The sequence below is a fragment of the Vanellus vanellus genome, assembly GCF_965231255.1.
Source record: "Vanellus vanellus genome assembly, chromosome: 3".
Lineage (NCBI taxonomy): Eukaryota > Metazoa > Chordata > Aves > Charadriiformes > Charadriidae > Vanellus > Vanellus vanellus.
In genome coordinates, this window is record NC_138907.1 from 69,262,303 (window position 1) to 69,331,797 (window position 69,495).

Consider the following 69,495-nt stretch of genomic DNA (forward strand, 5'->3'; position numbering starts at 1 on the left):
ACAAACATGCAGGGACCAGTGTCACCATCCTGCTGGAAGTTACAATCTGTAAGGGGTCTTTAGTGTCTGTTTTCAAAGAGGACCCCATTTGTCTGTGCGTTTTCCTACAGTCTTCATTCTGCTCCTTGTAGATCCTAATCATTTTGTCGCATATGATACAACGCAATAAAATCAAAAGTGAGGCACACTGTTTATGGAACTGAAGGTCAGGTTTGTGCTACTTTCGCTAAGTGCTGCTAGGTGGCAATATGTTACCTAGAAAACCACGAGCTTCCCACCACCATCACTCTCTGCCTCAGACCTAGCCGGGACGGGTCTGGGCATTGCTCCCCTCCAAAGGGGACAGGGCCTTGGAGCAGGACCTGGTGAGAGCTGCTTCACGCACGCAGATTTCTGACTCGGTACTGAGGTTTTCCAGAAACAAATGCAGGACTAAATCCTACTGGAAAAATCTCTCCTCTGTGAACCCAAGAGTAAAAATAAGAGGCAAGCCCGCCTGTTGTAATATTTCTGTTTACACTGGGAGCATCATAATAAAGGAATGAATCCTTCTGCTGTATGAAGGTATTGCCACCTGGGATGAGAATACTTCATATTCTCACAGATTCTCTCAAGAATACAAAATTTGAAATGTCTGTTCAGAGTGCAAAGATTTTGTTTTTCCAAATGTATGATTAATTGAAATCTTCTACACATTCAATCATAATATTTAATCAACTATATCAACTTTAGGACATTTGTATTGACAGTTGGGTTGAAAAACAGCTTTAATAAAGGTGGAGAAGATGAATTTCCAGATACATCTTTCAGCCATGCTACAAATACTTAAAACTGAGTCATCTTACGTATGCGTATTAACAAGGACATAGTAATAAAGACTGGCTCATATTTACATATTGCTTTGAATACACTGAGTGATGTGCATTGAAACAAGTGTTTATTTCCCGTGATCTGGCTCCTGGCGTGGCAGCACACGTTCTTCCGAGGGGGAAAACCAACAGCCGGGGGAAAGGCAGAGAGGGCAGGGCTGCATGTGACGGTGCCATTTATGCCAGCTGTAAGCTTACACAAAATTACACCTTAAAGATTAGTTCCTTTTGATGCCAGGGGTCGTTTGCAGCTGGCTCAGCACTTCGGCCCGACTGCCAGAGTGCGGGTGCTGGTGAGCGGCACCTGAAGCTGAGGAGGCAGTGGCCAGGAGAGTGCCTGTTGGAAAGGGCTCACGCTTGGGCTGACAGATAAAATGGATATATATGAAAATGGGGACCCCAAGTTCCTCCTTGTGGCAGCAGATAGGGCATTAATATCTCTTCTCCCAGCAGTGCAACACCGGGGAGAGCAAGTGGGGCAGGGGGTCAGTAAGACCCTGCTTCGCTCCAGGCCAAATCCTCCCGGCAGAGGCACGTATTGACCTGAGGTGAGAGGTTGTTCTGGGATGGTGGAGAAATTAGCCTCTTTGATTACACTTGGCTCGGATAGGAATCCTGGGCTTGTTTTTTAGCGATGCAGGCTACCGGTGCAGGAAACAAAACCAATAATGACCTGTTTGCGTGGTCCTTAGCGACCTTGGAGCTAGCAAGCATATTCTGCAGCAAAACTGCTGAAACTTAGACTGAGTTTTCGGTGCCTGGGGCCACCAGGGAGCACAGGACACCGCTTCTCTGCTGCGGCTCAGGCCGCCCTGCTGCTGGCCCCCAGTCAGCCCCGGGCTCGTAGAGCCTCAATATTCTCTTTAATCACCATTGCTTCGCCCCGGGGGCTGCCCCGGCACCCGCTGCTGCCCACGGCGGGACAGCTTGCAGGCCCAGCCCAGAGGCCTCGGCCCGGCCTCACGCCGGCTGGGAGCCGGGCCCCGCCATCCCGGCCCTCCCCGGCGCGGCGGCGGTTCCCGGCGGGGCAGCTTTCCCCGCAGCACCGCCCGCCCGCCCGCCCGCCCGCCGCTGCCCGACCGGCGACGGGGCCAGGTCAGTGCCCGGCCGCGGGCCTCCGCTTCCCCCCCGGCCGGCCCGGGGCCTGCGGCGCTCGGGGGCTGCCGAGGCGGCTCGCCGGGACCGCGGGGTTGGGGGGGTACGGACGGGGCTGGTGAGGCGACGCGGGACCTCCGCGGGGCCCTGGGGCTTGCGGTGGCGAAGGGGAAGGGCAGGGTCCGGCCGGGGCTGCGGGCCCGGCCCCGGGCCCGGCGGGGGTGGGCAGGAGGCAGGGTGCGGCCCGGTCCCCGCGGAGCGGCTGGTGCCTGGGGCAAAGGCGAGGCAGCCCCGCCGGTGCTGTTTCTGCCTGAAAATGTTCTGCTTTTGCTCGGCTTCAGCCCAGAGACCAGGGGTCTTATTTTGGGAACAGCTGGCTGCAGCCCTCTTTGGCCCTGCTGGGCACGGAGCCCTTACCTTGGCTGTGGGTTTAAAATACATAAGTAAATAAAATGTGGTCTGTATCAGAAACGCTTGCCTAGGTCAGACCAAGTGCTACAGCCCACTTGTCAGGATTTTGGCACTGCGCAAGGTCAGCAGCAATAAATCTCTGCTGAGGACGGAGTTGCTCCCTCTGCCCCTCAAGTCTTCACTTTCTTCGCAGGGTGACACCATGCAGGATGCCTTTGGTTCCCAAAATATAGTGCACGGAGCCAAGGAGCCAGGTGACATGCTGTCCTGGTGTGCTTCTGCTAGGTCCCAGTGCTGTTACAGGGGAGCAGGAGATGCACCCCGGAGAATCATGCTGCGTGGCCCATTCTGACATCAAGATGCGGTTTTGATGCTGCTGTCAGCAGAACAGCATTTATCTACTGGTGTGGGGGGTGGTGGTGGTAAGGAGACTGGTAGTAAAGAACGGTGTACTGAGTGGAATTCAGAGCACTGCTTTACAACAAAACTTTTTACAGTTTTCAAGGCAAATTAATTCTTCGGAAAGCATCAGTGTTTGCGGTTGCAGCTAGAATGAGTTCATCCTCATGCTTTTTATGGTTTAGGATTTGGTGACTAGAAAGCGAATGGTGAGTTAGTTGTGGTCATTTCCGTTCCTGTGAAGTAGCTCATCTGTTCGTTTTAAAGGTGTCCAAAATACCCCTAGCAGGCAGTGACCTTTGTGTGAACTTGAAAGTGTTTTCTGTCACTGTTAACAGAGGGTCCTTTGCTGACAGAGGCAAAGAGAACCTCTTTAGATCAAAGCATTAAAAAACAAAGGGCCTGTGTGTTTTTTGCAGAAGATACCACATTCTTGCTCTCACCCTCTGCTGTGAAACTCAAGATCTTGTACTCACCTTGTAGCCAAAACAAAATGGTTTTAGGTATTGTCATGTGTATTTATGGAAAGACTTCTTTTGTCAGCTGTTTTGCATCCTTGAATGCCATTATTTTTCACTGGACTTAGGTATGTTTCTTTGTGATTTGTTTACTAGGTCTTCAGAGTAAATAAAATGTAATTAAAAGAGTATGTTAATGGTAAAAAACAGAGACAATTCAAATCTAAACCTTATCCTGCAGGGACCATTAAAAATACAAAACTAAACAAAGAACAAATAATTTGTAAAACACATAGCTTGCTATCCCTGGAATTCAGCTGCTCAGAAACAATGAAAAAACAGGGAAAAAAGAGAAGTAGAAGCAGAAAAGAGGTGTAAAGGGTAGGCCAGCTTAAAACTGAAACCACAGACAAAGGGGGGGTTTATTTACAATGTCAAAAGTTTTTTTTTTCTACAATTTATTTTTATTTCACATGTGTATGATTTGAAGCCATTTCAGTTAGTTAAGTTTGACATCTTCTTACTTGTTCTGTCAGTTTCTGGACAGGTAAACTTTGTTTCTTATGCTGACATCTAGAAAACAGGGGGTCCTAACTTTTTGTTCTCTTCTCAACACTAATATAGAGGCTAAAAAAACCCTGTCCTTTATAATACCAGCTACTTCTAAAGCTGGTTTTTAGAGAAGTCGCAACGCTATTTAAGTATTTTCACACTGAACTGGAGGGACTATTGACACCACCTAATTTGTCTACAATGTGGATACCAGAGACAATGCACTACACATTTGTACCGGGTTCAGCAAATTTAAGAGCCACGGCATCTTGAGAAAGGCGTGAGCTTGAAGTGGCTCCTATTGAACTTGGTAGGAATTCTGCTTTGTGTAGAGATGCCATAGAGGGGGTGCATTTTCCTTCTTGGGAGGCAGAATTTCCCAAGCCTTGTTTAGTTTCTGTATTTATAAGTTACGTTTTGTCAGTAGGTTTTCTGCTGCCAATCCCTCAGCTTGCCTCAGCTGGTAACTATCAGAGTGGGAAGAACCTGTCAGGTAAGGTGTTTAAGTAAACCTAACCCACACATTACTGAAGGAAAGAAGAGAGATACATAAGTGGATGAGGTAAATGGAGGGCTCTGTAACCTTCAGGTGAGGGGTGGTGACAAGCAGCTGGCAACAGTGGCCTGTGGAGCCAGTGCTGGGGAGGAACCCTGCAGGTGAGACATCCCTCCTATACCTTTCTTGTGTCTGAAGGCAGAGTCCAGTGACTCCTTTGCACTGTGAGACCCATGCGCTTGTCTTGATTTGCTTCCAGGCTGCCCCCCTTTGATCTTGCCATTTCTGAATTCCTTCTCTCTGTCCAACACTGGAATTTTTTAATTTTATTTTTTTACCCCACAGTCACCCACCAGCCCACCATCCCATGTTCCAGTCATCTTGTATTAATGATTTTCACTCTTTTCCAACCTATTGGGTTTTTTTTTGTACAGATGGACTATTTTTATGTTTTGGTTATATCTCTCTTTCACTCTGCTCTTTCATCTGCTTTCACATTGAGGGTCAGTTGTGCCAGTCCTCAGCACTGGGTCACCACTTGCTTTCCATTCATTAGTCAGTCACTGCAGGAACCTCATGAAGCATCGGATAGTCACGCACACTGCTCTCTAGTATAGATGAATGCCTTCTACAGTAACTGCTAAGACACACGCACAGGGTTGAACTGTGACTCATCTCATGATCATCTTCAGTTCACATCATCTTTCCCTTTCTCCATGCCCTGCTTTTGCACTTCTGTGCTTGTCACTGAAACTGCAGCTGCTGAAGGTCTTCATCAAGTCAAGTTCTCCTGTGCTTCTTGACCCATCAGCTGCCTTTGATGCCTTTAGCAGTGTCAAAAAAACTGCCTTTCTAATTGTTTTTTTATGTCATTTGAATATTTTCTTCTCCCTGAGATTTCTTTTATGGATTTTGTATGTTGCATTCCTTTATTTCTGCTATACTTCAGCTCAGGATACCTTCATCCAAAACCAGAAATTCAGCTGATTTTTTTTTGCAGGTGACTCACGAGTCTGTATCTGCACATCGCACCTGTCATTTCCTGCCCCACGTGAAAGGGCATGCGTATTTCCCCGATTGATTGAAAACACATCCCTGCATCTTTTCTCCCCATTTTCTTTTTCCTGACTTGTGTCAATAATTCAGGCACTATCTTTGAGTTGGAATTTTCCCTACTCGTGTATTTTAACTTGCTGGTTATTTCTCTGTAGCTGCTCTGTAGTGCAGTGTTTCTGGTTTGTGCATCCAGCTCAAATGCTCGTTTGGGCTCCCAGCGTCCAGTTCTTTGGTTTGTCTTAGTTCTTCTACCCATCCAGAAAGTTGCTACCTACATCCCTTAACCAGTGCTCTGTCTGGCTACTGTTATGCTCGCTGGCAAATGCAACTGGCCTCTGATACATACACATACACAAAAATACATTTATTGTCTGTGAGTGTCTGCATGTCAATACATATGTTGCTCTTGTGTAATGTGTAGTATTCCTTTGGTACTGAAGTGTTGACATTCGATAGGTGTTCAGATTAACCCACAGCCTGCTAGCCCACAAGGCAAGGGTGTTCTAAAATCACTTGAGTGCCAAATTGGATTTAAACTGTTGTTTTATGTAAGAGGTACAATAACTGTGGAATTAACAACTATTGATATCCATACTATCAGCTTATCTCTTAGTTGTCACCAGTGATATATACATCTGTAGCACTCCTTAAAACGTTTGAAAGATGGTAATTGCCCACAGTGTTTGTTATTCCTTTACTGTGAGGATTTTTTTCACTATAAAAACTGTGGATAAACTGTGTGTGCTACAGATGTTAATGGATATAGCATGTCTGACTTTTAAAAATTAGACTAAGACTTCATTTCTTTAAGTGTATCTAAATAGAAGTAATTATGTTAAACTGAAAACTGGAGAATTTTAGTGAATAAATATCTCTTGGCTTGTCCTACAACATTGTGCAGGTTACTGTGACATCTCTCTCTTGTGCTGCTTTCACTTACAGTACAGAAAATCAATCTCAGTCATGCTGTGGATTGCGAGTGCTCCATACTGATTGAAATTTTGGATGTTGTTTGTCAGAAATCGGCAGAAATCCCTTTAGATTGAGGAAGCTGTATCTTAAATATCATGCTTTTCCTGAGTGGTTAGCTTTCTCAGGCTGAGCTGTTAAAATAATCTTGTTTTTATTAAAAAAGTACTAGGTACTGACCGGTACTGTAAGAGATGGTTTTAAAGAAAATAATTCAATGATAATACCTTGCATGAGTCATTAATCGTGAGTCATGATCAGCAGGCAGCAATGTCCAATTTGTTTTTTAATCCCGCACTTGCTGATGCTCTTTATTACCATAGTGATAATATTAAAGAGCTGTTAATGCATATAACCATGCAGCTGAAAATGACAGACTTTTTCTGGTGGAATAAAATTTCCATATCTTAAGTCTGCTTTGCTCTGTACGTTTTTTGACGTGTGAAATCTAGGTAGTATAAAAGTGATCAAACAAGTATAATTTGGCAGAGAGTTAGGTTAACAGAACAAACTTTACTTTCAAGCCAATCATCGTGGCTTCATAGAGAACTAAATCTAGTCTGTCTTCTTATGAGGATTGGGGAGGCTTTGTATTCATTAAAAATTGGGAGCTAATTGTTCAAGCTACACTTTGCAACGAGAGCCTGCGCTATCCATGGTTTTAATGTTTGTTCTCTCCTGAGCAAATACTAGTAGCCAGATGGAAAGTTTTATTGCATAAATGTATGTTGGGAAATGACTACTGAAGTTTTAGAGAAAATGGAAGGCTGTTTCGCTTCTGAGAGTCTGAATATAAAAAGAATCATTTAGCTGAGAACTGAGTTTTGGAAACCTGTTATCACTCTTAAACACAATTTTATCAAGAGGAGCCTTTTTAAAAGCTCTGAAAGGTGATGACTGAAATATTGCAGACAATATTAGAATGTGCATAGATGGAGAGTGTTGGGGTGCAACAGCAGTTGCCTGATATTTATGAAGTAATGAATTTTGTATTCAATCAGATTTTAAGTTGATTAAATTTTCATTAGCTTTACTAGTTTATTCTTGAGCATAGAAAAGTTGATCGTGACAGATTAAAACCTTGAATTTAGTAAGGAACTCTGAAGACCCTTCGAAGCGTCTCACCAGATGTTAAAAAATGATCCCTTTACGTATTCCAGTGCACATGACCTTATAATGCATAGATTCCTATAGGCCTTACTAATTTCTTGTGTTGAACTTGTGAGATAGTACTGTATTGGTGGATGCAATGTGGCAGGACACGTATGAATCTACTGGCCTAGGTGGCTGTCTTTGAAATTGCCTGGTACGGTGCATACTCTTCCACCTGCCGTAATGCAGTTGCTGTGCAAACTCCTCTGTTTCCGTGAGGATTATACCTGACCCAACAGAAGTGTTTTCCACTTTAGTGTGGTATGGTGCAGCCAGAGACAAGATAAGTGTCCTCCTGACAGTTTTGTTACTTCTTTCATTAGAAACTAACTGTGTGATTTTTAATGCGTGTTTGTGTGTTCTTGTGTTTATAATAAATGTTTTTAAAATTTTGAGTCTGCAAACTGTAAGATGCCCTGAAGACAGCATAAAATATAGCTGTCACCAAATTCTGTCTCAGTGAATATATTTGTGTTCCGGGTTCACCTTAGAGAAACTTTCCAGGAGCTTCCTACCAGTTTTGAAAGCATCTTGTTTCTGCCAAATATGATTAAGGAACAAAGATAGTCTTTTCCTAGTTCTCCAAAAAATTAGCATCTACAATGTCTTCTGAACAGCTGTATCCATTAAAAAGGGGGTTGGGGCAAAGCTAGGACTAGTCTAGCAAGTTGCAAGATTTAAATATAGCAAACCTTTTTCTGTGTCCTGCGGTGGTTCTTTTGATTCCCACTCTGCATGGCTTCTAAGGTGACTTGTTTTTTTCAGATGACCTGTCTCCAGTTCAGGCTTTACCCAGTTTCTTTCAAATCACTTGTCAGCCACTTTCTTCAGTAGAACCTTTTCCAAAGTAAATAAAATAAGGCAGAGCCACAGATCAAGAACAATATTTGATAATTACTTTCTTGTTATTTTCTGGTATACATGCATACATTGTAGAGTGGAAACAGTGGAGGAAAACAACAGGGATGTACTTGTACATAGAAATAAACTACCAATGTTATGTAGCTGTATAAAAGGCAAGTGTAATGCTCTGTGTATAATATTGTTGTACACTTTTCCTTCTTCAGGGTACTGCACAGGTTCTGGCGTTCCATGTCCAAGTGAGATCAACTCAAAGTGGAACAAGAGCTACTGGAAGGACTGGGAAAAACACACAGCTACCAGAGGCTAGGAAGTCTAACTAGCATTAAGGTGGGGTGTGATAAATATGTTAATGGGATTAGGTGACAAGGAACAGACCTTGATAAAGGAATGGTCTTCGGTTCTTAATTTTTGTGTTCCTTAGGCATTTGTCTCAGAAAGGTCTTGCAATGTAATAGCTACTTACAGGAAAGCCGGACATCCAGATCCTGAAAACTAGGGGCTTTGATAGGATTTCTCCTCCAACACAGGTGATGGTGGTGGGGATTGTGGATATCTTTTGGTGGAAGGGGGAGAATTTGGAAGATTAGTACAGAGTAAGTTGGTCTAATGGAATGTGTAAGCATCATATAACAGGTCTTGACCCTCTTTGATGTTCCGCACCCAAATACTTTTGGGTAATTTTTAGAAGAAAATACTTCAAAGGATGTTAATTTCTGTCTTAATTTCTACAAGCACTTCATAAAACTTCTATTAAATTTGCGGGAGTAGGTTGAAACTAAGAGTTTTGCAAATAGTCTGCAGTGATTTCTGTAGACTTTTGTGATTGCATCACCTTTATATTAGTTTCCGCTGTCCTGCTTCTCTCTCTTTCAGAAGGCTGAGGTGGATCGCAAAGGGAATTTCCTGATCCCTTCCCCCCCCCCCCCCGTTTTTTTTCCAGAAATGGCCATTTCCCTGTGGAAGAACTTACTTCAGACTACAAAGGGAAGGATACTACAACAGAGAAGGGTGTCACTATACAATGGTGCTCATGGTTATGAGGAAGAATTGATAAAGAAGAAACTTCAGCAGTTTGCTGGTGGATCCATCGACCTCTCCAAGGAAGACAATGGCATTGCAATACTTACTTTGAACAACCCGAAGCTAATGAATGCCTTTACAGGTATTAATTAGTTGATGGGGTTGTGGGTTTGTTGTTTTTTTTTTTCTCCTTCAGTTACCCATTTTAGCATTCTGCATAAACAAAATGAAGATCTATGCCTTATTGTTCCCTAGCTAAAAGAAGAAATGTTTAAGTTTTATTCAGATGTGCAGTAATTGCCCACTGTTCTGCATAGTAGGTTTGCGATAAATGTCATAAGAATATAAGGAATCCTCCGTGAGACAGGGACTGTAAGGCAGAACATGCCTCTCCCCTTTTTTTTTTTCAGTCAGCACGATTCTGCTACTGTGCTCTTTCTTGTATCTCATTTTGTCTCTACTGCTCTGGAAACATGTAGGGTATTTTTGTGGGGGTGGGATGATGCAATCTTTGTTTTGTAGGTGGTGTAGAAAGGGTGAGTTTATTTCTTTACCTAAAGCCTTCCCTGTAACTTAAGCTTCTGCAATTTGGTCTTTACCAGTCACTCAAACTGGCTTCCATTTCTTCTTTATTTTCCTTATGTCTTAAATGCCAATGACTGGTTAATTAAAGATCAGATGAGCTGGGTATTCTCAGCTGTTGGAGATCAAGGATCTATTTAGTATGTTTTTATACCGGACAATGCTTAGCTATCAAAACCAAGTACCCTGTTTTATTAATCTTGTATTATGAGAGGCTTTTCATCTCCAAGATGGGTATTTTTGCTGTCTCTCCTTTAACTGTCTAGAATATTCCAATTTATGCCGTTCTTTTCAGACCTAAGTGGCACAGGTTCAGGGTCTGCATTTGCCTGAGCTTGAGCTTGTGCCTTTACGCTAAGGATGCTGTTATCTCTTAATATTTTGAAATGGGTACCTTTGTATCATCTTGTTAATTTCTTTTTTGCTGTTCTGTTTTCCTGCCCAGTTCTCACTGTTCCTTTGCTGTCAGCAAATGTTTGCAACCCACTAGCAAAGCATAGAGCTCTTTACATGGAGAGTGTCAATCTACTCATTCCGCTAATGATTGTTAGCTGAAAGGAAGAGAACCTGACAGAATCAGAGTTAGTGGTAATGCACCTAGATGTCTCTGCAGTTTCTCTTTTGTTTCCCCTTAAAAGCTCGTGTAGAAAAAATCGTTACCTTACTTGAGAAGTTGTAGCTAAAATATGTTAGCATGGAGATTGTCCTTCTGAATGCCTCCCTTTCAGCATACGTGTGATTATTCAATCATAATTATGTTGTTGTTTTCTCTTTTTCTACACATTGATTTTTATTTTTGACTCATAACAGAGCTGGGCAATGTACAGCTTGTAGACTGTGTGTTCTTAGCTTATTTGTTGTGGAAGTTGAAAGGGGCGTGAGAAAAGAGATGTAATAGTAAAAGGAGAAAGGCCAGATAAAGCCCAGTCTGCTAAGGAGATCAGGTGTAATACAAGTCAAATTGCTTGAACTAGACTTTTATAGAAACTTACAACTCTGTTGTCTGTTTTCTGGGTGCTTGGCAGAAGGGGCTCAGAACTGATTTGATGAAGTGCTGAGCAGTTGCAGCTGCTCTTTAGGCTGCTGAGAGCTGTGCTTTGACTATATGAAGTGCTATATAACATTAATGTACTGAAATCATATCACACATCTCAAGTTGAGCACCAAAAATTAGCAGATTATTTTCTCTCGGGGTCAGTTAGTGCTCTGTAAAATAGTATCTTCTCTCCTTATAGCACTGCTGTGAAAATAAATTATTAGTGTATGTGAATTAGATGCTCTAGTAGCAAAGAGGGACTAGAAAAGCCCGTGAGGAAATTAATAGTTCTGTCTTTGTTGCAGACCCTGATTAGCATATAGCGAATGAGCCATAGGATCAGGCAGTTCTGCTTTACCGTAGTGTGTAGAGTCCTGTAGAGAGCAGTACTCCATTTTGTTAGGTAATAGCCACAAAAATTTGCTCTGGAAAATCTTACTATCACAGTTTGAGAAATTACTGCTTCTTTCTATTGTGCACTTCTGCCTGCCAGAGACTTTTGTTGTTACAGGAGGGAAGAGTAGAAGCAAAATCATACTGGCCCCTTGGCTGCTGCAGTGGATGGTATGGCATATTAATTTATACTGCTCTTCATTTCATTTTAACATTACTGTCTGTAAACTGTAGTTGCTGAGGAACTAGCAAGCACTTGATCCTTTTCTTTTTGTTGTGTATCAAGTAATACCCTTCAGTAGAAGTATGAAGAGGGATGGGATGCACAACCCCTAAATTGCCCTGGTAAGACCTGGTTGACTTCAGCCAGAGCCTGTAGATACTCCCCCTCAAATAAATTACGCCTCAGAACTTCTGGATAGTGGCAGATGTGAATTTAGAAATACATGTACACTTGCTTTAGAAAGCTGCAAAACATCATTAAACTGTTGAGAGAAATCCTATTTGCCAGGCATTTACTTTACACAGCAGCTTTTTATCTCAAAGGAATTATGTTTATTCTAAGCTTGAGCAACTCATGGAACAAAAAGCAGTACAAAATTGTTAGCAAATTGCTAATGGGCAATGTGGAGGTTGTTATGCCTTTTTTCTCTTCTTAATTGGAATCTGATAACCACCTGTTTGAAATGGTCTCTTTGGAAACAAATGCTAATAATGTCAGTTTAAGCCTGGTGGAACCAATTTCAGCAGCCCAACCTCTTGCTGAACTAAGGTTGATCTTGATTTAAAAGAGAAGGAAGCCAGCCTGCAGGAATTAGATAATAATAGTGATAATTTTATTTTCTAGAATTGACCTTGAAGCATTTATTCTCAGATTATAATTAAGATGCAAACAGCTTGTTATTGCAAGTGGATTTAGTTCTGTGAAGAGAACAGACCTATTGGTAACAAATACTGAAGGACCAAGACTAGCAGAATGAGGATTTGCTTTAGTATTGTGGCCTCATCATTATATCAAACATCATGGACTATGAATGTTGGTAAAATGATCAGCATTGTCAGTAATGGAAGGGTTCCTCTACCAGGAGCGAGGGACAGGCTTTGGCCGGTGTGTCTTTTCCCCTGCTGTTGCATATAACTGGCTCATATGGTTCCTTTTTTGTAAACTCCATTTTTCAGTTAACTAGGTATTTGGCTTGTAATACTCTGTGGAAAGACTCTTCAATACCTTGCTGCTTTGATTATTAAAAGCATCACAAGTGGTTGTGCTGTATCTTGACTCTGGCAAAGCTTGGATGCCAGTCCAAGCACCCTTTTTGTAAGAAAACTTGGGAAATGTGCAAAAAGTGAAATCCATGGGTTGGATGCACAGCTATTTAAACAATGTCGTTTGCAGAAAAGTTATTGTTGAGTGTATTGTCAGGCTGGGAAAGCATTTCAGGAAAGAACCACAAAAATCTCATCTATGCCTAGTTCTGCTTGGTATTTTCATTCATGGCTTGGATGATGGAATTGAAGGTGAACTGCTGAAATTGTCAGATGACCACAAATTGGGAGACCATGGAAGAAAATTATTATTTGGAGCAGAGGAGTGGAATTCAAAGTGATCTTGGTTAACTGCTACAAAAAGCTCAAGATCAGCAAGGTTAAACTCAATGAAAGCAAATGTAATGTGCAACACACAAAAAGCATGACCAAATTATAAAAACAGAAAGGAAAGGAACCGGTAAAAGTGCTGGGATTTGTTAGAGGGTCATACTTTGGACCTGACAGTGGAAAAAACACAACCCAATATGTAATGTCCACTTAATTATTGCCCTCCTTGGGAGCATTGTCAAAATGTGCTATTTCAGTGGCTGAGACCAAGGTTAAGGTGGAAGTGCTTGACTTTGAATTCAGTCTTGACGTGGTGCCGGGAAGCTTACTTTGTAAGGAACTGCAAGGAAGACAAGCAGGAAGGAAAAAAAATATCTCCCACGTGAGGATGGCTGCTAACAGGCAGTTTCAGAACAGAATGAGTTCTGTGCATGCAGGTGTAGGGTCAAGAAACCAACACTCTTGGCAGAAAAGGAAAGAGCCCTTGACGGTATTGATCTAAAGCACATTTCTATCTGAAGAAGGTAGGCCTGTCCATCTAAATTCTCGTCAAAGGAGTGTAAAGCCGGGAGTGTCATCAACCTGTATGTAGCCTGCTTTCTGAAATTAGTTTCTGTAAATGTTTTTTCTTAAGAATATAACTGAATGAGAGTCATAGGCATTCACAGAGGAAAAGCTTTAAGTTAATGCTGGGTAAGCTCAGTTGGTGTGGAAGGTGCTGCAGTCTAGGACGAACTCTAGAAACAGGAGTTTGTAGAGTTCCACGTCAGAAAGAGTATTTAAACAAACATATGAGAATATTATGTTTAAGCTGGAAATAAAAAGCTAGTACTGTACAATCCATATATTTGGAGCCTAGGATATATTTTGTAAAGACAGCCTTTCTGGAAAGGTACCAGGGAGGGAATCAAGGATGTTTTAGAAAGATTGTTTTTTTTTCTTCTCGGGGTTTTAAAAGATAAAAGACACCTTGCTCCTTTTTTCAAATATATCTTTATTTTCTTTTGCATGGATACTTCTAAATGTCTTTTCCTTCCAACATAGCTTGCTCTTTAGCTTTTTTATAGGAATCTTTATTAACATTGACCGGTTATACATTGAGCCCACCTTGCACATTATTCTTTTCTGTACTCTGCCAGTTCTTTGAGCAGGGTGAAGTGGTGTTAACGTCAAAATGACTAGATGGACAGATTTGGATGGCTACATTTAAGTCCATGCATCGTGAATGTGTGCAATTGCAAACAAGAATAAATCACTAGAGTTTATGCTTGCCTCCTTGCACTTTTTTTTTTTTTTTGAGTGTAACACATATCCTTCATGCAGAATATCCTTCAGAATTTCAGGAAGTACATCTTTGAGGAAAAAATGTGTGTCAGTGCTTGTATGCAGGATTCAAGGTGATGCTTTCCCTTGTCACTTACTAATGATAACTTGGTTTTGGTGGTGAAAAATGTAAATGAAAAATGTTAAAAATTTTACTTCTCCCGTCTTGTGACAGGTACTATGATGCTAGAACTCCAGGAGAGGGTAACTGAACTGGAAAACTGGAAAGATGGCAAAGGCCTTATCATCTATGGTGCAGGAAACACCTTTTGCTCAGGATCTGATTTGAATGCTGTCAAAGCAATATCCAACTCCCAGGCAAGTAGTGATACAAATAAAGTTTTTGGAGAAAAAAGAGCTTTCTGATATTCTGAGGTCCTTTTCGAACAGATGTTACACTATGCTTCTGCTGCAATTTTACATGCAAGTCCCAGAGTGGAGCTTTTAATGGTTGTAAAAATGCTGGCAGCCCCTTTAAGCCATGGCTTAAGTGTTATTATAATTGATTCATAACTCTGAATCCCTACATTACATATTCTTTTTAGCCTTTTCTTTTAAAAGTGTAATTTCAGTTTCTCGGAGCAATATATGGTGAATTTACATGTCAAATAAGCTGTGCTTCAGTAGTTTGACCTTTAGAAACAGATACAAGTAATAATTTCTCATGTATTCTAAAGTAAAAAACAAATTTAAATAGCGTGGCTGCTATTACAGAAAGGTTTCAATTTTGTCAAAACTGTGTTTGAACCTTCATAAAATGGAAGGACAGATGCAACTCTTGTGCTGTAGAGCTTTGGCATTGAGCTTGTAGTCCAGTCAGGGGAGTCTTGTGTGTAACTATGAGGTTGAAGAGGTCAGGGTTTGATAGCAGTTTTTCCCTCATGCCACTCATCTTGGCAACCTACACATGTGCTGCAATTCTTTTTATGGGTTAATGTGTGGTTTTTGGCAATGTGTGAAATAGGACTTTGTCAGCTGCAGGGGAGGAGGGTCTTCCTGTGCCACTCTTACGTCCCAGTTTGCAACTGTGGTAACTGGCATCCTGGTGCTTTTTTGTAGACACTTCAAGTTTCAGGATTTAATCACACAAATTAAACATTTAATTGAACATTCCTGTAAGAACCAACTCAAAAACTGATTAATCTGGTATTTGTAGTGATGATTTGTTTGTCAATGAAACTAAATATCATAAAAAACACATCTTAAATGTTTCTGGCCTGATAAAATAAATAGGATGGTCCAGTTTTCAAAAGGTATAGGAGGCTTTGTTTTCTTTGTGAAACACAGTGAGAGGTATGCTTTTCTTAATATGGAGATACAATGTTTTATAGATATAAATGTTTTTGGGGGAGTTTTCATTTGAATTTTAAAAATATAGATGTAACTGATTTTTGGTTTTGTGTTTTTTTTTTTAATTGATTTTTTTTTTAATCTGAAATTTTCATCTTATTTTAGCATTATAGCTACAGAAGAGGAGCTAAAACCAAGCATGGGCAAATTCTTTTCTCATCTGCAGTCTAGGCTTTCTTTCAGAATTCTGCATTCAGTAATTCTCAGTGATTCTGCTTCCATACTCTCTTTCACATTTAGTATTCTGTCTATATGTTTAGACAAATTACTTGGAGCCACTGCAGTGGTGGAAAGGGCTCTTGTAAGGATTAGGGTCCATAACAGATATACTGGGCAGAATGAAATGCGTTAGTATTAATTATAACTTTGTTGAAGATTCCATGCAAAGAATCTAGATCTCATGCTAGTGCTGAAGTATAAATCTAAGAGTCACCAGAAATGCTCCAAGAATAGTTGAACATGGTTGCTTTCTATTTCCTTGGGAGAGTTCGAACTATTCATCCTGAACTGAAAGTTTCTTTATAATAGCCAACTCCTAAACCATCTGTTTGGTGGGATTTAATAGCCTTTATTTAATAAAAACTTTAATAGAATAAGGAATGGCATTTGCTGTTCTTTGGTCTTGCAGAACTCTGCCCTCTAACTCGCTGCAGATGAGAGAGTTTTGTCTGGTTTCAGGTTAAAAGAGCATTAGGTTAAGTTTTCTGTCCACAGGCTTCCCTGAGGCAAAAAAAAAAAAAAGAAAAGTGAATAGCTTCATGCCTGAACTGGTATGTTTTTCCTTTATTTTTTTGCAAGGCTACTTTAGCCCATAGCTTTTAATAATTACAGAAAACACTTTTCTTTTATTCAGCCAATTGGTTGAGGGAAGATTTTATTTTTTTATAGTCTACGATACAGTTTGCCTTTCCGTGTGGTGCAGGAAAGGCAGAATAATGGCCAAGAAAGCTGAAGGATTTTCATGCCCTCTAGTGGCTCCTCCTCCTCTTCTTCCTCTTCCTCCTCTTCTTCCTCCTTCTCCCATTTTCATTGTTCCTAACCCTGAAACAAACCCAGGTCCCCTGCCTGTTCTTCTTTGGCGAGTGCTAACATTATGTGACCAAATCACAGAAGGCAAATTAATAGTGGGATCTCTGTGCTTGTAAGCCTGGCTCCCAGGAGCAATAACCTCATTCTGGAGGGAGTCTTGAAGAGCTGGCTAGCTGAAAAGCAGGAGAGGCTCTTGAAAGGACAGCTGAGAGGAAGGAGGCACAAAGAAGAATTTCACTTTCCTTGGTCCCTGTCTAGAAGCCCTAGGACAGAGGTTCCCAAGCAGTAAGCTGCAGAGGGAGGACTCTCAAAAGTTGGCGATGGTCTGGAAATGCTGTTCGATCTGTAGTGAAAGTGGACCCTCAGCTCTTGCAGTAAAAAGAGTCAGTGGTACAGTTTTCTACTTTACGAGGTTGACTTTCTTCTTCCCTGCCTCCTCTATCCCCACCGCAAACTATTAATCCTTTTCTACCGTATGTAGTGCATACTATATTTTGCCTCGCTTTCTACTTGCTAGATTTCTTATTCCAGGGACAGTATTAGAGTTGAAAATGTGATTATTCCACTAGACTCCAGTGAACACCTCTCTTATTCAGATAAAATACCCTGACTAGTAGCCTTATTTTTCTTATCAGGAAGGTTTGAAGGGTATGTTGGCCAGGACTCAAGTAATTGTAAATTTTTTTAGGGTGTTTCCTGTGCAGGCATTTTTTCCATGTGATACACAGTAATCACTCTACCACCTGAGAATATGAAGACCTTTCTTTTTTTCTGCTCAGCCATAACTGCATTTATCAAGCTGGTCTGTTCTGACATTAATCTTTAATTACCATTTTGGGTTTTGGTATGGATTGAGACGGCCAATTTGAATGCAAGGACTCTGCTGTGATGAAGTGAAAAATTACTTTCTCTCAAGAGCTTTTTTGCAGCTTTATCCTGATGGTTGTAGTATGGGAATTGTGCAAGTCCATGTCTGGGAACTGGTACCTTTTATGTTTGTGTGGGTTTTGAACTTAGCTGGCAAGACAGCTGTCATGGAGGAATGGATTGTTCCTTATTTTGGAATGGAAATATTGCTACCAGTCTTAATGGCTGTAGGAGGTGGCTATAGTGAAAACTAAAAGGCTCGTTGTAAATCAACACGTGCTGAAATTTTCAAGGAGGCCTTTAATGTAATCAAACTGAATTCACTGGTTCCTGTGTAGTGATTGTAATGGCAGTTTATATCGGCCAGAGATCTGTCCCTAAACACCATAATGCTGGCTGGTGTTCGGCAGAGTAGGTCTTGGGAATGCATGAATAAAAGGACAATAAATCATCTGAAGTTGATTTCAAGGTCCTATTCCAAGATGTAATGAAGACTTACTGCGTATCTTTTCTTTCCCTGAGGTATGAGTCAGACGCTTTTAATTGAGGCAGATTCTTTAACATGCCAACCCCTGTAAAACTGTGTTTTAGAAATTAGTAAATGCCAATAAAGAGATGTTTGTTCTTTTTCTTCCTACCGTTTGTTTGGGTTTTTTGGGGGGCGGTATTTTTTTTTTAAATCTGGATTTAATGGCACATGTGTAGTTCAGTGTATGCAGTTCAGTATGTGGACAAACATGGTCATACTGGGTCATTTAGCCCAACCATTTGTGGAGTTCCTGGTTAATACTAGAGGTCTGAGAAATAATATGAGAACAGGGAAGGCAGATAGATTATGATTTTGCTTCAAAATATTCTCTTAGTCCCAAGCAATTTGTGACTAAGACTTCTAGAGCTAGAGGTGTTACCTTGTATTTAATAACTTTTTGTTGATTTTTCTGTTGTGAGTTTATCTAGTTGTTCTTGAATTCATGGAGAGGTTGCAATGCCCTGCTGCAAAGTGTTCCACACTTTAACTACGTGTTGTAGGAAGAAATACTTGTTTTGAACATAGTAGCAACTGAATTTATTTGCGGCCCCTTAGTTCTTGTACTTGAAGAGAAGGGAACAGTTGTTCTCTATTCACTATTGTTTGTAAGCCGATGTAAAACACAAAGGAGGAGAGAAATAAGAAGAATCTTTCTCCTTTTTGTTTTTGGGGGGGGGGGCAGGAGGTGGGGTGGGGATTTTTTTTGGCTGAAATGCTTTTGGCCCAAACAATAAAAAGTAAAGTTGGTAAATTGTGTCTGTCTAAAACTTTATGGATTTGGAACAGTAAAAGGTATGCAGCGCTCTATGGTCCTATACAGCCTTTTAAAAAGTCAGCTTTATGGGTGTTTAACTGGGAGTGAGAAGGGGAAATTAAGAGGAAAGGATGTAAATTTTCACATCATAGAAATTCAGTATTGCAGTTACTTTAACAGTGGCTTAATTATAACTGAAATTCATATAAATTGATTGAGTTCTGATAATTTTTTTAACCTGATTTATACTAGGTTTTCTATTTGTTCATAGTAGGTTTGGGCTGGAATTTGGGCAAGATTAACCAAAGCGAAAAAACCCAGCTAGAGTAAATGAATGTATAATGTATAATGAATACTCCTGTCTACTCCATCTGTGTGTTGCTTCACATTAGGGTTACTTAACATTTTTTAATTTCCTATTCTTTGTAGGATGGAATGAATATGTGCATGTTTATGCAAAACACCTTAACCAGACTTATGAGGTAATATATTTTATTTACCCTTCTTTATGAAGTAATTATAAGGATTGGAATATGTTATGGCTAACTCTTTAACAAGATGTATAAAGTTAAATTTGTAGTTTTAAGTATATAATTTTGAATCCCAGACCTTGTACTCACACATGTTAATCGGGTAGGTATTTATGGATTTAAATTAGGTCTTGACATTTTGCAACTATTAGACTTCCCAGAGATTGGAACAGAAGAAAACCTTATAGGCTTATATGTGGAGGGCCAGGTGATACCTAGGAAATCTAGGCATTCAAAGTTTCTGAAGCTGGCTTCTGTAACTCAGTAGAAATCAGTAGCTCTTAAAAAACAAGCAGGGCCAGCTTATGCAGCCTACGCAGGTAACATTTATTTAATATATTTATTTAATCTTCCCACTTCATAAGAGGAATGTATTCAGTTCTACCATCTGGTACTTCTAAAAAACATTTTTTCCTTTCTTTTAGATTTAGCTTCCCTTAAGAAATCACATTTCTATTAAATCCATGTGTGGTAGTGTTTGTCTTTTTTCTGCTCAGAGCTCTTTGAAGATAAATATTCTTTGTTTTCAGATAATCTATATGAGAAAGTGTTATGAGTTAACATTATTCTTTAAAACTGCCAAGGAGATTGAAGACGTAGTAGTCTGTAAGGAATCCTCAGGATCAGAATCCATTTGTGTAAGTGGGTCTCTATAATCAAAAAGCAAAGAGAAGGAAGATGTATGAAGATTAAGCCCTCACCTCAGGTGTCGTGACTTAGAGTATGTTGAATCTGTGGTTCAGGAGGAGCACTGAACTTCTGTCTGGAAACATCTATTGTAGATGGGATCGATCTCCCTCAGAGGGAGCTGAGGCTGACTGTGATCCTGAAGGAGACGCTTCAGATGGATCAATGTGGATGTAGGGGACTTGGACCCATATCTTGTGGGTCCCTATAAACCACAGGAAAAATTAGGTTAACCGTCTTGTAGTGGGTTCACTTAGGCCGTGTATTGTATGAAGTGTGCTGCAGCCGTAAGTGAACTTGGGCCGTAAGAAATCATTGGTGCTTCTGTTGAAGTAAAACCAAACGTGGTCACGATTGGGAAGCTGACTTCTGAATGTGGCTTCAAAACTGCTCAATGAGGTAAACGTCTCTTTGTAGTAAAAGACAAAACAGCTGTATCAGCATGCAAAGTCTCAGACTAACCAGTTGGCTTCATTTCTTTGGGAACTTGGCTTATCCTAAGTCAGTCACTGTTCGCTGGTATCCATTTCACAATGGTGGCAGTGGGGAAAGAGGTTCTCCTTACATACTCTTCCTTCCCTCTGTCCTTTGAATTACCTTGAACAAGATTAATTACCTTGAACATCATTAACTACAACACCATCAAAGGTAACAGATTGTTGCTAACCTTGAAGAATGGTTTTGTCCTGCAAAAAAAGGTTCTGTTGATGACTGAGGTGATATTACTGAAGGTGCTGAAGGTATCATGCTGAATCTCATTGCTTTTAGATAACCCAGCCATGTAGTTTTTCATGTCCCTTTCTGCTGCTTTCTATAGTGTACTGCCTTAGTGTAGGGTCTTGTGTCGCTGTCCTGTCACTCCTTCTTGCAGATAATCTTTCTAGGTATAATCTGTAGCATGTACATAGTACATGATCTTCTTTACTTTGATTCCATTTGATATCTATCTTGCTGTTTCATTTTAGCATAAGTGGAATTGGTATTGTGCTACTTACCTGCAAAGATGTGCTTATTTGAATGAGCTGGAACAGTATATTTTTCTGATCTTTTACTATAGAGATAGTTTGCTTGAATCCTTTTGTATTTTCTAGAAGACTAAAAGAATTAATTTTGGTTACAAAACTCTCTTGTGTAGATTGCCTTTGATCAGTGTTGCACTAATCCAAGGAAAAGCTGTTGGAGGAGGAGCAGAATTTACCACAGCATGTGATTTCAGGTAAGATCAACAATTTGAGTAGCTGTCATGTTGGGTCAGTGATTTAATCACTGCATCTATGAAATGTGAGAAGCCTGAGGTACCACTTTACCAGGAGTCAGGTCCCTGAATTCCAAGGCACTTGGAACTGAGCTTTGTCATCAGCCTTTACGGGGAAAAATATTTGGGTACAAAGGAAAGATTATTTACTGTCAGATTATACAGTTTGAATCACTGTGTAAAACAAGAGGAGTGAGGAGCTTTAGCAACTGTCTGTATCATAGACGAAGTGGGTCCAACTTCTTAGCCCTGAGTGAGAGGTAGCAGGACTGCTAAATTGTGTATCTTCTTAGGCCTCTTTGTGTGGCTGTCATAAGTAAAAATAAATAAATAGAACTCTCCATTAGTCTGGTACTTTGTGTTCTGGATTTATTATTTGTAACATAACTTTGTGCTGTGCAGTTTTTGAAACAAGAATTTGAGATGCAGAGGAAAGCAAATGAGATTCTGTCCCTGTTTTTTTTCCATGCAGGTGCAGGGATTTGCCAGCATGAAACAACTAGGAAAAAACAGACGGCTTTAATTAAAGAGTCTGAATGCAGAACAGGAACTGGGAGAAACTAAAATAATAAAATGTCACTTTATTTAAACAGTTGCTAATGTGCAAGCAGCCTACAGATGTAACAGAATAAGCACTGTGCACAGCCTCTCTGAAAATGAGGAGCTTTTAGTGAAATTTTTATCTAAGAGAAGGAAACGTGCTCCTTAAGAGGGCCTCAGCTCCTGAAGTGGGAAAGGAATTGTCCGGAACAAGCTGAAAGTACTTATATTCAAAAGTAATACTAAGCAAAGTAAGCTAGAGTATTACACTACTGTTCCAGGTATCAGGAACAAGCTTTGGATAGAGGACATGGTATCAGCATTGTCTGAGCCACTTAGAAGCAATCTTCCCTTGCTTTGAAACTAGATGCAGATGGATCTTTCTTCATATCTGCACAGCAGCCGGTGAACTGGAACCTCAGATTTGACTGTGGCCTCTGAGTACAGGCTGTGTTAGAAATGCCTAGTAAACACGCAGAGAGGTAGCATGTTTGACAGCAGCAGCGCTGACAGGAAAATGCACCTGGGGAGACTTAGTAGACCTTTCTGTATGTCTGAGTCCAGTGACAGAAAGTGAGTCCTGTTATACCTAAATAGGAGTTTAGGGAATAAGAACATAATGAAATGGAAATCTTTTGGCTTTCTAAAATATGTACTCTCTACTTTTACTCCAGCTATGTTGTTTGACATACTGTGTAATTACAGTCATTGTCAAGTAGCTCTTATTTGCATGAATTGAGCAGCTGCAATTCCTCTGATGTGCTGCCATAATTTTCATAATAACTACATCTGTTGATCCATCTTCCATTACTTTCTAACAAACCCATCCAGTGCAACTAAATCATAGCAATTCAGGAGCGGGAAATGGGACTTAATTAATAACAACAACAAGATAGAGAAACATACTCTGTGCTGCTATTGCTCCTAAATTTGAGAATTTTAATACTGGGGGACAAAATCCGTTGGTTGGTTTTTTTTTTTTTTTCCAAAGACTATGAGTAGATGTTAGTGGAACAGGTATTCTGTCCAGAGCCACTAGATGCCAAAAAAGGAACCCGGGAACAGAAATCGGAGAGGCTTCTTTTCTTCCTTGAATAAACTCTTTGGACATTCTATTTTATTTTATTTTTTAAGAACAAAATGGGTGAGTTGTGGCTGCTTTTAATTCTAAATTTTCAAATCCACTTCTGTTTTTCACAGTTACCGTGTAGACTACCAAACTGCTTGGTATTAGCCTGAAATGTTTTCTTATTTTTAGCTCTGCCGGGTTGTACTACACTAACCAACTAACTGAATGTTCACTAACTGAAATATGCTTTGGCAGTATGATGTACATCTCTGCTAAAGTAGACGTGTGAACAAATCCATTTTTAAAATAGCTGAGGTGATTTAAGATGTTACTGATGTATTCTTCTAGTGGCAGTTCTTGTGGCTAATTGTCTCTAGGTCTGTTTTAAGCCAGCTCATTTAAAATTGGATTAGGGAGGGCTTGCATGAACTCTGGCACATTTACTGCTGACATAAAGGCAGTGACAAAAAGTGAAAGCATCTTAGGTCACTCCACCTTTGATCTGCAGGAAGAGGTCTTCTCAGAACATCTTCTTCAATCTTAGCTCCTTTATGGATTGTTGCAGTTTGGCTCTCCATAACATCAACATCCTTATAAAGATGATAAACAAGTGATTGAGGGGAAAAAGAAATCATTGTCCAGACAAGTGCAAGGAAATTAAAATCCTTTCAGACTTTTTCTGATATGAAAATTGGTAAGATGAGGCTTCTGACACTGTAAATATTTATCTCAATTATTTCTGTAAAACTGAGTAATATAAAACCATGCAGGTATGAAACTTGTTTGGCCAGCTGAGCTTTTAGTACAGTTTCAAGAAATGTAGACTTTTTTCAGTGTGCCACAGTTGAGTATGCTCTTTGAGCCTTTGAAGATGGCTCGTGGGTTCTGCTGCCAAATATCAGTGTATATTGCAGTTTTGCATGACACTGCAGCCGTTTCAGTCAAGTGCACAAATGACTGATGTTGGATTCAGTGATGCAATTTTACAAATAACTGAAACAAAGTACCTGTTCAGAGTTCCCTCTGTGCAGAACCTTGAAGTACATCTTGTACTTGTACAGTGCATGAAGTTAAGGAGAACTGATTTGGCTGTGTTCGTCAAGGAATTTGGACAAGAATTGTAGTGGGTCATTGGGCAGTAAACTAACAGATATGGGGCAGAGACAGTTTGGTAACGAATCTATTTGTGCAATTCACAATAATCTCTGAGCACAGTAACTGCAGTGTGCTACCAGCCAATAGCCAGAATAACTAACTTTGACTTCTGAGCTGTCTTGTCTTCTATTTCACGTCGGTGCCTTTGAGTGGCTCGCTGGGGTGATGTCTGTTTAGGTCTTTTAGGCACGTCAACAACTTTGAAAGTTTGGTCCTACATCACTTGGAGATTGGACTTCCATTGTACCCGAGTCCTTCTGAAAAATAGTCTTTTCCCCCTTACCTCCTTTTTCCTCTCCAATGCTACAGCAGTCAAAATAGAGGTGTGTCGCTGCCTTGTGAATCCAGTGTAAAAGGTGGTGTCTCCAGGCAGAGGATGAGAGTGCAAAGATGGCAAGCAACCCATTTCCCTTACCATTGACCTCAAAATGGGTTCAAAGGTAGAGGCAGCAATATTCTCCTTTTCTTTTTTTAGAAAATAAGTTAATCAACTGTATTTTTTTTTTCAGCTGGAGTTGATGTTGCACGGTTAAATCACAAAGGGCCAGTTTCATTACTCTTGCTAGTGCTGCGCAGTATCCTACTTCATAAAAAGCACCATTGATTTAGAGAGGTATTTGCTTTCTGAGCAGAATTCTGCCCTGTATCTGTAGGAATGGCAGAATCAAGCTTTTAACAAGGGGAGAAGCTTATGCTAACAATACTGCATTAATCAAATTGGCCTTGCTGCATTTTAATCGGATTTTTTCTATATTTTTGTGAAATATGTAGGCATGCTTAGTATTACACTTTAAGGTGTTAGGCATGTTCCATAAAACGCGTAATAAGACATACAATGAAATGCACTGCTTTTGAATAGCTTTTGTTGTGCGTGTTCTTGTGCTGACTTGTGCTTATTTACTTTAACAACCATGTGTTTAGTGCATTAAATATAATTTATACAAAATGAAAGGAGCAGAAGATAATATAACCACTACATAGATGTAGGCTCATTATGACCAACTTTTCAGTTGTTGCTCCTTTAAATAAGAGGGGGGGAGAAGCTGTAAAGACATTAGTATTCTCCAGTAAGCTTTCCCAAAAATAGGTTTCAGAATGTCAGAGCACAACACACTAGCTTCTTTGGAAATATTTTGCTGTATGCAAGGATTTTGGCTTTTTATCAGGAGGACCTTTTAGGTACACAAGATGCTGCTGTTTGAAATAAGGGTTTCTCAGTACATAGTGGCTCTTTTCACTGGGCAGAGCATGATATGAATATAGCGGGATGGGTTTCACATATTCATGAGTTCTTGCAAAGTCCAGGCTGACAAAGCACTTTTCATTAGATGTGGCTCTGTAACGTTGCTGCACGTCATCAGGAGAAGAAACAGTAGCCAAATCTGAGAGCGAGTTCTCACAGCTTCGGGTGCTTGCTATATGCCGTAGATCACTTTTTTTTAACTATAGAAAATTTTCCTTTCTAATACATATATATGTTTGTATGTGTGTGTATATATATGTGTGTAAAACCTCCTTCAAATCAGTTGGCAATTTTAGAATTCCATTGCAGTCATGCATCACTTCACATTTTTAGAGCCCTGGGAGGTTTTTTAGTACAATTTTCTGACAATTTTTCCGAGAGATGGATTATGGTTTTAAAAGTTTCACGTTGCCTGCCTTTAAGAAGGCTGTTCTTATTTTGACCTGGCACACTTGACGACTGGTTAAGTAATTGCAGCACTGCTAGAAATGGACTTGAGAGCTTGTATTTTTGGGCTTGTATTTATGGACTCATGTTGTTTTTTTCTTTATTACCAGATTTCATTTGGGTTTGAATTTCATGTGTTTACAATATTCCAGGAAGAGGATTTTTTGTATAGTTCTACAGTTCAAATTTACCACTGTTTGATTTAACTGGAAACGTAAATAATGGCAACAAAGCATGAATTTGAGTTGACGTTTTCATTCTGAGGTTGTCTTTTTGTCAGGATTTACTTCATTCCAAGTTGTTTTTTTTTCTTTGGGAGGCAAAACCGTCTTATCCTGGGTGAATGAGATTTTTGTTAACAGCATTTGTCTGCATTTTAGACCACTTCTACCATGCAATCTTGCATTCTTTCTGTTGAACAATCCTGTCTGCAGCTGATTGTGTGCTGCACAGTAATAAACAGATAGCCCAGATAATGGAAAATATAGATAAGACAGATATTAGAAAATGCAGAGCTGGACCCATACTCATTCTTGCTGAGACACTGGGCTGTCAGTACACTGTAGGGAAGCATTCAGGGTTCAAGGAGAATTAGTTTAGGAAGAGTAGAAATGCACTGAAATTGTCCATTACGCTCATATCTGTGAAGTGACTAATCCCCAGTTTAGATAAACTGCCTGCGGGTATTTGAGTTTGGTGCTCCATTGCCGATCTTCACCACCAAAATAATCTTGTTAAAATACATATATGTAATCAGATAGATCCACAAGTTGGTTAATATGAAGTCTGAGAAGCACTTACATCCAGTCTGCTGATTCTGAGGTGGTATTATGTTGAGCTGTGACTTCGTGAGAAAGACAGCCAGCCTGAACAGCTCACTGTGATGTGGGAGGAGGTTGTTCCTGCCTCCCATTCCCAGCTTACTGCTTACCTCTGGTTTGCCGAGCACCAGTAAAGATGCCTGTATGAGTCAATTATCTCACTAAAAAGCAACAGAAAGGCTAGATAGTTCCTGTTCTTACGGTGAGTTAGTGTTTTGTAAAGGGATATAGTATTGGCTGGCTAGAGCCAATATAAAGGAGAAACTCAGCCTCTAGGAGAAAATGACAAAGAACAGGAGGGGATGGGAATACAGTCTTCTCCTTTTGGCTCTAGGGAGCTGTTAGATAGCCTCAGTTTCCCCTGAAGCCACAGCTTTCAACTGCCTAATTTTGCATTGGATCAGCTTCCAGAGAATGTCTTCCAGAGTTTCTGTTACCTCTCATTTTGCAGTTCTGTCATGTGCTGTTGAAGGACTATGAAAAGAACTCCTCTTCCTCTCTTTATCGCTCCAGGTAGCAAAACATTGTACATGTATGAAGAGTAATCATCCACATCAGAGTTACTATTCATTGAAATAACCAAATGTTCCCCAAATGACTGAATTTCCCTGGGTTTTTGCAAGTGTAAGCAGGTGTTGCTGGGTGGATCTCAACATTTCATCATAAACATTGTCTTCATAATTGCAACTTCAAGTCTTCCCCTTCACCCCCTGTTTCTTTTTTCCCCTCTAATCCAAAGCAACCCAATGTCTTAGTGAACATTTGGAGCCCTGCAGGCTGGACCTCTGTGTTCCTATTCCTTCCAAACATAACCAAAATTGTGTGAAACAAGACTGCAGACTGTTTGAACCTTGCTTGAACCTTGGTAGCTTCATCTTCCTACTTCTTCCTGGATTCTGGAGTTAGTAAGAAATGAATTGCTACTGCTGTAACTCGGCAGTCACAGTAAGAGTAAATCAAGTTATAAATTCTTATGTTAAATAAATTCCTATTGTGCTTAAACAGTTGTATGTGTAAGAACTCCTACTGTATCCATGGTCTATTACTAGATATTATCCTTCAGTTCTGTGGGCTGATGTGTTCATATTTATAAACAAAAAGCAAATATACAGGCTGAAGAAAAAACAATAATTTCAATTAGTGTGGATTTGTGTGTGTATGTGAAAGACAGAAAGATTGTAAGTAAAAAGATACCGGGTGAAATTATACTTTTGGTGATAAGAGAATAGGTCACACTCTTAGGTATATTTGCGGAGCATCTGTTATAGTTTACTGAAAATGTGCCTGTTTCTTGTCCAGCTCATCTGAATGTACCATGAGTAAGTGATCTGAAGGTGGCTTCAGTTCTCTGTCAATATAACAAATGTGCTGCATTAAAAAGTAGAGGTGAAGAAGCTAATTTACTGTTTTAATGTAGAATTTTAATGTTAAATTCTCTATCCCATTTATGCCTTTTTTGAGATATGTCATTGTACTACACCCCTCCCCCCTCCCCCCCCCCCAAAAAAAAAGGGGGGGGGGGCAATGAAATCATATATTGTATCTGGAAAACTTAAAACTTAGGTCACAGCTGCTGTGATCATTAAAGAAAAAAACAAACAGTCGCAACCCTCATAATTTTTTGTTTGAGATTATTAACCTGGTATCCTGACAAAATGGCAACATTTCATTATAATTTACTCACCAGTGATTCAAATAAGTGTATGATCTCTCTTTGCTTTAGTCAGAAATTGTTGTGTAGGATGTGCAAACGCAGCATCAGTGGCACTGCATGGAGAAAGAGCTGAATTTCAAAGTGTGTCTTGTTACCCTAGGTCTTGCAAAGGCTTGTTAGTTAGTGTGACATTACGACGTATTTTAAATCCTTTAATGCTGTGGGTCGCAGGAATATGATACATCGAATCCATCATAAAGTATTAGAGCAACTCGAACCTTGCATCTCTTAGGGCTGATATCAAGAAATGCTGTTCCTTTCCAGTCAGCTGAGTTCAGGCGGGTGAGGTGATCTTTGCCTTTTTGACATTTTAGATGCTAAGCTCTGAGCCAGAGTGGTGGTATGCTCCCCCTCCCCTTTCTGTATCAGTAGCAGAGATGAGCAAGGAATCTGACTGAAATGTTCTTGCTTTAACAGACTCTTGAATTTGGCCCAGGAGACTTTTATTTTTTCTTTGGTCTTGGTAAACATATATGATGGAAATAAAGAATTGGGAAACTGAGGTTATAAACAGGGGGTTATATGCTTCACGAAAGTGTGCACATAATTTAAAAAATACAATATTTTCAAATTGAAAACGAGCTCCAGTGTACTTTTTTGATTTCCAGATGAATACTGGCATTCAGATTTGACTAAAAATTTCAATTATCAAACACCTTTACCTCCAAGTGGTCTTTTTACATCAAAGAATCTGGTAAAATATCACTGGATCTTTTCTAATGGAAATTTTTGCTTTAGTCTAAAAGGCATATCTGTTGTTGAAAATGTTTGCTTGAATTGAATCCAAATAGCTGTAGTTCCTTTTTTGGAAGGAAAGGCTCATATAACATTTTAGACTTCCAGCATGAGTAATTTTTATGTGAGCATTATTTTGGCGTTCACTTACTTGTGTAAGCCAATAAAGAATAGCTAAAACCTGCTTCATGGGTAAGACCCGAGTGCTATGTCAAGATGAAAACTACTCTGAAAATAACTGTAGGGTAACAGAGGTTGCAATGTGCCTGTGCCTGGGACCCACTGACACCAGGGTAATAGATATAAAATAATAGCTGGGAATTAGAAGAGGAAGAGAGTGTTACTAAGACATCGGTCATTAGCAGGGGAGGAGAAATGGCATGGTACCCCATGGATTGCTGTCACACGACTATGGAGAGAAAGGAGGATCCAGGCACTACATTTTGTACGATGGGGCTTCAGTCCCACTTTATGGCTCTGGTGATTCATGCCATTTTCAGAGTTTATAGTATGCATTTCAGGGGAATTATAGCTCCCCAGTGTAATTTTTATTCTCTTGGTTCTGTGAGCTCTTAAATTGTGGTATGAGCCTTGCGTGCGTTCATAAGCCTTTGTAAAGCTATGCTGCTCCTTCCCCCTGTGCACACAGGGGTGTTGTCAAACAGATCTGAGGCAGCACCCATTGACTGGGGAGTCTATTGCTGACTGTATGATTGTAAAAAGTCTACGTCTCTCCCACTTGGGAAAGGCCTTTTAATTGATATTTTCTGCTGTTTTCTGGGTGTCTTCAGCTCATTTGAATGCTCAGGCACTCATGAGGGTGGGGACGAAGGAACGGTGTGTGGCTCACACAGCTTTTATGTCTCATGGCAGCTTGTGAAGGGGCCGCACGATGTGTGCATGAAGCACACACCGCCTTGTGTGACAGTTGTGGGAGGGCTGCACGAGCCCCCTGGCCAGCCCTCTCCCCATTTCCACAGCCCCCCTGCGCAGTGCTGCCCACCTCCCAGCACCCCCAGCCCGCCACAGGGGGGATGGTACCCCAGGCTGTGGGAACCCTCTCTAAGCATCGCATGTGGACCTCAAGAAGTATCAGCCTAGGAAATGGTGCATGTTCACTTTGTGGTTTGGCCAAATAATTTTCTTCCCTGACAGTTTATTGAAAAATGAACGGAAAAAAAAAACCAAAAAACAAAGGCTCGTCTTCCTTTAATACTGGTGAAGTTTTAATCAGTCATGCTTTTTTGGGTCCCTATTTCTTGCCCTGTGATCTGTCATCTAATTCAATTTTTCATCCCTGCTACAGAAAAAGTCTTTTTGTAACTTCCAATATTCAGCTTCCTTTATCCCTTTTAGAAGAAATGTAGCTTTGTCTGCTGGGTGAACCTCCATCTGTAGCTGACTTCTGGGAGATTCTGGTCCAGAATGAGACTGGAAGAGCCGCCTGTGTGGATTGCAGCCAGTATGACAGCGAGCGTCACTTGCGGGACACGTTTGTAGGGCCCTACCTACCTTGTCTTGTTTGAGGCTGCCCTGATCCCCTTGCAGAGTATTAGCAACAGCTTCTCTCCCTGTGTTTCTTTCCTTCCGTAATCCCTCTCTCAAATTAACCGTCTTTCTTGGCCTTCTTTTAGCCACTGTCCTTTGATCAGGAGTGTACTTAAGAAAATAAACCTTTTTTCACTTCTCCGGTTGTTCTTACACAATCACGTCTGGACCAGTTTTAGTCTGGGTTTTGCTGGATCACCGAGTGCCCTGCCACTTTACTATACTCCTTTTTTGCTGCTCATAGGCCTTTTAAAAATTTTTCTAAGTACAGGCTTTGCTGTAGATGAGATGCTGGTTTGGGGGGCATGTGGATTTCTGTATCTGCCTATTGTAATTTTTAAAAGTGCTGTTATCCACAGGATCTTTTTCTAGTAACAATATTATTTTTGTGCTTCTTCCCTGGAGTGGCTTCCTTTGAAATTGGTAATTTTGCAGCCTCTTTCAGTTGACTCTCTTCCTTTTGGAGGCTCATCTTCCATCGAATGTCCAAATGTTTGGGCAATAAATGGTGGAGTTATCCACACTTTAAGGTCCTGTTTATTCTCAGAGACCACATTCCTCCTAAATGGCTCATGTCTATTAAGCAGTTTCTGCTCTGATGTCCCTGTGTTCCATCTCTGCCTGAATTTTTTGTTACCTCAAACTCTTCTCTTGTTACTACGTCTTCCCTTTTTTTGATCCAGGACTTTTCAGAATTGCAGTATCAACCAAACGTTTTGTGTCTTTAGATGAAAATATGACTTTGTCGTTCTTTTTTTCTGCATTTCATTTGACTCTGGGTAATGTGAAAATGCATAATAGAGTCAGGTTATAAATGGTTATTTTAAGGTTTCCTTTGAAGAGTGCATCTCTCATTGTTTAGGTCTATCTGCTCCCCTCTGGGAAGTGGCCTGGGATTTCCCAGCCAACCCAGAAGAACATTAATTGTTGCTCAAGAAAATATATCTGTAATTAGGGTCTATTTTTGGATTGAATTTTGACCCTAATTCTTAGGGCTCCATAAAATGCATTGGAAAATCTGACTGTAGGGCAGAAAATAAGGTGGTAAAGGCAACGTGCTAGGGAGACTTGAGATATTTTCCCCTAGGCTACTTTATGTAAACTTGATTCTTAGCTTTTGTTGTGAGTGGGGGGAAAATGGATGCACTAAGAGTGTTACAAAATAATTCAGTAACTATAAATAAAATTCCATGTAATCTGTAAGGCATTTGAAAAGAGCTGTGAGAAAAAAGAGCTCTCGTGTTGGTGAGATTTCTTAGGCTGGCATCAAGCCTACTCTTTTGACACAGAGTTTTAGAGCGTGCCTAGAACATTCTGTACTTGGGAGGCTCGATAGGATTTTTTTTTATTTTGGTTCTTGGGTATCATTTTAATTTATTTAAACCTCAAGTAAAGAAGGTGTTTTGTTTAGTTTTGATCACTCAAAAGATTTGAGAGGGCTGACTTTCTGATGGGCTCATTAAAATAGTAGCTGGACCTACTTCTTTCCATTGCATTCCCGTAGTAAAGGTTACAGATTAAAGCTCATAAATAGGAGAGAACATTATTGTGCAGAGTCTTCTCTTACCCTACTGAAATTTGGGATTGCAGAGCTGCTTTGTACAGTTGTATCTAAGATGTGCACAAGGGACATAGTTTCCCCAAACTCTCTTAAACCATTTTGTCTTTGTTTTTATATTCTTTAGTGGTAACCATTTAGGCATCTGTCTAGTGAGTATTTGTGACTAAAGGATTTTCAGAAAGAGCAAAGATTTAGGGGCTTGTTTTTATGATGCCAGTCTGCATAGGCAATCACCAAAAGCATGTAGGACAAATCCTTAGTTTTATCAGTTTTAGAGTATTTTCACTTAGGAAGTCTCACTTCGTGTTGCCGGAGCTCTGAAGCAGCAATTTCTGTAATGTCTAATGGTCTTATTCTTTCTCTGCATGGGGCAGAAACATGAGAAGCTCTCCATGAGAGAGAAGACCTGGGAGAGGAGCAGAGGGAATTAATACTAGCAAGCTGTGCTGGGAAAGCACAGAGTAGTCATGGCTGGCCGATATTCACTGCATTGGCATAGTTTGAAAATCTGCTGAATGTAATTAGCAAGGAGTTATTTATTAAATTTATAATCAAGGCTTTTTAATCCTTTAAAGCCTATCCAATTAAACAAGTGTGACTGAAAGATAAGTGAAATTATGACTAACTATTCTCAGGATGAATCCACTTGTAGCAAGATAGTTGAATTTCAGAAAAATCTTTAGCTGTTTTGTCGAGATAATCCCTTTGCAGAGTACCTAGGTAATTATTTGATGGTGTAGTGATAGAGAGACTGACAAGACACTGCACTGGATAGGCAGAGACAGATTAATTAGTCCCAACTTGCTTTTTAGAGGAGACTGTCTTGTTCTTGAGGGTCTAAATCTAACAGCATCTGTCATGAAAATTGAAGTAAGGACCAGAAACTACTCATCAGCAGCATTGCTGACTAGCTAAATTATTTTAGTGTAGTACTGCATATTTCTTCTGCAGAATATTCTTCCCACAGTACCTTGCTGCTTCAAAATTCATTTTTTATTGAAAAAAAAACTGGTTAATGCAGTTGTTGTTTTAAGGTGAGTTTCTGTAAAAACTGTGGAAGGCTTGTGTGTTGGAATATTGAACAAGGCTAGAACTAGTTTTTTTAATTAAAAATAAGACCCATACACTATGCAGTTAAATACTGATGAAAGTATTTCTAGTCTTTCTAGTAAGATTTATGGTCCTAAGAATATTTTGAGAGACTAAATACTTATACAAGACAAGTAGTCACTATTAGAACACAATGTTGTGTAGTTAGCTATCAGTATTTAGATTTCCAGGTGAGGTCTCCACAGGCACGAACTGTAGCCTTAACTTTAGTCAGTACTTTTAATTTCAGGCTTTCTGTGGCTTTGTGAAGATGTCAAGGCAGTGGTTTTTATTCAGGTCTTGTTTTCAAGGCTATACTCAGAAATTACTTCTGTTGTTAGAAGATTCTGGAGAAGGTAGGGATGAGTTTTGCAGCAACTTGCCAAGGAGCATTCATATAGGAGGGCTCAGGAATTTGTATCTTAATGCTGAGGAAGTTCTGTAGTTTCTTACATGTGCATTAACAACCGTCTGTGCATGGTGGGGAGGATAGGTTTTAGATACATTGAATGGGAAAAGTACATGCGTATCTTTCTGACTCTAAGATTCGGAACGTAGATACCAGAGGTGGATTGAGCACTAGGTATATGTTAAAACTTGCAGGGCCACCTGCCATGCTAAAGCAAATGGTGAGAAAGCAACTATTCTGGAGGTTTCAAAACCGCAGTATGTGCTACATGAACCATTCAAGATCGTGTGCAATTGCAGCAATGATTGACTACCTGTGCGATGGTCCTTGCCCAAGCTTCAGGCTAACAGCACCTGGAGTCCCAATTAATTGCTTTTTACAGTCCAGCTTGCCAGGCTGCCACCTGGCAGGCCAAGCCCCCTTGGTGCCCCTGTCTAAGCTGAGGAACTGAAGCTCCAGAATTGGCTGGCTGCATTTGCAGCAAAGGCACTTGGAGGTATGAGAGGAGACCACCAGGATGTGGGTTTTGGGGCAAGGCTGGTGCTCCCAGAATGTGCTGCAGCCACTGGTCATAGGTTTGCTCAACCATTTTGTGGCGGTAGGAAGAGCTTTATCCTGCTGTTGGCTGAAGACCCTTTCACACGCTTGCATCTCATCAGGCCCAGATGGACCTTGATTTTCATGTGCCATGATGGACAGTACAGGAGATCTCAGATTCAAATCCTGTAGTTGTACTGAACTCTAGAAGCCTATGGCAATGATTTTTCCTCCAATGTAAGATTCAAGGTGACATTTTTTTTCGGCAAAGCCGGAGGTGTAGTATGCTGTCTAGGAGATATTACTTGACTTATGTGGTGTAGTGGACCAACCTGAAATAAAGGACTTCTGTTTAATCACAAATTAGGGCTTTTGTTGTACAGATAAAGGAACAGGTGGTTTAGTTCTTACTCTGATGCTGTAAAATCAACAATCGCAACTCTCCCTTGCTTTATATTAATTTACTGTAACACCCTAGTTAACTAAAAACTTCCTATCTACTGCATGTGTTCAGCAGCACTTTGTGTGTAAGAGCAGCACTTTTATTTTTCTGGTGAGTTTTGCATGCGTTGTCAGGAGGAGAACAGAGATCAGATTACAGATATTACCCGTGTAACACTCTCTCTGCTGCCTGAGTCGCAGTCACTTGCTGCAAGAAACCACCACCGATGCTGTGATCTCCTGTGCCCCTTGGGATGCTGAAGTGTAAGGAAGATGAAGTGGGACTATGAGGTTCAACGTGCAGGTGAAGTGATGGGACAGGGACTGTATTTTGAGTGTTGGGAAGGTGCAGTAGGAGAATAAGGAAGCAGCAGACAACAGACTGGCTTTCTTGCTCGCTTAAGGTCCAGCATGATTTGAGAGCTGCTGCTGCGGTGGATTGTCCTGGTAGCACTTGCCAAGCAAAGTTACAAAATCCTAAACTAGTCACACCTGAGCTTTTGTCATTTGCAGGCAAGGTCATCAAATTTTCATGCCCACCTGGCAAAACAAGTTCCATTTGCATGATAAACACCATCCACAGATAATGTCCTCCTGAGCTCCTCTTGAGCTTGCATTCTCAGGCAGTGTGTATTTTAGAAAACCTGTTTTAGCCACATGTCAGCATAGCATGGCTGTTACTTAATTTAACAAGAGTTAATTAAGCTGATACCATATTGATGACTGTATGAGAAAAACATACACGTTTGGGAAAGTGTATGACTGGATTATACATCAGCTTTGTTCTTCTGTTGTTTGCTGGTTAAAACAAATGTTTGGCCCTTGATAGCCTTCTTTCTGTTACCATTTTCCTGGTGGTTTTCTTTTTTCTTTAATGTCGGTCTTCTCCTGTGCTTAAAATAGTTGTGTGTGTGTTTTGGATGATTGGTTGAAAGCCTTCAATATCAACACTGTATTTTCGCTGTCTTTACTGAGTAATGACAGTCATCCAAAATGCATATGTGGCTGACTGTGGCCGTTGCTTTTCATGTGTCTCGATGTCGTGCATCTATGTTTTGCAAAAATGTCTACTTGTATTTGAAAATTTCTTATTATTTTTACTTCTGTAACTCTTGCTCTACAGCATGTTAAAATTATGGATGTCTTTTAATTGTATCCCAAGGCCTTTGACTCTGTCTTTGGAGAATTTTCCCACTTTGTGTTCATTCAGTCACCTTGTAGATAGGTGTTACCAAAATTTATAGAAGAAGGTAGCAGATTTGGTGGGGGAAGTTACCATGACCCAAAGGCGTAAGCTTTGATTATTATTTGTGTTAATTGGTGGTTTGAAAGCAGGAGGCCAAAGTATTTGTGGGGGAGATAAAAGTCATCTCTTGCAGTTCTGGCTGCCCTCTCAGTATAACCATAGCTGAGAACCAGGTGCTGCAGCGCTGTGTGATGCCGGCTGCCTCTCTCCATGCAGTGCCAGCCTCACGCCAGCCAAAAGGAGAAGATTGGAAGCCAGGAGCTGTGTCCTTATGTGACACTGGGAGTCAAACAGGGGTGGGAACTAAGTCCAGGTTGCTGACAACAGGTTTAATGTTTTAGGCGTCCTTTTTTACATCCTGGGTTTCAGAAGCATAGTGGTAGGAGCTTTTAAAATGCATAAAATAGAGGATGGTATTTGTCCCTCCCTAGTAACTTCATTAGTGCCTTTGCCTTGTCAGAATGTGCTGAATATAATTCATACCCCAAAGTCCAGGAAATGATGATGTAAGGGCCAGCACAAACCGTAATATAACCTTAATTCTGCCCAAGGAAGTGATTATACCTGTTGGAACAATTCAGTGACGGGAGTACTATAAAAAGCAGGTATGAAAAACTGAGAAATCCATTTTTGTTTGCGTTTTCAGCTTTCATTGTATACGCTCCAGCGTCAAGTAGCTGGGAAATACTTTAGCAAAGGAAGGCATAGCTGTTAGCTCACAGCAAGTGCCGCCTTTGAGGAAGCAAGTGTACCTGTTTACTGATGGGATTTGTTAGGTTGCAGTTAATGGCCAACAAGGTTTTCTTCTCATGCATTGCTGGTGATGTGATGTGATGTGACAGTCAGTAGTTTGTGAGCGCAGTGAGATGTCACAGAGTGAAGGTATCCTCCAGTCAAAGGTGGAGGGTTTGTAACATTTAGTGCGTCTGAGGACTTTTTAAAATCTACAGCAGGAACATTTGCTGTAGCTCTTGTTTGCTTTAGATGTCTATCCCAAAATTGGATGTGGCCCATGGTGATTGTGCTTTCTTCCTAGGGGTGTTGTATTGCGTGTAACATGGAAATGTAACATTCTTAAAGAAGGTTTCAGCTGCACTTTGGTGCTTATATTACCTTAACCTCTTATTTCCCATTTAAGTTGTGAGGATTTTGCTACCCTTCACATTTCTGAAGGATGTTTTTCTGCTTGTAAGGTCTTCAGTTACTTTGTACATTAATTACTTTTAATAAATATTTTTTCAGTAGTGTCATGCAACAGATTTTCTTGTTTTTTTTAGGGTCGGAAAGGCACGTTTCCAGGAGCCTAGCAGTATGACCTTCCCCTGGGATACAGGAGACCCAGATTTTAATTCCCTTGACCTGGAAGACAAGAACAGGCATACAGAGTCAAGTTAGGGTTCTTTTTGTATTTATCTACTTCTGTGTCACAGGCAGGGCCAGTACTAGGTGAATAAAGTATGAACAGCTCAGGAATAGAGTAGTACTTCTGTCTTTTCAGCTTTTTGATGACTGCCTCTTTGTGTTTAGTAATGCTTGATGTATTTTTCTTACATAAATTCATCTAATGGGAGATCAGATCTGTCATGTCTCAGAAGGTAGGCTACATTCCTTTCATAAAATAAAAAGGGAAATATTTATGCAAGGCTGCAGTTGGTGATGTTCAGAGGCTGATCCAGGCTGGTTTGGCAGTGGCAAACGCCTCTTCAGATCTGAGCTCACGTCTCCATTGCTTCCTTGGGCATGGGGACTAGAAGTGAGTGGGATACCTAACAGTGTGATGGGTGATTTCTGTAAGAAATGGCATGACTTCAGGAGAGGATTCATAGTTGAAAAGTCTGTAAAAACCATAGAGATTTTTTTTAAGCCTGAAGACAGTTCAAGACCACCTTTACACCTACTGACCACCAGGTGTCTTAGTATTTTCTGAGGAGCTTGTTCAAAGGAGCGTGGTGGGGAGACATGAATCTTGGTGAGATCTGAGAAGATGCAGCCTCACAGTCTCTCTATGGATTTAGCTGTCAGTTGTTTATTTTCCTTTCATCATGTTTGGTTCCATTTTCTCAGAGGAAGGTGAAAACTGCAGAGGGTAACAGAGCCTTTCCCCCATACCAAGTGCTTTCAAATTTTTTCTTGTTGGCACTCATGGATCAAGTGTGTTTCCAATGTAAAATTTGACTTCCCGTGCAAGCTTCAGAGTGCATTGACCCAACTTCTCAGATGATTCCATATGCTGCCCACAGGACGTTCACTGAATTCAACAAACACAATGTTGTCTTACTGACCTGCGGTCACCATCTTAAGAGACTGCCTACAGATAGTCTAGCATCACATGTCTAGCTGCCTATGACCACTTCTTTTTTGACGCTTCAAGTCGCTCAGCACAGCTGGAATTAAACGCTTGATAATGTTTTCATTATTGCTTTCCCAGTGGGACACTGGGTGTCAGCAAATTGCAAAGTAAGCTGAGCCAGTAAAGGAGTTTTGGAACACTTGCAGAGTCTTCCTTGTGGGGAGGAGACACCTGAGCTCCCTGGGATTTGCTGGGTTTGGGAAGCACTTGCTAATGTTAGCTAAAAGCCTTTCCTCCCCTGCAATACTCTGCTCTCTTCCTTTTGTCACACAACCTTCCTCTGCTATCTCTACAAAAAGGCTTTCATGCAATCTGGCATGTCAGCTGTTGCCTTTGTGCATTGTGTTGGGTCTGGGATAAAGCATAAGCTCTTCAGCCCCGGTGCTTTGTAGTATGGCATGAATGCTGATGGTGCTCTGGTTAAGAAAAAAGGCAACCAAGCAAACTTACAATTAACAATAAGCAGATTTGGAAACTGTGAGTTCCTAGAAGTAGTTGCATTTTTAAAGGTTTTCTTTTTTCTTTCCCCTTTTAAAGCTGTTCACCGTGGTATTTTCATTATGGAAAACTGCATCGTTAGGAAACGGACTTGAGTGTAGATCTTAGTATTACATGATTTATCTCCAGAAAGCCCATTAGTGCTTGGAGTAGAAGCTAATCTACTTCACAAGTATAATTTACATCCCTTGTCTCATAAACAGCAGAAAGTAACCACACTGCAGAAGATCATCATAAGAAAGAGCAAGTACTGGTCTGTTTCTGTACATCTTTTCTGTATGTTTCTATTTCTAGAGGCTTTTCACACCAACCTAAGGTGTGTCAGTGTGAACACTATGCAGAGAGAGTACAATCCGCCGCGGCAGAGCTCCTCCAGGGAGACAGCTTAATCAGCCCTAGGGTGAGCTTTTAAATCAGGGAGGTGACAGAGTGTAGAAAAGAAGCAAAGATGTGAAATCTTTGAATGTGACTCTACCTTCTGGAGGGGAGCAATTGCATTGTGCACAGTAAGGCAAAAATAGAAAGCAATTCTATGATATGTTGTGAGCCTTAAGTCGAGCATGCATCCTGAATTCCCTTGCTGTAGTGAGCAGTTAGAAATCAAACTCACAGAATCACAGAATAGTCAGGGTTGGAAGGGACCTCTGGAGATCATTTAGGCCAACCCCCCTGCCAGAGCAGGGTCACCTACAACAGGTTGCACAGGACAGCGTCCAGGCGGGTTTTGAATGTCTCCAGAGTGGGAGACTCCACAACCTCTCTGGGCAGCCTGTTCCAGTGCTCCACTACCTTCAAAGTGAAGAAGTTCCTCCTCGTGTTAAGATGGAACTTCCTATGTTCAAGCTTGTGCCCATTACCCCTCCTCCTATCAATGGGCACCACTGAAAAAAGACTCCTCCCATCCCTCTGGCATCCTCCCTTTAAGTATTTGAAAGCATTAATAAGATCCCCCCTCATTCTTCTTTTCTCTAGACTAAAGACACCCAAGTTCCTCAGCCTTTCCTCATATGAAAGATGTTTTAATCCCCTAATCATCTTCGTAGCCCTTTGCTGGACCCTCTCCAGCAGATCCCTGTCTTTCTTGAACTGGGGAGCCCAAAACTGGACGCAGTACTCCAGATGCGGCCTCAGCAGGGCAGAGTAGAGGGGGAGGATGACCTCCCTCGACCTGCTGGCCACACTCTTTTTGATGCACCCCAGGACCCTCATGGACTCTCATGGACCTTCTAAAGCACGGAACAAAAAAAAACCCCAAAACCACAACTATGCTATAATCAAGCACTGGGGTGATGACAGAACCTCCCCGGCACAGATCAGTACTAAGACCATGATTCATCCTCTTGAGAAATTCGTTTTGTGCGCTAGTTTGCTTGGGTTTTACCCCAAACCCTGTTGTTTTGGGCATGAATTAGCAAGGCAGTTTTGGCACTGTAAGTGTAATGTGCCCTCCGTCTTTGCAATTCTGTTTTCAAACACTTTTTAGAACTGATTTCTGGCTACAGGTGTCAGTGTGGGCACTAAGCATCTTTTCTTGTGGCAGCCTACGTATCTTCTTTTGAGAAGGGCCAAAAGCTGCAGCTAAGGCACGAGGCGATGCAAAAATTAAGATGCTCCAGCTCTGGCTGTAATCAGCATGCTGTCAAGTTGTATCAGCCTTTGGAAGCGGAGGGGAGGAGAAAATAGAAAACTGAGTGCGGGCGAGCTGAATACGGACGTCGATGCACAGATTGACCCTCTGTGTGCTTGTTCTTCATCGACAGGTTGATGACGCCTGGGAGTGAAATTCGATTTGTCCATAAGCACATGGGTCTGGTGCCCGGCTGGGGAGGAGCTGCCCGGCTGGTGCGCGTCGTTGGCAGCGGGGCTGCCCTGCGGCTGCTCAGTGGGGCTGTCAAGGTGGACCCTGAGACAGCTTTGCGCCTTGGGCTCTCGGAGGAGACGTTGTCTTCAGATGGAACCGGAGCATTGGAAGAAGCCCGCGCCTGGTTGAGTCAGTACACAGAGGGTCCAGCCAGCGTGATTCGGGCTGTCAAAAAGGTGGTGACAGCGGGAAGAGAGCTACCACTGGAAGCTGCCCTAAGGACAGAGAAGGACGTTTTTGGAACTGTATGGGGTGGGCCTGCCAATTTGCAGGCACTGGTTAAAAAAACAAAACATAAATGACAGTCAATGCATAAGAAATGTTCTTGACCTTTTTTGCAAACAAAGCTTTCACTAAAGCAGGCATTAAACCAAATCATTTAAGGACTTGTTCGTTTAAACTGGCATTAACATTCCTGTCATTCACGTCAGGCAGACATATTTGGTGTGCAACCACAGAGAAATCCCTGGCAGATTCTTTACTGTCCTAATCACCCATTGAATGGAGATTAGTGAAATTAGTATGTAAAGGTAAATACTGTGCTGAGAATAGAACTATAATTCTTTTGGAATGAGGCTGAAGATTATTTTCTTTGGAGGTAATTTTGTTTTTCTAACTGGTATGGAAATGAATTGCTTGAAAGATAATGAAGTTTATTTATTTGCAGAACAGGTGCATCTGAAGCTGCAAAATACGAGTTCCCCAACATTTAGCTGCCTTTAAGCAGCTTTGAAGGGATGATAACTGGTGAGATTATAGTTTTTATTTTTTCATCTTCAGTCAGTTCTTTGTATAATTGCTGAGAAAGTATCCAAGGATACTTCAATTTTAATGGTGATTTTTACAGGAGAAGCTCTAACTCCCTGAGAAGCTTATAGCCCTCATTCACTGACTCAGGTCTTTAAATGCATTTAGGTGTCTTCTCACTGCTTGAGGAACGAACTACCTACGTACACATCTGCACATTCCCACAGTCTGGATCTGTGCTGCTGAGCATGTGCAGAGCTGCTGACCTGATTCTTTACATAGAATCTGGTTGAAACCTCAGAAAGGCCATGATGTGTCATGCCCCAACATGGGATGTCCTTGACTGACTGGGTGGTCTGAGTACTTCAGCATTCTGGAAGGACTTGTGTGTGGACCTGTCTATGTCTTACTTCAGAGTATTCTTACTGGTAGGGCATATTTGGCCTGACCAGATTTGGAACTCGGTCTCCACTTCGTGCCGGTGACTGTGCAAGTAATTAGATAACTCAGTGAGGAGGGTTTTCCCTTTAGGAATTAGAAACTGTCACCGAGTCCCTGCTTGGACAGATGATTCTTAAAATGAAATGTGAGAGCAAAAACATGCAGACATATCCATGAGTGAGAGTTTCCTGTACTGTTGGCCAGGATGCACTTGTCTCTTAAATCCAGCAGGGGCTGAGATCTGAACCCAGGACCCAAGTACTCCAGGGGAGCATGTTAAGGTGGACACTAGGCTATGTGGCATTGACGTGCATTCTTGCTCTGACCAGGCATAACTAAGTCTAGATACATGAAACAAGCTCTCTTAGGCAGAGGAGGCGATTCCTTGGGTGGAAATCCATGTTACAATTTCTACAGTGTGGCAGGATTCCGGATTTTTAGACAGCGAGGTAACTGTACATATGTTTGAGGATCTTGGGACAGATCAATGATGGGAATTAGGTCTGGATTGCCTGTTAAGATTCTGCAGCTTTTGAGCAGATGCTGTGCTCTGCTGAGGATGTTTTACTATATGGTTTTCACAGTGGGGGAGTGTGTGTAGCCTGAAGCAGCCAAAAGAAATGCTGACGAAAGGGATGTGTTTTGAGCTGGCACCTCAGGGAGGATAAGGAACTTAACTCTGCCTTGTTGGTCCTGCCTGTTTGCCTTCACACCTGAAGCTGCTGCTGGAGGAAGATTTCAAATCTATCTTACCCAAAAATAAAGTTCAATTTTTACTTCCAGGTTAGAGAAAAAACAGGAATGAGAACATGGGGAGAAAGTAATGTTCTGGTTTGTGCCTCTTTCCCCTTCCCTGCCCCTTTTATTGAATATCTCCGTTGTTAGCCCCCTGTGCAGCTACTTTCCTATGCTCTAAAGCACTTCAAACCCATTACTTTTGAAGTACGGATGTTTTAATATGGGCAGGCAGTACTTCACTGTTTAGTAATGATGCTGTTCTGCTTTTCATGAAGCTCCTCAAGACTCATGAGGGATTCCAGACTGCCAACATCACTGCAGCAAGGTGCAACAAGCACCCTCCAGTCAGTACTCATCCAACTTTTTGAAGCAATAGCACATTGCATTGTCGTGAGTCAAAAAATTAGTGCTTTAAAGCGTAACTGGTTACGTCTTTGCTAGGAAGAATAAATTTGCCATTACTAATACTGTGATTATGTATTTAAAATGGGTGTGAAAATTGCTTAGAAACCTGAGCAAGCCCCTTGAATCATTTCTGATTTTTCAGGTGCCAGGCTGTAAGGCTCATTAGTGTATTCTGTCCACTGGGTGACATAAATTTGAACGGGAAGAAATTGCAGCAGAAGAGCGGAATGTTTTACTTGCACGTTTTGAACTAGACCTGTGCTGCCAGTAAGTGAAACTCTGTATGTACATCTGTCCGGGGCCTCCTTCCATTTTGATTTGTAGACAATGAGCTTACTTCTCACTTCAGCAAATGTATTTCCCCAGCCATCCTCTCCGATTTGTATCAAAGGCCAATGTTTGCTTCTAAGAACAGAACAAATAATTAACTAGTACTGAGTAAGACACTTTCAGAAAAGGTTACAGAAACTCATTTTGTCCTCCGGTCTGTTGGAATCACAAACATACCAAACATAGCTACAGGAGATTCTGAAGGTAATTACAGGTGTTTGTTTTGATCAAGGATTTTGTGAGCAGCCTAGCACCATATTTTCTGGTTTCTTTTCTGTTTTAAAAACAAATACAGCCCTTCATCTGAAAACCAGCCTAACTAAATTACCGTGAGTGCTAGCACGAGAGCTCCAAACTGAATGAGATGAAATGGAATCCCATTTTACCAATTTCAAACCTAAATGCTTTACTTCATAGAATACTTGCTTATCATCTTTAAGTGACAAATACCTGTAACCAGCAGCTGATAAGCATTTATATTTTCTTTACAATTATTAAAACTAAAAGCTTCATCTTAGTTTTTGTTCCCCTTCAGAAATGGCCTAAAAACCCCAAACACTAAATGCACAAAATAAATTAGAAACCTGTGTTCAAAATTGATACTCCCTGTCTCCTAATTAAATGGCGTGCTAGCTTTTGTATTTCCTAGGGCCTAGGAATTTTGCCAGCTCCCTCCTCAGCAAACTCGGTTTCCTATTACATTGTGAAATACCGGTCTTGTTGCCTTGCCTCTGTACTGGGACAGCCCAAGTGCTTAATGGGGGTGCGGATTCTGCGCCAAGCGTTTAAAGGGTGTGGATACTGGAAGTGACTTTTAGCACTATAGATATTTTATCACGTTTGCTGCTGACAGAAATGTACTTACCAAACAGGCACCCGAGGTAAGCTAGGTGTTCTTGCTGAATGCGTGATTGACTATGTGATTTTTTTTTTACTGTGGCATAGGATTCCTGTATCTGTGGTTATCTGTTCTCCTGGAAATGAAGAGATGCAGTAGATTTTATAGGATTTTTATTTCCTTTTTCCTTTCCATTCTGCTCCACTGTGCATTTCTCTAGCTATGCTGTACAACTTTAAAATCACTTAACGCATGAAGTTAGAGAAAACCACATAATGCAGCATGACTGTGGCTTAGCTAAAATTGACACACCTCCTACTGAAGGCAATGGTTTAAATACAAGATGGGAATTACCGGTTACTACTTTTTCCTAGCTTGATCTGGGGAGTGCATCTGCCACTCTGATGATTGGCTATTAAGCTCTCACCAGCCTTACTTTAACTAATTTTAGTACTTCACAGCTGCAGTCAGCCAGCAGGAGCCAAAGGCAGCATCGTGAGTGTTTGGCCAAACAGAGATCTGCCTCTCTACTTGGGGGTTCCTAACCAAAATCACTAATAAAATTACTTGAAGACTGTTTGTGCTGAAAGTCCTGAAATGAAGCATATAGCCAGCCAAGTTCTTGCTTCTTGCTCTTTACCAGTACATACCTTCAAATGAAGTAAAATATGTGCACATAGCAGAACTGTTCTTACTGAAGGTTTTTGCAGCACAAAGTCAGGCTTCAATTAGGGCCACTGTATGCTACCTCAAAACACAGAAATAAGACAGCTGGCAAGTAACAAATAGAAGAAAAAACATTCCATCCTCTTTCCGTCTGAGGTCCATGCTACCAGCTTCCTTACTGAACTGGAAGGTGATAGTAAAAATCTGTGATCAAGAGCATCCACTCCTAGCTAAGAAAGGAAATCTTCCTTGTTCCATCCTAGTCTCCTCTGCACTTTCCTTTGTTCAGTGACCCACTGATCTCACCTGTGGCAGAGGAAGCAAACTGGAGGACTGGCACAGCTTTGCTCAAGACTAGACACATCAGCCATCATTACAGTAAGGAGAATACTTTGGAAATTTAAATCTACCATTTTTAAAAATCAGCCCATTTAATTCCCTTCAAATGGTTGTATGGCTACAGCACCTTTTGGCTGAGGATATGTAGTATTTATCAAATACTGTCCCCTTCTATTCAAGGAAACATGTACTAAGAATTGGAGTCTAATTTGCTTTATTTTAAAGATTGAGTCCAGAATCAGCTGATGGTGTTTCTCATTTAAAAAACAAAACAACAAAAAAAAAAAACAAAAAAAAAAAAGGAAGAAAAGAAAGTAAAACAACTGCCATAGACAGAAAAGAAGAAAGGACAAGCTGTGCTTTTCAAGGTCTGGCTTCTAACCTTCTCCAACACACAGAAGTCAGTTTGCAGGAACTGGGGCCAGTCTAGGAGATGCATTTCTAATACAAGCACAAAACTACCTTTTCTGTGCTGGCACTAGTTTTGCTATAAAGATCAGATAAACAGCAATGTAGTCCTTAACATCTGTTTTCTTTGCTATACAGTCACATTTGATAACATTTGCTCTTTTATGTCAACATTTCTGCTGTTAAAATAAGGCTGTGTGTGATACAGTGAAGCAAGCTGTTCAGCTCTTCAGATGAGAAGCCAGTGTTGAGCCCAGGTGAGCATTAAGTCTGCAACTCATGATTTTTCAGCAGAAAGACATACTCCTACTGTGTTGTGTTTGAGAGACAGTCAGGGATGCGAGAACTTCAAGATACCACTCAGAGACAGTCCTCCCTTCTGGCAAACACAAGAAGCTGTTTTATGATAGTTTTCTTTAAAGTTCCTCCAGTGAAGTTTAATTGAACTGGAGACATATCTGAGATTGTTACTGATAAAATGTAGTTTTATTAAATTATAAATTCCGTAACAAACAAGACAGATCAAGAAAGACCTCAAAAACAAAACTACAAGGACTAGATGGCAAAGCCAGTGAAAATGCCATGAAGAGTGTATAGGTAAGAATTCGCAACGAAAGTTAACAGCATTTTTACATTTCCATTGAAGGAAGGTAGATGATTGCTCTTGTCTAGTAAAAACACATTTTAACTCCAAACTCACATCTATTTTCTCACATTAAATTAAGCATCCTGCTCACACCCAACGTCTTGCCTGCTCCCACATTGCTTTAGTGTTCTTTTCATACATCAATCCATGCAGAAAGTAGTAAGACACTTAATGCAACAGTCAGATAATGAAGACAATTCAAGTTGTACAGTAGATATACATTGGCCAAAAAGGGATTGAGTTATCTCCAAGGGGAAAATGCTACAAAATAAACACAAGACATTTTCAAGAAAACTGGGTATTGCTAAGCAGCTTTCAAACCACTAACAGGACAACCCAGTTTCCTACAGTTAGAGTCTTCCAGCTGAGACATGTTAAGAGACTTAAGTTAAACAGGCCAAATCTGTTTCTCCCCTCCACCCCACCCTCCCACCAAACACACTGCTAGGTTTGAGTGCAATGCCAATGTGGACAGAAAATTTACAGGTACAGGACTGAGTTTTTAATCGCATGGCTCTAGATTTAAACTTCAGTGACTGTGCACTGTCCATCTGGCCTTCTGGATCTTACACTTGTGTTTACCACCCCTCCCCCTGCCACTGGTCTATCTGCTCCTGACTGGTTTGCATTTGCGTTCAAGTGTCTCTGCTGGACAGAAGACGGGCGTTGCTGAAGGTGGGCAGATACATCCTCGCTATCGCTGCTCGCATCCGATTCGGTCTCCTCAACAGAGGTGTCAGGGGCTGGCACCCTCCCAGAAGACGATGACTCGTGGTCTTCTTCTCCCTCTCCCCTATGACTCCTTTCAGCCATACTGTCTCCATTTATTTGTAAGTGGGCAAAAGAGTTCTCTAGAGAATTGCTTGCATCAGGCGATGGCGTTGAAGGACTCATCAGCTGACCATCTAGTGAAGGGAGAGGCCTAGCAGAAATGGATGCTAGAGCCTGCACAGCTGCAGCCCCTGGAGTGGGTGTGCTGTCTGCACCGTCAGCAGAGCTCTCTCTTGCCAGATTGACAGTGTTAGCATCACAGTCCAACCTCAGCCCAGCCACTCCCTTCTTTGGTATATCTATTATGTCCCGTTTTATTTTTCTGCGGCGTCCGTGCTCATTTCTCCTATACTGAACCATATTTTCAAGGTCTGCTACGTATAAAAACCCAGCGATTAGCATTTCAGTGCTCTTTTTACCCTTGGAAAAGGCATCTTCCAGCTCTCTGCTGGTACGTTCATCATACTGCCACCAACCATTTCTACCTTCGTAGTACCAAGCGTATTCTCCATTGCCTCTGCTTGCCGCTTTGAGTTCTTCTGGTGACAATAAGGTTGGCTTGTCAAGAAAATCCTCTGGAATCTCCTGCCGGCAGAGTGCACATCGTTTCCCAAGCCAAGAAGCTCCCTTCACACACAGATAGCAGAAAACATGTTTACAAGGCAGACTTACTGGATGGACACATGTTTGCAGACAGATAGCACATTCGGGGACTGTCAGGGAAGGTGCTGCGTTAGCACACGATTCATTTGTCTTCCTATTTGTGGGAAGCATGTTGATCGAATGATCTATTTCGCCACAGCCAGCCATCCTGTGGAGGATCAAAGACAGATTTAAATCAGTTTATTGTCTCAACCTAAAATGGCACCTTACATCACCTTTGACCTCAACATCCATAGAATGAGATCCTTACTGTAAATTAAGGTCAGGTATCACTTATGAAGCTGAACTCAAAGAAACTGACAGGTTAACGTTCTATTTCCTGAGCTGACAGACTAAATTAAATACTGGGAGAATTTCTTTTGCTAATTACCAATGTTTATCTGTTTCGTTTTCAGCACGTTATCATGCTAAGTTAGAAAACAAAGTTTGGAATTTCCCCTGTTCTTTCTCTGAAGTAGTGTTGATTAATGAACCTCCAGGCAGCCAGTTACTTTGAAGCCTCCTCAGGAAATTTAAAGCAGCTATGACTCTTTCCTCAGGAGGTGATCTAGCTGCAAACATTGAACTTAACACAATCTCTCTTTGCAGTACTGGTGATCATCCATTTGATTAAGGGATTGCCTGAACAGTACAGGCTAGGCTAGGTTTCCCCAGTGGAAAACATGCCTGGCAGCAGCACTGGGCTGAAGTATTCCCACACTCTGTTTCTTAGTCCCCATGTACCACGGTACACCATCCCTCAGACTGGGCTCAGAACAACCACAGGGCTGCAGAAAGAACCAGATTTGAAAACTAAGGTGGCTTTTTCAAAAGATACCCTGGATTTCTTTCTCCTAAACATCAAGCGATGTAGCTGAGTGAATCTCAAGAGCAATCGTTGCAGCCCAGCAGAAGGAGCAGTGCATCACAGAAGACACACAAGCATGATTTGATTAGTTTGTGAAGTCATCGCCTCTGTCTTCCCTGGCCATATCTTATTTCTGTCATTAAAGATGATTTTTGTAGCAACTGTAAGAGAGCAGGGAATGCAAAACTGTGTCACTTTGGCATTATGTAGGATTTCAGTAGTTGAAAAATTCTAGCCTGAATATGCAAATGCCTTCTCAACTACATTTTTGCCATGGCAATCTTTCACAGTCTGTTTCATGGTAATTTTCCTTTTATGTTCTTATTTATTAGCAATCAAAAACAAACACCAGCTATCAAATGAGGGAGAAGAATGGCTTTGGGGGATGGGGCCTAATAAAGCACCTATTTTCATTTAAATCCCCAAGAAACTTTGAGGCATAGGGCTGACATTCAGCAGCCTTTCAGTGAAACTAGCCTTTATTTTACAAGCAACTAGGAATACTTCATGCAAAACTATCACAGGCATGTGGGCCAAAAGGAACCTTTAGAGGTCACGTAGTCCAGTCCCCTGCTCCTCATGGCACTACCACCAATACTAGATCAGATCAGCTGTGGCTTTGTCTAGCTGAGGTTTTTGGGTTTTTTTGAAACTTGCAAAGATGGAAATACCACAGCCTCCCTGGACAGCCTGTTCTAGCATTATACCCATTTCTAGAGGATTGCGTTACCTCAAGAGAAAATGCCTAGTATTACTGTAAAAGCCTTCACAAGCCTTCACTGCTTTAAACATCTTATCAATACATGCTAGGATTAAAAAAAAAAATATGCTTCAGTATCTGTATTTATCTTTACAATAACATATAAAGTGCTATTTACTTAAAAATTTATTTCTGTATGCTGTCTGTTCCCTTCTATCACTGTAATTTCCTCTCGAAAGACCAATGTCTCTTTAAACCATTTTTTATCAAATCATTCTTTTAAGAGCTCTACAGCTCAAATATTTTTTCCTGAAGTAGCACATAATTGTATCTACCTATGTTTCAGTTTCATATCTGAATTTCTTTCTCTGAGATTAAAGACAAATACCAGTTCTTAAATCAGCATGCCAGATAGATACAGACACAGCATTACCTACCACCTGGTGACTGTCTTTTTACTGCACAGTACACATCTGAGACACTCATGCTAACAGTGTTGTGAACAAGTTGCTTTCTGGGAGCCTCACACTTTTGACGTTATATTTTGCAACAGAATTTTACACCAAAATTAGGGTTTATAACAAGAAACATATTAGAAAAAGGGGGGAAGAAAAGCTATTGAGACTTCAGAATACCCCCAAATACAATCCGACCAGTATCTCACAACAGAAGAGCTGAAAGAGAAATCCAAGTATTGATTAATTTGCGCTAACCATGGCTGAAGTAAAGGATCTGAATTTTCAAGTGCTCCCATAATGAGATACTACTGTGCAAAAAGGCACATCAGCAGAGTTTTTTTTACTTCTATGCTAGAGTTTTACAAAAGGCTGCTTCTCCCCAAATATACTTTATAAGGTTATACTTTTCAGAGTCAAAGACTAAAACACCCTGTAGATAAGTAACTTCTATCCAAGTCGTGTATCATAATTAAGATTTTGGAGGGGATTAAAATGCAATGTGTTTTGACAAATCAAATTCTGATACCACGAGCTAACTTATTAGTAAACTAAAAGCAGTGTGAAGGTTCTCACCTGTTCACCAAAAGCACAAAAACGCTAACAGTTGAACTGTGCTCAACAGGTCACCCACTAATTTGAGGGTTCTTTGACTCCTTACTACCTCAAGACAATAATGCAGGATATAAAAAGGAAGGAGTAATGCCTTATCTTGAAATTCCTATGTGATTTTTAATGTCTCAGAGGAAAATGTGATGTGTAAAATGAATACAGCTGGAGGAATAAACCCTTACCTCTAACCAAGCGCTACCCAGCAACATAAAACTCTTAAAAGATAAGCACAACTGCACTTGCATGTGCTCAGAATCCAGGACAATTATGCACTTGAAGATTCGTATCAACTAAACTGATGCTGCCTGACTTCTTATTTTTGAAAGAAGATCCTAATTAATCCTTTTTTGTTTGCCTTTTAAAGTATCAAATCTAGGTTATAGAGCATGTTTATAAGCTGGTATGAGGATGTACGTGTCTATTTTTGTTGAAGAGGTAATCCTTCAGAAAGGAGGAAAAACATCTAGGACTACTATTCTGCTACATTATGGCTGTGGAAGCACTTACATTGCAACTTCATGGTATTAAGAACTAAACAACTGGCCACAGAATATTTTTTCCTGAAGTTAAGAGTAAAATTTTATAACAAAGTTTAATCAAAACAGGCTTTGTATTAGAACTGTTATCAAACAGTAAAGCTCTGGTTTTTGGAGGGCTGGGTTCCCTTAAGTCACTTACGGCAACAGGGAAAATTACATTATTGAATAGCGAGGCTAAAAATTAATCAAACTCAAGGATAAATTCTAAAATTAATTTTATTTGAAGTATTTAGATCCTCAGTTCAGGTATATATAAAGGAGCAATAAGCATCTGAACACTGGATTTTAACATAAATACAGCCTAAAGCCGTAAAGAAGGAGCTAGTCCACAATCTTGCCAGATCCCACCTCTCTATTATCCTTTTGTGGTTTGGGTTATGGTTTGCTTTTGGTATTTAATTTGTAAGCTTAGGATGCACAGTCTAGAATGCCTTCATCAATGCACAAAGTATGAAAGAGGCGATGCATAAAAACATGAAAAAAACCTGAGCTTTCTAGAACTCTTGAAGAAAAAGTAAATTCCCACAAAACCACCTCAAAACTGAGTAATTTTTCAAACTCCAAATTCTAGCTTCAACTAAGCAGTCTGTCAAGGAGCTGACACGTATAAGTCCATTAACAAAACAAGAGCTTACTTTTCCTGAATAATTCCTACTGATGCATGCCACAAGACTAAAACGTCCTCTCTTCAGATGTCTCCAGCTAGGATGGCAGGTCCTCTTTCCCAAGGCTGGCTCATTCCTCACTTGTCCTGCCCAACTATGGTGTTTCAGCTTCTCTGCAAACTAATGGAAAGCAAATAATACCACCATTACAATATTGTACAGAGGTATGAACAAGCAAAATACAATTGCAATTCTGTTACAGAAAAGAAATTACTATGCTTTCATTTACCTGATGCAGGCTATTTTCACTAAAAATAACAGACTTCTCTTATTTTTTGCAATAATCAATTTCAGCCCACAGTTTTTATGTTAATTATTTTGATGTCTGACTTAAGCAAATTATCTTTTTTTTAAAGTATTATAAAAGGCAATTATCTTTAATCAGTTAATGGCTCATTTCCATAAAGTGACCATGTACACAAAAAGGAGAAACAAGACCAAAGTTAGGAGCACTTTATGTGTATACAAATTTAACTTCTAATAAATGACTCCTTATATTGAGAAAGTTTTCAAAGTCACAATGCCTTCCTAAACCTGTTTATAAAACTATCCATATTATATTGTTCCAAAGGACTATCTGGGCTTGTATCTTGTCTCTTAACAAAGGCTAGTATCAGATACTTGAGGAGAAAACAGTGCATGCAAACAGCTGATTTCCCCTAGGTCCTCTCCATATTTCAAGCAGTCTGTAGCTCAGAGCCTTGCATCCTTGTCCCCTTTTTCAGAGGTCACATGCATCCGTTTAATGAATGAGCCTCAGAACTGTTCAGCACTTTTTTCTTTATAAATCTACATATGTATGTCTTCAAAGCAGCTTATAAACAAACTCTATGACCTAGATTTGATGCTTAACAAGGTAAACAAAAAAAGGACTAATTAGGACCTTCCTTTATTTCTTTAGAAACTGCTGAAGTGCTCCAAGGTTCATTCATGGAATGAATGCATGTGATCTGTGAAAAAAAAGATGACAAGGATGCAACTCAGCCTCCACACCTCAGGTAATATACCCCTCTCCAGGCTAGCAGGTAATGCCAGTCACAATACATTTTGTGCATGTCGCTAACCAGACTCTGAGCTAAGTCATTTCACAAACGCATAATCATCACTGGAAATTAGTAAGTGTCTAACAAATGCCTAAATAACTCTACAATAGGGAAGTAGAAATCTGCAAACTCCAAGAAGGCAGGGGGACCATAACGATTTCACTGTCGCATTCTCACACCCTAACCAGGAATGTTTTGACCTAAAAGAACCACCCTTAGTTACAGAAAGTATTTGGGAATCCTCCATAAAGAGACCCATGAGCCAAAGCTATAGCTTCCTTCTGGTCTGTAGCTTTCAAACTGACTCTTAAGCATTTTGAACCCAAATTTCCAGTTGCTGCAAAATATAGGAATGATCTGAAGCAGACACGAGAATGTCATGTCTTAGATTTCAATTTGCTCAAGGAAAGAATCATTCCGGTATAAATACAGTGCAGATCAGACATGTACAGAGTTGAGTAAAGTCCAGGAGTGGTAAGTCCCTGAAAGAACATGGAACATTTAGTATTCTAGTATTCTGTCCGTCATCGAGTGATTGAACATTTATCATTAATAACATCAGAGTGAAATGTTCAGATGACTTCAGTATAAGACACATTACTCAACTATGCTATTTTCTTTATAGCTGAGCTCCATGTAACATTCTGTGCAGCTATTTTTAGCAAGAGCTCCTAACGAAAAATGCAAAAATTAACAAGCCTCTCCACACCTTTTCTCCCCTCATCGTTCCAGCAGCTTCCCCTTTCTTCACACATCAATCTGAAACCAAGAGCTGCAATCGCATTAAATTTTTGGCTCTACTAATCCACTCAGACAAGATAAAGTGTTTGCTATGATCAAAGGGACAGTTGCAACAAGCTTGATGCTGTGGGTGTGGTGTTCAGTCCTTCATCTTAGGAGCTGTCTTTCTGTTACTTCTGTAGGTATCACTACTACCTCTTGCAATCCACTACCTGTCGCAATCCACTATTAGAGGTAGCACATCATAAAGCCAAATGTTATGTGGACATGGGAGAAAAAGGTTGGGACAGTTCTAGCAGATTTCTTTGGAAATAAAAATGTATGCACGTATTCAAGGTATGTAATTATACCTAGAAGAATCCAATTAGGGCTTAATTATAGGATTATGGTAAGGCAACTTTCTAATTGCTGCATAGCTCTTAAAAAGAACTAGTTCACAAACTGACTTCAGGTAACCTCTACATTTCATGATATTGTTATTTATTTAATAAGCCAGTCTTGAAAATTTTACTAAACGGGATAAAAGACAGTTGTGGTTACTTACACACACCTCCCTTCCTGGATGACGATGACTCCTTTAAAGTCAAGTGGGTAAGGGCTGTGTTCCATGCTTAGCAATTAATTTTCTATGCTAGAAAAGCATGTAGTATGAGGAGTTATGCTATCTGCAGCAACCTGCAAGTATCCCCTCCTTCTGCATGCTCATTAAATCCATGCATCCTATCACACACCAATTTTGAAACTTTCATTCAAGATGCAACAGATAAAGGACAACCCCACTGATGAGGAGCAAGAATTTAAATTGGGCAACATCCCCTCCCAAACTGAGGTTCAGCCAGCATTTAACTGCTCTCTTTGTCCCCTTGAAAGTCTCTCAGGATGCTTGCTGGGAGAAGTCACCTCTGCTTCTTCCATCCAATTTAAGATATTGAAGCGGTCGACTTCCTACCAGAATGATCTCCCAACAATGACTCAGGTTCTCCTTAAGAAAAATTTCAAGCTTTTACTAGACCGAGATGGAATAAAATAATTTATTGTTAGTTCAGTCAACTGTGCCCATTGAATTCCCAGTAAACAATCAGACCCAACTCATTTTTTCTATTTTTCTATTTCTTTGGAAAAAACAGCAACAATAAAAAAAACCCAGAAACTTACATATTTAAGAAGCCAGATCCTAAATGTTGAAGTTACCTACAGTCTTAAGAGGTCTTTTTTGTTAAGTAAAACCTTAGTTTTTTTTAAAACAAACAAGCATAAATCATTGGTAAATTCAACTAACACCAGCTATTAACAAAACCAGACAAAGACTATTATCTGAGTCCTACCTCAAATGATAGATGATCTCACAAATTCTGCAACTCTGTACAGATTACTAAAACAGCTATCACAAATTCATCATTTCCCCCACTCATAGGTTGAAACAGCTACAGCATTATTTCAAAAGATTAAATGCTCTTCTGTAATTAAATACTTGGATTTTTTCATCAAGCTCTCTAACTCATAACTCAGTTATTGGAGGGGCAGGAGGGGAAAAAGAATCCTGTATTTCTGCTCTTCCCTATAAGCCACCACAAGCCAAACTCTGTTGGAAGAAAGAAGGTGGGGGGTGGGGGTGGGGGTGGAATCACTCTCCTGTCTGAAGGTGTGCTACTGTCAATATGGTGTGCTACTGTCAATATAGTATCAACTTAAGGTACTAAGCCTATCGGGTATTTTTTAAACTATCCCCCCTGTTACTGGATAGCGTAACAGATAAATAACCTTGCTGTTTCCTGTTACCTACTTTTCTGTATCTGTTTCTTAAACTTAGGCTATCTTCAGGAATTGCTGATTGCGATGAGGCTTCAAGTTGCCTGTCATTCTTTATCCTTCGCTATTACACATTAATAAAAAAAAAAAAAAAAAAAAAAAACCCAACCCTTATATGTACATTTGGAACTGAAGCACAGAACAGTCAAGTGCAGAACAGTCAACCATTTCAGTATTGAACTGCTACATATTTATTCAAAATGAGGTTCTTCTCCTGTGCTACAATTGGGAGCACTGAATTTGAATTTTGAGGATATATCCTATTTCAATTTAACAGGGCAAAATGTTAGTTTTTCACTCAAATAAAATTATATGGTGTAGAAAAGGAAGCAGAAATTGGTTCGCCCAAAGTTATCAATGCTAGAAAGAGAAAGTAAGTACAGGAACATCTCTTTATATATATACACTTGATTAGCATGCACAGAAGAGAGGAAAAAAAAAAAAAAATCAATTTCAACAAAAAGACTTTTCCCCCACCAATTCCAGGAGTCTGCTGTTCAGCAGCCTTTAAAAAATATTGCACTTCCAGCTCTCTAAATAAACGACAATTCAATTAGATCTAAATTGATGCAGTATATTTTGAAGGAAACAAGAAGAACAGAACTTTTTCTTTCACTCAGTACAGATACTACATTATAGCAATTTAAACAATTGGTACTGTGATTTGTGTGGGAAGAAAGCACAGTATTAACCACACATGACTATAAAGCAAGTTCTTGCAAACATTCAATATTTAAGATTCACTCAAAACGACCAAATCAATATTCAGATTTCACTGTGTCTTCAATACTATTACAAACTGTAATTTTTGGTAGTGCATTTCCAGAGATGCTTTAAGGACTATTTTTAAGTAGCCCACTGTCCGGAGGCAGCAGCTAACAAAGCAGCAGAACTGTATTTTTAGCATTACAAATCTGACAAAAGCAAAGCTCTGCTCCCCAATCTTCCTTGTAATTATTCAATGAATACTTACATCCTACACCACCAGTAACAAAACCTACGGTATTTCTAGTTCGTATCACAAAAAAGTTATGCTAGAATTTAAAACCCCACACTTAAATTTGATTACCTTTTTTGTATGAAGAACTTGTATTTACTAAATACTTTTTAATGATTTTTTCAGTGGTGGCAATATGTACCGCACCAAAAGCCGGACCTATTTTCACCTATTAACACTCTGAAAAGGATTCAACCCAAAAACACTCGAGCCGAGGCCATCAGGCACAGGGAAACAAAAGCAATTCCATCAAAAGAAAAACAAAAACAAAAACAACCCAAAAAAACACCGGTTACGTCTTTTTATGTGCTTTGCGCTGCGCTCCTACGACTGTTGGCACGACTTCCATTCCAGGCTCGCACCGCTCACGACAGCGGCCGAGCTCGGCCAGCTGCAGCAGTGACATTTTGAAAGGCGAGTGACAACAGGCACGGGAGGGGGGGGGACGAGGGGGGGACGAGTTATTCAAACCCCTCTGAGAATCACAGCGCTGCGCTCCTTTGGCACCGCGGGGGGGAGGGGGGGGAGGAGGGGGAAGTGGGTTCTGCCACGCGTGACGACGCTGCCGCCGCTGCTCCTGACCTATTTTCACTACCGAACAAAAACGCGACCGGGAAATCCAGGCCCCGACCCCGCCACACGGCCCCCGCACCTCCTCCCGCACAGGGCGCCGCCTCCCTCGGAGGCGAAACCCGCCACAGAACCGACGGCAGCAGGAGGGGCCCGGCCCGGCAGGACGGACCGGCGGAGGCTCTCACCGAAGCCCGGTCCCAGCTCTCCTTCTCCCCCTCCCAGCATGGCGAGGCGGGGGCCAGGCCTCGCCGCCGCCGCCCCAGCACCCGTCACGTGACCCCCGCGGGCGGGGCGGCGGTTGGTGATCCCCCGTCCCCCGCCACCAAAACAATAACGGGCACGGCTGCCCGCCCCGGCGGCCGCCCCTTAGCGCGGCCCAGGCGCCGTGGCAAGCCCGCACCGCGCCGCTCACCGGCCTTTTGTTCAGGGTGCCCACCGGCGAGGCGAAGGCCCCGGCACCCGCCCGCTCCCCGCCGCGGGCAGCGGAGGTGAGGGCAGCCCCGGGCGGCCGCGGAAGAGGGGCGCTGTTGGAGCGGCCGTTAGTGGCGGCGGCCTCCTCCTCCTCCTCCTCCTCGTCGTCGTCTTCTTCCTCCTCCTTCTCCTCCTTCCCCCCGCCGCCGCCCCGCACCCGCGGCGGCGCCGCGGACTCCCGTCAGTCAGCACTCACCCGCCGGGCCGGCTCGCGCCGCTCCGCCCGCCGTCACCGTCACCACCTGCCGCCTCCTCCGGCCCCGCCGCCGGGACAGCGGGACGCGCCGACGTCACGCGCGGGGACGGGGCCGAACGCGCCACTGTGACGCCGCGGAGGGGGGGAGGGGCAGCGGGAAGGGGTGGGGTGAGCTCACAGGGGAGGGCCGCCCGTGTGTGACGCCACTGCGTGACGCCGCCCCGCCTCCCGCCCCGTCCCCGAGGCGGTGCTATGGCGGCGGGGCCTGCGCGGCCTGTGCCGCGGCTAACGGGGAAGAGGCATTGCCTGGGGGGCCGCGGCACCTCCGGGCGGCCTGTGGTGAGGCCAGCCAGGTGCCTGGGAGCGGAGGGAGCTGGGGGAGCCCGGCCCGGCTCGGCCTGGCCTGGCGTGGCCTGGCCTGGCCTTCCCTTCCCTTCCCAGGGCCTCTGTCCAGGTAAAAACCCCCTCCCTCAGAGAGCAAAGGCCTGGAAGCGGTGGGAGCCTCGGTGTGTGTGTATTTCCTGGAGCTTTCTGCCCAGAAAGCAGACAGGCAGCGTTTCCTTGGGGTTCATCGATCGAGTGTCACCACATCGATGACCCAGGCAGGTGACAGCGCTGGGGGAGAATGAGGTCACGCAGCCCCGTCATGCTTGGTGGACTGGAAGGCAGATTGCGGTCGCACCTGTCCCCAGTGATGGGCCCCAGGGAGTCGATGCAGCAGGAGGCGAGAAGGGTTGTGGGCTTTTCCAGCAGCACATCCTGTGGCTTGTTTGCCTGGAAGTTTTGATGGCTTGGTAGTCTGGCAAAGTCACTGCTCCAGTTTAACCAGGCCAGTGACGTGTGCCACCATGCGCTGCCCAGATGTGTTTGGGTGGCCGGTGGAGGGCTGGCTGCTTTGGTGGCCTCCCACAAGTGGAGACAGGCCCAGGTGTAACTGCAGGGGTCTGGACTGTCCCAAAACTGAGCTACTCCCTTTGAAATGGGGTGCAGGGAGGAGACTTGTGTTGCCTGCTGTTGTCAGAAACAATTAAAAAGTCTGCTGTGTTAATTATTGAATAAACCAGAGTGGGAAACAATAATCCACGCATCATTTAGGCTGGAATGATACTCATTTAGATGGGGGAAGAAGGGCTCTCTGTCCGGGTACTCATTGCATAAATGGAAAACTAAATGTTGCAACATGACTAAAAGTGCAAACTGTCTAGCCAAGGGCTTGGTAGACCTAGAGGTAGACCTGGAGGCTGCTCTTCTTGGTATTTTAACACCCAGAAATCACAAACATCAGAGAACATAAAAGGTTAAAAGTCTATGCATGCTAAATTCTAGATGTAATCAGGAATACTAGAACAAATGCATTTGGTTAAACCACTGAGTTTTTCCTAAAAGTCTAGAAAAGCCTACCCATAATTAGCACTGTTTTTAACAAATGTGATAGAATTGCATCCGAGGACAAATATTTATGTGGCAACCTATGCTGCTATTTAAAGAGGTCTGTGTGAGGCTGAGTAAAAGAGGAGAGATAAGAAAAGGTCCCTCACTGGTGGTGTGTGTTCAGCGACAATAGGCTTAATCCTTTACTGAACCAGACCTTGATCCTGTGGAAGCTATTGAGGCCAAATTCCTGTCAGTTTCAGATAGAATCTGACCTAAAAAAAGGAAAGCAGGCCTGGGCTCTTAAGGGATCTAAAAAGTTCAGGCAAAGCTCCTCTGAACCCTTGCAACTTCATAAGACATGTAGCACTTTGGGAAACTACTCGGTAAAAAACAAGTCCATGGCTGCATTTAGATAGGTTTATGACTGCAGCTGCAGGTTGACTGAGAAATTGCACTAGTGAATGCAAGATTTTACACTCCATGGGTTCTGGAGAAAGCATGGCAGTTAACAGGAATATCAGGTAGTGCCAGAGCTAGTAACCAAAGAACTAAATGGGTTGCACCTTACTGGACTAAAGAAATAAGGAGTACAAAGGTATCTAATTGAATAGATTGGAATAAGGGGATCGGAAATGATCTGCTTAAGTTCTAGTAAGATTATACTGCCTAAAATGTTATCCACACTATTATCAGTCCTTATTACCAGCTCTTATTGCAGTCAGAATGGGTATTATTTATATATGTTTTTTTGGTTTTCTGTTTTTGGCATGAACACAACCCATCTATTCCAATGATGGCTTCCTTTACGTGTCTTAGTTTATATGTTTGTTGTAATTGAAACCACCTCATTTATATCTTTTCTACCTCTGCTTGCTTCACAGTTATCTCCCATGTTTCTCATTGTTTGTTTTTACTGTTATCTACAGTGTCATCAATCTGGAATTTATGTCTGATGCTTGCCACTAAATTATTAATGAATACAGTGGATTGAAAAGTAAAGAATCACCAGACTAATCCTTAAAAAACACCACTTCCCCTGTTAAGTGTCTACGGTCCCACCATTAATATTTTGCTGATGCTTTGACAATGGAGAACTATTAATCCATATTTCAGTGTTTCTATTTATAAAGCATGTTTTCTGCTTCTTCAAATGTATGTGATACTATATAAACCTTTGCAGATATGCCAATGTCTTACATTCACCAAGAGCTCAATCCTTGCTGCGCTTGGCGCAGTTAAGGAGAGAGGAGAAAACCAGTTTCCTTCTGCTGTGGTATTGAGTCAGTTTATATCAAAGCGGTTTGGGGAGTTAACGTGGAGACCCTCAGAGTTGCTGCATGTTACCCTAGTGGTAAAGGAGTGGATGATGTGCAGTATCACACCCCCCCTTTCCACACTCTTGCACCTTCAACAAACCCTCTGTACAGAACAGAGAAGGTGTAAAGTCAGCAGCGTGCCCCTCAAGTGGAAGTGTATCCTTGGCTCTTCCGTGCTGGCAGCTAGAGGAGGGACTGAGGGTTGACTTCCGAAGTGTAAATATATTAAACACAAATCCCAATTTTGTTCCAGTGGTACATTTCTTCCATGAAGAAATGTTGCTGTCACTCACTGCGTTCCTTTCCTCTAAGCTGCTGTAGAACATGGGGGCCCCACCTTATACTGCCAGATGTCCCTGCTCATTGCAGGAGAGCTTGGACTAGATGACCTTTAAAGGTCCTTTCCAACCCAAACTATTCTATGATTCTATTCTATGGTTCTATGATTTTCGTTACAGTGATAAATTTCTCATCGTCACTGAAGACTGGCTAAGATTCACAAATTTTCCAGAATTATTTCTTTTTTAAAACGATGCTTATATTTTTTACAGTTCGTGACACAAGCTTGTCCCTTGTGCCACACATCTTTTAAGCATGCTGACAGCGCAGAGCTGCCCGACAGCCACTTGAGCAAGCTAGGGACTCCTCTGGCAGTGGGCAGCCAACATCAGGCTGCCTCCCTCATTCTCTGGCCCTGGCATCTGGCAGTCCTGGCTCTCTACAGCCAGGCAAAGAGTGAAAGAGCAGTGCCCAAAACAGTGTCAGTGAGACAAATGGGCCTTCGCTCTGACTCCCTTGAAATGCAGTTGCAGTTGTTCTGGGGATGTGCAAAAGCTGAGTGACGGGACTCCAAAGCATCTTCTTGGGTTTGCAAGTGCTTTTTCATTTCGACTAGCTGGAAACTGTTGAGGTTCATGTCTGTCTCAGCAGTCTGCACTTACAGTCCTGCTGCACTGTAGCTAAATGGATCTCTAGTCACTATTTGTAGATTCAGAACAAAGTGTTAAGGCCTGAATTGGCATCTGAAAATCCAACTACTGTACCTCATATAATTTCTGTATTTTGCTTACATAATCTAGATATGTAGCAACCTCTGCCAAGTAAGCCGTTACTTAACAGTTTTGGAAGGATTGTGTTGGTTAGTCAAAAGAACAATTCCATTTTGCTTTAAAAACAGAAAGTTGAACTATGCTGAGGAGGAGAAGTGGGAAAAGAGGAACTGAGGGTGAGTTCTCTTTCTCAGTTCTCTAATCTGTGACTTTCGCTGCATCTGTACCCATTTTGTCTGTGAACTCCCAGGGAGAGATCCTGATTGTTTTGCTTTCATTTAATGGCAGTAAAAAATTCCACACAGCATACAAAACAAATTTATTTTATTGCTCCAGTTGGCAGGCAAGGTAAAATTTTCTTCCACCAATAAGTAAACATTGACTTTTTCCATTATCCCAGCTGTCAGAATCATATCAGAGTGTATGTTGCTGTTGAACTGAAATCATCCATATGGCAATGCAGACAAGCAGAAAAAAACACACCACAAAAAAAAAGTTACTGCCTTACAATACAGTGTGTTTAAATCCTTTAGATTTCTAGGCAGAGAGTTTCCAGGATTAAAGCCTCCTTTTCCTATCAGCGAATCTTGTGCCTTAGGCTCAAGACCACTAAGAACTCTTTCTCTGACCTCCTGCCCATCAGCAGGGAATATTAACCTTGTATTTGAAAAAAAAAAATATTTTTGACCTTCAAAATCATGATGTTTACAAAACTTACAAGGTTAGGGTTTGGGTTTCTTTTAAATTTAGCCCCAGGTTTTACATCTGTGGGACTTATAATACCTTATAACTACAGATAACTACAGTTCTGTAGCTATAAGACAGATTTTATTTTAACTTTATTGAAGCTGAGATTCTTGTATAATCATACATCTTCAGAGATTAAATCTTCTTGAAAACTAGCCAGTCACAAGATTCTTGATAGATGGAAAAACTTAATTGCAGAGAGGAGATAGCACTCTCAGGACTACATTTTCCTTTAGTGGAAGGAAAGCAAAATATCAAAAATATGTTGTTGTTGTCATCTTTGTCTTTCATTTAAAGAGTAACAGATGAGAAATTGCAGTTTCCTTTTGTATCACTAGATGGTATATGGTAACTGTAGGGAAGCTGAGCACTTTAAAAAAAAAATTTGGTGGAGTGTAGGTACTGCTGTTTCTCCTGATCCAGCTATTGCACTGACCGGATTTCTGGCTTACAGAGGAAAAGCATGCAAAGCTATTACTGACAACTAAAACTGCTTGTTGTTATACCAAAACCCGGGTCCTGTTGCAGTCACCGGCAAAACTTGCTGAGTGGTTCTGCGCTGATGTTTTTGGGGAAACTGCACGCTAGTTAGGCCTCTGACTCCGGGTTATATTTAAAAAGAGGAACTCTGTACTGAAACACTTGAAAACGCCCATACTTTATTGGAAAGTTAGCAAAGTCTTCAAACTGCATGTGTGAGACCCTCTGAACTACCTGCTGGTGGGCTCTCGGTAGGTGTGAAAGTCCTTACCAAGACAGAACAAATGGAAATACAGGCTTGCCATTTTAGTTATGCCTATATGAAGTATCATATAGTTGCCATGCAAGCAGCTACATTTACACTAGAGGGCACATTATCATTTTTTGCAGGTAATATTTTTGAATGCTGCAATAGCACCATCAAAACAGCATCTCCTATAGCTATTATAAAAGAAAAAAAAAGGAATAAAAATAGGTAGAATAAGAAAATAAAGTAAGAAAATAACAAATAAGCAAAGGATAACCAAAACAAACTCCATAAAAATATTTTTTCCCAGAAATTGTAAGAAGACCAATGTGAATTTTAACATCTGAGAAAAATTCTAATGCTGAATCCCTTAAAAGGCTGATGTGACTCAAGAAAGCTTCCTTGTCTGAGCTTTTGTTAGGACCTGGAAACGCTGCAACCATAGGACATAGAAGTTTTCTAGGAAATAAGATAAGAACTAACAAGCACCCCAGTATTTTTATAAACAAGTGAGATGATTTTGTTATTATTTTATAGAACCAAGAGCATTTTATGCTGTTCCATTTGGGTGAACAGTTCAACAGCTTAAAGGGAGCTATTTCCAATTTCCAATTATGACAATGACATTTTAGTTTGAAAGTTTCCAATTCAAGATTAAAATGTCTCTGGATGACTCTGTCCTCTAGGCTTTACTTGTGTGAAAAGGGTAACCTTAGCAAATTTATGGACACAACTCTGCAGTTAAATCTTTATTTCTCCTGTTCTGTATAGGAGCCAACATTTTCTTGCTGCTTTTTAGCAATAAAAATAAAAAAATAAAAAAAAGCACCCAGTTTTCAGAGGTGTTATGCTTTGAGAAAACCCACAACAGTTTATTCTCATTTAGACAATTATTCTATCACCCAGTGACCCCTCCCCACACAGGAAGGTGAATCGGGGAAAAAAACAAGGAAACCCAGGGGTTGAAATATAAACAGATTTAATAGAATAAGACTAGATGATTAACATTAATAACAGTAAAGAACTGATACTGATCCTGATACCAATACAGACTATGCAAGGATTACACTCAGCCAACGATGCAAGCGGGAAGCTGTGCACTCCCAACAGCGGACAGCAAATGTGGGACACTGCGAGCGCTACGGCTTCGGGAGGAAGGGAAGGCCTCAGGGGTCCAGCACCGGGGCAAGAAGTTCTCTGGATGGCTGCCATTAAGGGAGAGAAGGCACCTTGCAGCAAACTTTCTAATTTATATTGAATGTGATGTTGATGGTATGAAATGATGCTGTTGGCCAGCTTGGGTCAAGTGCCCGGGTCTCGCTCCTCATCCCTGCACCTGGCGAGCACAGAAACACCGAGACCTTGAAACCCACACACCATAGCTGGCTATAAAGTAAATATTTCCACAAATTCAGATGCTAGATTCTTCTAAAAGTGCGTTTTTCCCAAGTATTGGAAGCAAAATTAGTCCTGCATTGCTCAAACCAGAACAAGAGGCTACTTGGCGCTTCGGTGGTTTGTGCTTTTTGCATTCCCTTGATCTCTCCTGTGCTTAGACTCTGTGGCTTTCTGGGTGAGAGGCCCTTTCATTATGGTGGGCGGTATCATCTGAAGCTTTCATAACAGTTTCTCACAGTGTTACCCATTTCCCCAGCATCATGAAACATTGTGGAGAAGGACTCGGTGTGCAGGGCTCTCTTCTGCACAGCCTAACCCTGCTCTGCCTTTGCTCCCCGCGGTCTTCTCCCCAGGGTTTGGCAGGGTGGTGCTCTCGGATGGTGTGTCCTTTCTACCCCAATGGTGGAGAGAAAGAATGGGACAAAACTCATCTCAGGAGGGAAGGGGGTGAGGAATGGGGGACACGCTGTGTGACATGTAGTCTCCCAGCATTGCACCAAGGCAGTGAATGAGGAGAAGAGAGTCTCAGACATGCAGCACCATCCTCCATTACAATCTCCACAGCAGAATGGAAGTCCTCCCAAAACCAAGTTTCAATTTCCAGACACACAAAAGAAGCCTTCATCTTGGCTACAACAGGTAGCTGTGTAGTGTGGCAGCATCTCCTCGTTTCTTGAGTGAGGAATAACAACATGATGTAAAGAAAATAACTGGGGAAAATGCTCCTGTTTGACGTCTCGTCTCTCTGTGTACTCACGTCTCCCAGTGAGATGCCTATGACGGCTGATGTTACAGAGAATGCAAGATTAGGTCAGACTTGTAATGCACTTTTCAGCTACGCCGTTGAAGTAGTACTGCCGTGGAGAAATGCTTCTTAATGTTATTTGAATTTTTAAATGCCACTGATGTGGAGTAAATAAATGTCTGTGAGAGTTTCTTTCTATGGTTTCACCAGGCATTTCTCCATAAAGAAGGCAAAGAAGATGGAGTTGTTATGACAAAATCTTAGAAGGAAATTAGTGTCAATCAATGCTTAAATAATTATTATAATTGCAATTTTAATGACTGTCACCTCTAAGAGCCACACAGGGTGGGACGGTTAACGCAAAGCTGATGTTGCAGATGGAAACGACACAGTATCTTTTGCATCTGTTTTACAAAGTGTTCTCAGACAGTATGACAGCACAGCGTAGAAAAGTGCATTTCTTAGTGGCATGAACTCTGAGCTGACAGGAGTTCACTGAGGATTTGAGGCATGCATTAATCAGTAATGCTGCACTGCCTGTTATATCTTAGAGTTTAATTAACAAATTCAGTGAGGGGAAATAGCATCCATAAGCGATGATAAAGGCATGTTCAGCGTAGCTTGCAAAATAGCCATTTGAATGTAGAAAAGAATAAAGTCAAAAGTTAATAATTCTGTTTATTAGGGGGGCTTCGAGCCCCATGTTGGGTGCCAATTAATCTCCCTTTGATCCCTCAGCTTTTATACTGAGCATGAGGCAGATGGGACGGAATACTCTGTTGGTCGGTTTTGGGTCACCTGTCCTGTCCGCTCCTCCCTGAAGGTGGGACCCCACTATGCTTTTCCGCTTCCGACCCTCCAACGGGGCAAATAACAAAGTTGGTTGGTCTGGGGTGTTATAGCAATAAGTATAAGCAGGAGCATCTCTGCATACCGTGCCTGGGCATCAGCTATAAACATTGGTCTTATCACTCTGAGAGAGTGAACATTGTCTGCAAAATATGCAGTTAATTTCAGTAGTTAGAAGAGGCCCAGCCAAGAAGTAAAGTTACTGAACAAAATTGGTCCTGTTTTGCCTCAAACCAGGACACCCACATAGCCCCTAAGCCGGTACTTGCTTACACACAACCTTACATTTTGCACATAATTTCATTAGATCCAGCAGGATAGACTGCCCAAGTGACTATCTGGGTGTTTATTGCCTGCTGCCTTGCGGTCTGCTTGAATTGGCCCAGGGCACCCACGGAGGGTTTTGTGCCTTCTTCTGTAGAAGGGAACAAGAAAGGGTTTAAAAACACGAGAGTGCAATTAACCCATGTGTAGATCTCCTCCAAGGGGAAGAGAGACAAATCTACATCCTGGTTGAGTTCACTGACAAACTCGTTTGGAAATGGCATGAGCAGGCTGCCCTGCTAGCACCGTTTATCAGGAAGAGGTACTCCAGTAGAAGATAAATGACTTGTAATCTCAAGGGAAGAGATGCATTTTCTGTGGCCGAGAGTGCAATACCCTTTTCCTTCTCTACGCTTAATGCCTTAACTTCGGCCGTTTCCTGCTCATAGCGTTTTCTCTAGTAGTCCTAATTGTTCTGATGGAGTGCGCGTCAGTTCTGTGGATTTCACCGAATGACAAAAATTAGCTACAACAACACGATATTCCCCCTCTGGACCCAGAGGAAGAGGGCAGGCAAAAGAAAGCAGAAGGCAGGGAAGGAAAGTTCGCAGAAGGCAGGGAAGGAAACTTCACAGAAGGATTACCGTACCTTTGGGATCCCGAGATCAGGAAGTACAGCTTTCTAATCTCTGCTCTGGCATAAGCTTCACCGAATCAGTAGTCAATTTATCTGCCCGTGAGATGGATCATAGTACTTACCTGTCTCACAGAGGCCCTGAGAGGATTCATTAGTTACAATCCTTTAAAGATGGAGAGTGCAAAGGGGTAGTATTCTGCTGGCACCATAATCCTCTCCAGGTTCCTAAGTGTCACCAGAGGACTCTCTCAGGAAAGCAATTGTTTCTAAACTGGTTACTTACCATTTATTGACTACTATGTATGCCTGAGTTTATATCCACTTGGATTTTCTCTACCGCATTTTTCTTTTCTCCTTATTAGGGTTGGTAGGATCTCAAGATGAAATTCATTTGTTCGGTCTGTGGTGATGCTACCCCGGGGATTGCTACACCCAAGCCTGAGCCTTTGTGTGCATCAGTTCATAATTACTGGTCTCGCTGGAATTTAAGTGAGATAGAGAGTGCTATTCCAGGGCTTTTTGTTGTGTGAATTAAGTCTCCTGGTGCATCTGTAATGTTAGCTTGGAGTTTGTTTGTGGTTTTAGGTCCATTTTAATAATCCTGAAAAGCTTCTGATGTATTAATACCTCATTGATATGAAAGAATGTATATTCTTTTGAAGGGCTAAGGTAAATAGATTAGGCATTTTGTTATTTTTTTCTAAGTTCTCACATGAGACGCATTTTTAGAAGTGTTCTAATTACATGGAAAGCTGGGGGAAAGAGCTATGAAGTAAGGTGCTCTTGCTTCGTGACTTCCAGCAGTGCTGATAAAAGCTGTGAGGGGTTCATATTAGAAACAGATGAGGAGTGTCAGTTCACCACCCTTCCTGGTTTTGAGTAGGATGTTACTCTGGGCTCAGTCCTGGCCCTTGTTCTTGCCAGATAGCACCTTACTCTGGAATTAGTTTCACTAACCTCAGTTAATTCATTCAGACGTACGATGATCCCTTCTTCCATCCTCTCTCCAAGGGAGTTGTGACAGGCTTCTTTAAATTCAGGTAAAGGAAATGACTGCACAATTTCCATTAACTTTCAAACGAGCTCTGAAAAATCTCATTTTCCCTGTCTCCATTTTGTGTCACCATTCGGCACCACTGACTTTAGCTGTGTATTGGGTAATGCCACAGGGGCACCCTCACAGCCAGCATAGCTCAGTGTCATTCCGTGGAGTTTAGCAGACTTTCAGCTACTCACATCAGCAATGAATAATACGTAGCCTTTAAACTATAGAGCGTGTGAATGGCAAGACGACTAGGTTGCATCCATCCCTGGTATAAATTCCTGGATTTATATGAGGGCTGAATTTATGGCATCTATTTACCTGGGGGCTCAAAGCTGCCTCCATTATTCATTTTGAGCGTGATGCTGCAACTATATTATTCCACTGATCATGGATTAAATTCATTGCTGTTGTAAGAACTTATAACTCCTTGAGTTCCAGTGAAATGACACTGGTTTACATCTGCCACAGATTCAATCGTATGATTTCATCCAAGATTATAACACAATTGGATAGTGAAACAAAGTTGAATCAGACTGTAATGTTGTAAAGAGTGAGCAGTAAGGCTAGAAGAGGTGAGATCAGATATGGATGAATGCATTAACTTCTGATTCGTATCACAGAATCTGCAAAGCTATAGGTTTCAAAGATTAAGCAGTGCATTTTATAGGAGTCACAGTGCACTTGGTTTGAGAGATGATGAATGGACCTGCATTTTCATTTTCATTTCCATAGCACGGGAAGTATCTGTGAGCTTTTAAGGAATGTGTGCAGTTGTATACATCTTCACATATACAGTTGTGGATGTTTCCTGTTTTGTGTTCTGTGGCAAAATTTTTGTGATGCTCAGGCCCAGCAAAGTAGATATTCTGTGTAGGTTCAGGTAAATTAGCGCCGGTGGTTTTGGTTCAGCTTGATGTGATGTCGACTAATTGTGTTGAGGGAGCAATTCTTACCATTATCTAACTTATTACACCTCATTGCTCCCACTTCAGTTTCTAGTTTGCTGTAAAATGGCATCAGGAGGGGTAAATTACAGAACTCTGCAGGAGGAGCAGAAAGCTTTGCCAGCTCTACAGAGAAGTATTTGGGACTAAGGGTATCTGGACAGATGTGGTGGACAGTCTGGGATTGCCAGGTAGGTGTGGAAGCTGGATATTTCTGCTGAAAAGTTTAGTGGTGGTGTAATTACTCATTCTATAGTTTTACCTGATAACGTCAGGTTCCATTCTTCAGCGAGGTACGTGGTATGTATCATCATTCCTTGTCGATTAGCTGAAGAGCTGCTGAATCTTCTTTAGGAGCCCAGATTTCATTAAGATTATCCCCAGCAATGGGATAGAAAGCTCTTGTAGCTAAAATAAGGGTGTGAGAGAGCCTGCAGCTTCACACAGAGCAAGAATGTTTAAAGGAACATTCTTTAACTGGTCACCAAGCTAAGATGCGGTAGCAGTCAAGATCTCTCTGAAAAATACGAAAGCTCGTATGGGAGAGGCACCTGGGATGATAGTAGACTGAGAAGGGTAGAGAAGGGAGGACTCATATTTTAAACTCATTTAACCTTGTTGACTTGTTTTAAACTAGACACATAGTCCAGTTATGACAGCTTAAGAGCTGATGGTCTTAGTTGAGCACCCATAACTGTCTTTGTATAAGCATTTAAACCAGAAGGAAGTAGGTCAAAGCTAGGTCGCACTGGGTGAGATTCAATATGAGTCTTAAACACACACACTTCAGCCTCTATATGTCAGTGTCTATAGATATGCCACCCATTTCAGTCTATGGAGATGTAGGTAGGATGCAGGTGCCCATGTACAGGTGTCTTGTGCCTCTTGAAATGCTATAGGGCTTCTGAGACATCCACTTGGGGCTGAAACATCTAACACAGGGCCTTTGGGATACCCATGTCCCTCTGCAGTGGTAGATGGACTCCAGGCAGACTGTCCCAGGGCATCTCGAATGGCACTCCTTGTGGTGTTCAGGCAGCTGCACTGAGCTCCTGGGCAGTACAGTCAGAAGAGTCTCTGGATCCCTTCGGTTTACCATAAAGTTGGGAAACAGTTGCTGTGACATCTAATGCCATTTCAGAGGATAGGTGAGAACCACACATCATTGCAGACATGATGTGGGCCTTACAGGAGACCTGTGCCCTTTTTGAAGTGCTGTTTGGA

General features: G+C 41.5%; 2 protein-coding genes and 1 long non-coding RNA gene across 9 annotated transcripts; 2 read left to right on the plus strand and 1 right to left on the minus strand.

Moving 5' to 3' along the window:
- The first annotated feature begins 1,949 nt into the window (after nt 1-1,949).
- ECHDC1 (ethylmalonyl-CoA decarboxylase 1) lies at nt 1,950-40,894 on the plus strand. Of its 2 annotated transcripts, XM_082481830.1 has the most exons (7): nt 1,950-1,964; nt 8,525-8,648; nt 9,262-9,483; nt 14,447-14,589; nt 19,230-19,282; nt 21,153-21,233; nt 40,436-40,894. In XM_082481830.1, exons 3-7 carry the CDS (start codon nt 9,264-9,266, stop codon nt 40,836-40,838), a joined length of 900 nt encoding a protein of 299 aa, XP_082337956.1. In that variant the 5' UTR covers nt 1,950-1,964; nt 8,525-8,648; nt 9,262-9,263; the 3' UTR covers nt 40,839-40,894. The 2 variants fall into 2 exon arrangements, with proteins under 2 accessions (XP_082337956.1, XP_082337957.1); XM_082481831.1 differs by lacking the exons at nt 1,950-1,964; nt 8,525-8,648 and adding an exon at nt 11,471-11,523 and having other exon boundaries at nt 9,389-9,483.
- Nucleotides 40,895-42,755: 1,861 nt separating this feature from the next.
- LOC309670749 lies at nt 42,756-53,553 on the plus strand. The gene is made up of 4 exons (XR_014269038.1): nt 42,756-42,806; nt 43,010-43,134; nt 52,248-52,344; nt 53,313-53,553. It is a non-coding gene; the product is annotated as an uncharacterized lncRNA (long non-coding RNA).
- RNF146 (ring finger protein 146) lies at nt 44,810-57,244 on the minus strand. 6 transcript variants are annotated; one of them, XM_082481829.1, is made up of 4 exons: nt 57,177-57,244; nt 51,317-51,466; nt 47,538-47,676; nt 44,810-47,450 (listed from the first exon to the last, which is right to left on the minus strand). In XM_082481829.1, exons 3-4 carry the CDS (start codon nt 47,673-47,675, stop codon nt 46,617-46,619), a joined length of 972 nt encoding a protein of 323 aa, XP_082337955.1. In that variant the 5' UTR covers nt 47,676; nt 51,317-51,466; nt 57,177-57,244; the 3' UTR covers nt 44,810-46,616. The 6 variants fall into 6 exon arrangements, with proteins under 6 accessions (XP_082337955.1, XP_082337950.1, XP_082337951.1 ...); XM_082481824.1 differs by having other exon boundaries at nt 44,810-47,676; XM_082481825.1 differs by lacking the exon at nt 57,177-57,244 and adding an exon at nt 56,922-57,102 and having other exon boundaries at nt 44,810-47,676.
- Nucleotides 57,245-69,495: the final 12,251 nt, after the last annotated feature.

Bases quoted from the DNA above. Each gene is read 5' to 3' on its own strand.
- ECHDC1 (XM_082481830.1), top strand. From the start codon at position 9,264: ATGGCCATTTCCCTGTGGAAGAACTTACTTCAGACTACAAAGGGAAGG. The intron at 14,590-19,229 runs GCAAGTAGTGAT...TATTCTTTGTAG, and splicing joins AAGCAATATCCAACTCCCAG to GATGGAATGAATATGTGCAT. The intron at 21,234-40,435 runs GTAAGATCAACA...CTTCATCGACAG, and splicing joins ACCACAGCATGTGATTTCAG to GTTGATGACGCCTGGGAGTG.
- RNF146 (XM_082481824.1), bottom strand. From the start codon at position 47,675: ATGGCTGGCTGTGGCGAAATAGATCATTCGATCAACATGCTTCCCACA.